Source organism: Oncorhynchus nerka, linkage group LG14 (genome assembly GCF_034236695.1).
Source record: "Oncorhynchus nerka isolate Pitt River linkage group LG14, Oner_Uvic_2.0, whole genome shotgun sequence".
NCBI lineage: Eukaryota > Metazoa > Chordata > Actinopteri > Salmoniformes > Salmonidae > Oncorhynchus > Oncorhynchus nerka.
In genome coordinates, this window is record NC_088409.1 from 22,672,185 (window position 1) to 22,743,804 (window position 71,620).

General features: G+C 45.6%; 2 protein-coding genes across 2 annotated transcripts; both read left to right on the plus strand.

The window, feature by feature from the left end:
* Positions 1 to 10,253: 10,253 nt before the first annotated feature.
* efna1b (ephrin-A1b) lies at positions 10,254 to 23,243 on the plus strand. Its single transcript, XM_029653590.2, has 5 exons — positions 10,254 to 10,527; positions 20,134 to 20,429; positions 20,589 to 20,654; positions 20,851 to 20,970; positions 21,072 to 23,243. The coding sequence occupies exons 1-5, from the start codon at positions 10,430 to 10,432 to the stop codon at positions 21,191 to 21,193; spliced, it is 702 nt and encodes a 233-aa protein (XP_029509450.1). The 5' UTR covers positions 10,254 to 10,429; the 3' UTR covers positions 21,194 to 23,243.
* A 7,964-nt stretch (positions 23,244 to 31,207) lies between these two features.
* slc50a1 (solute carrier family 50 member 1) lies at positions 31,208 to 43,299 on the plus strand. Its single transcript, XM_029653589.2, has 6 exons — positions 31,208 to 31,425; positions 31,814 to 31,891; positions 32,009 to 32,132; positions 34,948 to 35,109; positions 38,295 to 38,414; positions 39,991 to 43,299. The coding sequence occupies exons 1-6, from the start codon at positions 31,358 to 31,360 to the stop codon at positions 40,096 to 40,098; spliced, it is 660 nt and encodes a 219-aa protein (XP_029509449.2). The 5' UTR covers positions 31,208 to 31,357; the 3' UTR covers positions 40,099 to 43,299.
* Positions 43,300 to 71,620: the final 28,321 nt, after the last annotated feature.

Sequence of the window (71,620 nt, forward strand, 5' to 3'; positions counted from 1 at the left end):
CATTACCACCCATACCACTACTACTACCACCACCATCACTAAACTGCTATCATTACCATTACCACCCATACCACTACTACTACCACCACCATCACTAAACTACTATCATTACCATTACCACCCATACCACTACTACTACCACCACCATCATTAAACTGCTATCATTACCTTTTACCACCCATACCACTACTACTACCTCCACCATCACTAAACTGCTATCATTACCATTACCATCCATACCACTACTACTACCACCACCATCACTAAACTGCTATCATTACCATTACCACCCATACCACTACTACTACTACCACCATCACTAAACTGCTATCATTACCATTACCACCCATACCACTACTATTACCACCACCATCACTAAACTGCTATCATTACCATTACCACCCATATCACTACTACTACCACCACCATCACTAAACTACTATCATTACCATTACCACTCATACCACTACTACTACCTCCACCATCACTAAACTGCTATCATTACCATTACCACCCATACCACTACTACTACCACCACCATCACTAAACTGCTATCATTACCATTACCACCCATACCACTACTACTACCACCACCATCACTAAACTGCTATCATTACCACCCATACCACTACTACTACCACCACCATCACTAAACTACTATCATTACCATTACCACCCATACCACTACTACTACCACCACCATCACTAAACTGCTATCATTACCATTACCACCCATACCACTACTACTACCACCACCATCACTAAACTGCTATCATTACCATTACCACCCATACCACTACTACTACCACCACCATCACTAAACTGTCATCATTACCATTACCACCCATATCACTACTACTACCACCACCCTCACTAAACTGCTATCATTACCATTACCACCCATACCACTACTACTACCACCACCATCACTAAACTGCTATCATTACCACCCATACCACTACTACTACCACCACCCTCACTGTCATCATTACCATTACCACCATATCACTACTACTACCACCACCATCACTAAACTGTCATCATTACCATTACCACCCATACCACTACTACTACCACCACCATCACTAAACTGCTATCATTACCATTACCACCCATACCACTACTACTACCATCATCATCACTAAACTGCTATCATTACCACCCATACCACTACTAATACCACCACTATCACTAAACTGCTATCATTACCATTACCACCCATACCACTACTACTACCACCACCATCATTAAACTGCTATCATTACCATTACCACCCATACCACTACTACTACCACCATCATCACTAAACTGCTATCATTACCATTACCACCCATACCACTACTACTACCACCACCATCACTAAACTACTATCATTACCATTACCACCCATACCACTACTACTACCACCATCATCACTAAACTGCTATCATTACCATTACCACCCATACCACTACTACTACCACCACCATCACTAAACTGCTATCATTACCATTACCACCCATATCACTACTACTACCACCACCATCACTAAACTACTATCATTACCATTACCACTCATACCACTACTACTACCTCCACCATCACTAAACTGCTATCATTACCATTACCACCCATACCACTACTACTACCACCACCATCACTAAACTGCTATCATTACCATTACCACCCATACCACTACTACTACCACCACCATCACTAAACTGCTATCATTACCATTACCACCCATACCACTACTACTACCACCACCATCACTAAACTACTATCATTACCATTACCACCCATACCACTACTACTACCACCACCATCATTAAACTGCTATCATTACCTTTACCACCCATACCACTACTACTACCTCCACCATCACTAAACTGCTATCATTACCATTACCATCCATACCACTACTACTACCACCACCATCACTAAACTGCTATCATTACCATTACCACCCATACCACTACTACTACTACCACCATCACTAAACTGCTATCATTACCATTACCACCCATACCACTACTACTACCACCACCATCACTAAACTGTCATCATTACCATTACCACCCATACCACTACTACTACCACCACCATCATTAAACTGCTATCATTACCTTTACCACCCATACCACTACTACTACCTCCACCATCACTAAACTGCTATCATTACCATTACCATCCATACCACTACTACTACTACCACCATCACTAAACTGCTATCATTACAATTACCACCCATACCACTACTATTACCACCACCATCACTAAACTGCTATCATTACCATTACCACCCATATCACTACTACTACCACCACCATCACTAAACTGCTATCATTACCATTACCACCCATACCACTACTACTACCACCACCATCACTAAACTGCTATCATTACCATTACCACCCATACCACTACTACTACCACCACCATCACTAAACTACTATCATTACCATTACCACCCATACCACTACTACTACCACCACCATCATTAAACTGCTATCATTACCTTTACCACCCATACCACTACTACTACCTCCACCATCACTAAACTGCTATCATTACCATTACCATCCATACCACTACTACTACCACCACCATCACTAAACTGCTATCATTACCATTACCACCCATACCACTACTACTACTACCACCATCACTAAACTGCTATCATTACCATTACCACCCATACCACTACTACTACCACCACCATCACTAAACTGTCATCATTACCATTACCACCCATACCACTACTACTACCACCACCATCACTAAACTACTATCATTACCATTACCACCCATACCACTACTACTACCACCACCATCATTAAACTGCTATCATTACCTTTACCACCCATACCACTACTACTACCTCCACCATCACTAAACTGCTATCATTACCATTACCATCCATACCACTACTACTTCTACCACCATCACTAAACTGCTATCATTACCATTACCACCCATACCACTACTATTACCACCACCATCACTAAACTGCTATCATTACCATTACCACCCATATCACTACTACTACCACCACCATCACTAAACTACTATCATTACCATTACCATCCATACCACTACTACTACCACCACCATCATTAAACTGCTATCATTACCATTACCACCCATATCACTACTACTACCACCACCATCACTAAACTACTATCATTACCATTACCATCCATACTTGCACCACTACTATTTGTAATAATAATCTAAACAATAACAATAATATTAATTATAGTAATAACAATCATACTAATATAAAGTAAGTTACTGCTTACTATGCAGATGTTATTATTCAGGCTATGGAAGGCAAATACATGTTTGGCTGCAAGAGGAGCCATTGCTCCTCCTCCCAAGAGTATTTTTTGTATTTCCTCTGGGTTTAATACATTTTGAATAAATGTAGTTATTTCTGTGAATAATGAATTTCATGGTGAGGAATATTTCTCACAGTAAAGGAGAAAAGGCATCTCTGTCTCTACCTCCCCTGTTGTGCAGTGACCACATACACGCTCCTCTTTGGGTAGCCATGTCATTTTATGTCTGCCGCTTTCTATTGCCAATTGGTGGTCACTCAGCCTGTACTTGGTAAGGATCTGTCTCTGCTTCGTATCTCTGACAGAGTACAGATAATCAGCCAATTCATATTCTCTGTTTAGGACCAGATACTAATTTAGTCGGCTTTGGGATTTTGTTTAGTTTTTCCAATGTTGTAAATATAAGTCCTTTGATTGGTTCATGATTTTGTTTATTGGAATTCTTTCTTTTGAAGCAGTGCTGGTGTCAGCTTGGTTGGTGAGGTCCAACACCATCTGAATGAGAGGGCTCGTTTCTGGGCTCAGCTCTTGGATTTGAAATGCTTTAAATTGGAGACTTGAATTAGGACAAAAATGTTGGTCCAAATTCTAATTGGGATGTTGATTTTGAATAATTTCATTTTTATTGCATACAATGCATTGCAGGGGTTTTCTTTGAGTGGATTCACTGCCATATTAAAGCTTCCCGACGCAGATATGGTCAAGCCAAGGTATGAGTCATTTTTAGTGTGTTCAATTAAGGTGTTGTTCAAGGTGAATGTATATTTGTGTTTCTGACGTGGGTTTTCTTCTGGAAAATCATGATTTTATTTAGTTGTTTTTTTTACTGCCAGGGCCCAATTATGGCAATATTGCTCCAGAATGTTAAGGTTCTGTTGAAGACCTTCTTTGGTTGGTGATAGAAGTACCAAGTCATCAGCATATAGCAGGTATTTTACCTTTGTGTCAAATAGTGTGAGTCCTGGGGCTGCAGATTGGTCCAACATGTCTGCTAATTCATTGATATAAATGTTGAAAAGGTTTGGACTCAAACTGCAGCCTTGTCTCACACTTCGACATAGCGAAAATAATTACGTTCTTTGGTTTTAGATTTTTATTGCACACTTGTTTTCTGTGTACATACATTTTATTAAGTCATGCACCTTACCACCAAGCCCATGTTTGGGAATTTTGAAGAATAGACCTTCATGCCAAATAGAATCAAAGGCTTTTTTAAAGTCAATAAAGCAAGTTGTCTTCTTTTTTTTGGTGGACGTGTTTATGAATTAATGTGTGTAAGGTATGGTCAGTAGTGGGACTTTCAACATCAGCTATCTGAGCAGCTAACTGACTGCTGCAGCTGTACACAGCCCATCTATAAATAGCCTATCCAATCTACCTACCTCATCCCCATATTGTTTTTATTTACTTTTCTGCTCTTTTGCACACCAGTATTTCTACTAGCTCATCATCATCTGCACATCTATCACGCCAGTGTTAATTTGCTAAATTGTAATTATTTCGCTACTATGGCCTATTTATTGCCTTACCTCCTCACGCCATTTGCACACACTGTATATAGACTTTTTCTACTGTGTTATTGACTGTATGTTTGTTTATTCCATGTGCTGTTTGTGTCACACTGCTTTGCTTTATCTTGGCCAGGTCGCAGTTGTAAATGACAACTTGTTCTCAACTGGCCTTCCTGGTTAAATAAAGGTGAAATTAAATAAAAGATGGTTGGGGAGAAAGCCAATTTTACATTTACTTATGACATTTTTTCTTGAAGAATGGTTGGGATTCTTGAATTCAAAATGCAACAGAAAACCTTTCCCAAGTTGCTGATTTGTCTCCACTTTTGTGGATCTGGGAGATGAGCCCCTAGTTCCAGACATCAGGAAAGCAGACAGAAGCAGACACATGTTGAACAATTTAAGCTCAGTATTTTGCAACTCAGGTGTGCTGTTTTTCAGCATTTCATTTCTGATGTTATCTAGACCACAATCCTCCTTCGTTTTTATAGATTTGAGCTTTTTATTTAGTTCTTGTTGAGTTATTGGGTAATCAAATGGATTTTGGTTGTTTTTAATGACTGATTCAAGGATGTTCATTTTTTCTTCAATTTCTAATTAGTTATATTGTAAGTAATTTTGTGGGATGTTTTTGTATAGATTATCAAAATAAGTTTTCCAAATGGCTATGGCTAATGGCTATGGCTTGTACGGCTAATTCTTGTGGCTTTGTTGTGCTGAAATTGTTCCACATGTCCCAGAACTGATTTTGGTCAATTGGTTTTCAATTTCATCAAGCGTCTTATTGATATAATTCAATTTCTTGCGTTTCAGTGTATGTTTATACTGTTTCAGAATTTCAAAGGAATTCATAACGTAAATCTGCGTTGTTTTGCTGCTTATGTTTTTCATTTGACATTTGTCTTAGATGTTTTCTATTTGTTTTACGTTCATTATCTAACCATCTTTCAGAAACATTTTTTTGTTTGTTTCTGATGTTGCATTTCTTTGGTTTTCTCAGGTTTGCTTTTGATGCTGCTTTTTGGAATATGCAGTTGATGATTCGAGTAGCCGAATTGACACCTTCTTTATTGTTTTGTGAGTTATTGAAGACCTGTATAGAGTTCATCATTTCATTTGAGTTAAATGTTTCAATTATTTTCTCTGCGACTGTTTGGAGCCCATCTGTACTATTGGTTCATGTTGTAGAGCTTATTGGGCTGTTTTTATACGTATTGCTGGTGCATTTCTTCAGAAGCACGTCGATCTGACTGTGATCTGACAATGGTGTCTGTGGTCTGACAGTGAATGCCCTAATGGAGGAGGGGTCAATGTCAGTGATGACTTAATCGACTCCACTTGTCCCAAGAGCTGAGCAGTAAGTAAACCGACCTAAAGAGTCCCCTCTGATTCTACCATAAACCACGTACAGGACTCGAAAGAGATGCACTAACTCCTTCCCGTTTTGGTTCGGTATTTGGTCAGGACTGTTCCTATTATTTATAATAGGGCTACTGTACAAGGAGGGGTGTCCAAATATGTGGTGGTTACCTCCCGCATCAGGCTCAGAACCTGTTCTTGCATTGAAATGGAAGAAGCAAAAAATCTCTCTTTTATTAACAGGAAGGTCTTCCCTCTCTGCTGGCTGTGGGAGGCTGGAGTTACAGTCATCATCAGGGGCACTGTGACATAAGGACCAAACCTTGCCATTGAAGAGGGCGTGTGTCAGCCGGGACGGAAGTGTGTGCTCGGGAGATTCCATCCCACGGCTGCTACAGCAGAGGAGGTGTATAGGATGCAGGATGTGCTGCATCTCTCTCTCTCTGTGTGTGTGCGTGCATGCGTGTGTGCGTGTGTGTGTGTGTTAAGTGGGATGTGTGGATTTGGGGGATCCAAAATCCTGTCTATATTTAGATCATGTGTAAGGTCGTGCACATGTGTGTGTGTGTGTTGCACCTCTAAACCTTACCTTCCCCCTGTACCCCACTCACACTCACACTCTATTTCTCTTCCTCTCACGTCTCTCTCTCTCAGTCCTCCTGGCTGTACCTCTCTCCCTCAGTCCTCCTGGCTGTACCTCTCTCCCTCAGTCCTCCTGGCTGTACCTCTCTCCCTCAGTCCTCCTGGCTGTACCTCTCTCCCTCAGTCCTCCTGGCTGTAACACTCTCTCTCAGTCCTCCTGGCTGTACCTCTCTCCCTCAGTCCTCCTGGCTGTACCTCTTTCCCTCAGTCCTCCTGGCTGTACCTCTCTCCCTCAGTCCTCCTGGCTGTACCTCTCTCTCTCAGTCCTCCTGGCTGTACCTCTCTCCCTCAGTCCTCCTGGCTGTACCTCTCTCCCTCAGTCCTCCTGGCTGTACCTCTCTCCCTCAGTCCTCCTGGCTGTACCTCTCTCCCTCAGTCCTCCTGGCTGTACCTCTCTCCCTCAGTCCTCCTGGCTGTTACCAGGGTAACAGTACTGAGTCAATAATAACTTGGCAATATACACAGGGTACCTGTACTGAGTCAATGATGACTTGGCTTTAAAGATGGCAGGGAACACAAACCCTTTATTGTACTGGGCCATATGCACTACCCTGTTGTAGCACCTTGCGGTCGAATGCCAAGCAGTTGCCATACCAAGCGGTGATGCAGCCAGTCAAGATGCTCTCAATGGTGCAGCTGTGAAACCTTTTGAGGAACTGAGAGCCCATTACAAATCTTTTCAGCCTCCTGAGGGGGAAGGGCCGTTGTTGTGCCTTCTTCATGACTGTGTTGGTGTGTGTAGACCATGTTAATACCTTATTGATGTGTAGGATCCTGAAGCTCTCGACTCCACTACAGCCCTGTCGACGTGGATGGCGCCGTGTTCTGCCCTCCGTTTCCTGTAGTCTATGATCAGCTCCTTTGTCTTGCTAACGTTGAGGGAGAGGTTGTTGTCCTGGCACCACACTGCCAGGTCACTGACTTCCTCCCTATAGGCTGTCTCATAGTCGTCTGTGATCATGCCAACCACCTTCATGTCGTCAGCAATCTTAATGATGGTGTAGGAGTCGTGCGTGGCCACGCAGTCATGGGTAACAAGGAGTACAGGAGGGGACTACGCACGCCCCCCTGAGGGTCATCGTGGCAGATGTGTTGTTGCCTACCCTCAACAACTGGGTGCATCCTGTCAGGAAGTCCAGGATCCAGTTGAAGGGGAAGTTGTTCAGTCCCAGGGTCCTGAGCTTAGTGATGAGCTTGGATGGCTCTACCGTGTTGGACGCCGCCCTACAGTCAATGAACAGCATTCTCACACAGGTGTTCCTCTTGCCCAGGTAGTAAAGGGCAGTTCGGAGTGCAATAGAGAATGCATCATCTGTGGATCTGTTGGGGTGGAATGCGAATTGGAGAAGGCTCCAGCGTGTCTGGAATGATGGTGTTGATGTGAGCCTTAAACAGCTTTTAAAAGCATTTCGGGGCAACAGATGTGAGTGCCACGGGCGGTAGTCATTTAGACAGGTTACCTTGGCATGCTTGGGCACAGGGACTATGGTGTTCTCCTTGAAACATGTTGGTATTACAGACTGGGTCAGGGAAAGGTTGAAAATGTCCGTGAAGACACCAGCTGGTCAGTGCATGCTCCGAGTATGCATCCTAGTGATCCATCTGGCCCCATGGCCATGTCAATGTTAACCTGTTTATAGTCCTTACTCAAGTCCTGCCACATCCAACGAGCGCCAGAGCTGGTGTAGTAGGATTCCATCTTAGTCCTGTATTGACGTTTTGACTGTTTGATGGCTCATCTGAGGTCGTAGTGAGATTTCTTATAAGCGCCCGGGTTAGTGTCCCGCTCCTTGAAAGCGGCAGTTCTAGTCTTTAGCTCAGTGAGGATGTTGCCTGTAATCCATGGCTTCTGGTTGGGATATGTACGTGTGGTCATTGTGGGGATGACGTCATTGACACAATTATTAATGAAGCTGGTGACTGATGAGGTAAACACCACCATTTTATCAGATGAATTCCGGAACATAGTTCAGTCTGTGCTGGCGAAACAGTCCTGTAACTTAGTGTTCGCTTCATCAGACCACTTACGTATTGAACTGGTATTTCCTATTTCAGTTTTTGCTTGTAAGCGGGAATCAGGAGGATAGAGTTCTGGTCCGATATGCCAAACGGAGGGCAAAATAGAGTTTTGAATGTGTTTCTGTGTGTGGAGTAAAGGTAATCTAGAGTTTTGTACAGTGGGGCAAAAAAGTATTTAGTCAGCCACCAATTGTGCAAGTTCTCCCACTTAAAAATGATGAGAGAGGCCTGTAATTTTCATCATAGGTACACTTCAACTATGACAGACAAAATGAGAAGAAAAAATCCAGAAAATCACATTGTAGGATTTTTTATTAATTTATTAGCAAATGATGGAGGGTACAGGTGTTTATTTGTCTCCTCAGGGAGCCCACTAGTTTGCCTCTTTTGCAGCGTCTCTTCCTGTTTCGAGTCCCGGGATTAGGGCCTCTGGTCTGAGCAGTATGTCAACAGCTGCCAACTTGTTGAAGTAGACATCTGAATCCAAATGGAAGTTAGGGATCACTGTTCTGATGTCCAGAAGCTCTTTTTAGTCATAGGAAACTATGTCGAGAGCACACACACACACACACACACCGGATTTCTGAGCCTGTTCACCGGGCCTTGTCCTGGTCCCTGCCCCCTGTTGGTCAGCCCCTGAACCCATGGAGCCCTGGACTAGCAGAGAACACAGTGTGTTTGGCACATTTACTGATATTCTTACTTGATTTCTGCAACGTGCTCATTTTTATTTTTGTCAGTCTTGTTTTTTAGGGGCACAAAAGAAGTGAATACTAAATGTGGGATTAAAAAGGTGGGCTATACTGTATTATAATACATTATTTTGAGCAGCTTTGTGTTGCTAATTTACAGTCAGTGTGTGCCTGCAGACTATATGGCTACAGGGGACCCAGAAGATTAGCTACACAGATAACATCTGATTCAATAGGATAACATCTGACTGACAGTCACAGATCAGCTCTCCTACAACCTTTAGGTAGACTTTTACATTACATTAGATTCACTTATTTTCTCAAGTATAAAATAGTATTGTTGTTTCTCATTTTCATGTCATTGAATATGTGAGCCTATAATTCATCAGGGGGGGGGGGGGGGGAATCAGCAAGTTTTGCATTAATGACAAAAATTCTAAGAAAACACTTTTGGTCACAACAAAAGAAACACAACAACTATTTTGAGTGCGTCATGAATCCATTTCAATGTCACAAAAATAGCGATAGGCCTATATATTTCTGTCTATGGCTTTGATAATATCATATAGATTGGATAAAGTGTTCATGGCGTCTCTAGTTGAATAGTCAGAGCAGCGGGGCGTTTTTCCCGCTGCTATTGGCTATACAACCGGGAGAGGCGTGGCTCCGTTAGACAAAACAGTCAACGCGCCTTGGTCTTAACCATACAAACCACCATTAAACTCCATAGAAGGAGGTCTCAACCCTAGAGAAAAGCAGGACCTATAGACCAGCACCCTTATCATACATTTCTTTTGACAGTGTGCACATTCTGCACAGACTTATTCTGCAGTAACTGACAGTATTTGTTGGTGTTTCGTTTTGTTCTGGTCCTAAATCCGCAGCTATGGATTTGGTGTGGCTGGTGTGTCTGGCTGTGAGCTTCGGAACCTGGTTCGCCTCCGCAGAGAGACATAGCGTCTTCTGGAATAGCACAAACCCAAAGTAGGTGTTCTTAATCTCTTTCTCTCTGTGTGTGTGTGTGTGTGTGTGTGTGTGTGTGTGTGTGTGTGTGTGTGTGTGTGTGTGTGTGTGTGTGTTTTTACGCGCGCGCGTGTTGTGAGTATTTTGGTGTAGCACACATTAAAAGTGTGTGTGATTTCTGTTTACGCGCACCTAGTGCTCAACTCACTTTGAGAATGATTATCTGACACTACACCAGGCCAACTTAAATACACTTTCTGTCATGGGATAAATACTGTGTGTCTCATCCACTCAATGGATAGCCTACGCGCTGAATTTCCTCGGTTCGGTTCTTTAACAGACTGGACACACACGGCCTGGTTGAATCAACGTCGATTGCACGTCATTTCAATGAAATGATGTTGAACCAATGTGGAATAGAAGTTGACATCTGGATTTTGGTATTGCTTTTATTTCTTCCACTTGTAGAAATGTATGTGTAGGCTGTGTGCCTTGTTGTATTAGCTGTCTGCTTGCCCTTTTTAACTAGGCTATGGTAGGCCAATCGCGCAGCAGGGCATAAACAGAGAACAAGGGGAAGCTGGACAGACAGAATCAACCATATATATGATCTCGATACATAGACAGACTTCCTCACACAGCATAAAAATAAAGCCTGACATGAACCAACTCGACCTGAGTGCCTGAATATAGACTGTATGTCTGTGTTTCACTCTAGTGGTGCTGTTGACAGTCTGACACTTCAGCTCTCCAAAGGGGGGAGGGGGGGGGGGGGTGGGGGGTGAGATGTCCCATGCTGATTGATTTTGGGTCAGAAATTGTAATTCTACCCTGCCACTCAGTGGGATCAATGGAGCTTGATTATTGAGCTTTTAGCACAGAGCTGAAGATGGTGAGAAAGAAGGATGGATTATTTTATAGAGAAAATGGACAAAGACTGAGGGGTCACGGTTTCAGCCGACTGGGTCGACGTTATTGTAACTTCTTATCGGCCTTTTTGTGTTACCTTAATTCGATTTGCACTTTGTCTCTGTAGCCTCATTCTCCTTAGGACAATGGTGATGACAGAACACTAAATTAGATTTCCTATGAAATGGGAAAGACATTGGTTTTGTAATTGAATTAATGACGTGAGCACAGGAAAATATTGTTGACGAGTCATACCATGTCATGCGTCGTGACGTAATGGGTTTTGTCGGTGTGAGTCAGTCGTGTACTTTACCTGTTCTGTACGCAGGTCTGACTTCACCTGGGTTTGTCGGTATGACAGCACTGAGACGGTGCCTCGAGCACAAGGAACACGACTTCTGTGTTATAGGGGTTATAGAGGACAAATCACAGCTTCAGAGTTGTGGGTCAAGTGAGAATTGCTATAAATGCAGAGAAATACAGAAATGACGTGTGTGTGTGTGTGTGTGTGTGTGTGTGTGTGTGTGTTTAACTATACTTGTGAGGAACAGAATAGTAAACAAACAAACATTTGACCAACTGGGGACATTTTGTTGATCCCCACAAGATCAAATGTTATTTCTAGGATTAGGAGCTAGGTTTAGGTTAAGGTTAGGATAGGGTTAACCTTGTCCCCACAAGTTTAGCTGCACAAGACTGTGTTCTTTAATCCCGCTCTGGACTACATTCCCACTCTAACTTGTGTTGCATAACATCATCATCAACAACAACAATCATCATGTACACTAATCCTTTTCGTAGCAGACTAAAGATAGACTAACACATAACCAGACAGAGAAATATGTTCACACATGTACTGTAGACACAAACAAGCATGTTCAGACACACACACTCTCACATACACATTGACACAGTCTCACGTTAACAAAAACAAACTACACGAAAACTCGCTGCGCCAGTTATGTGGGAGCAGTGATGCACTCAGTGTCCACTAAAGACCGATAGACTCACACTGATAACTATTACTCATGATACAAGCTCTACTCACACATTCTCTACTGCATATGTCTCACACACACACACACACACACTTTTTTCCCCCAGAATTCTTTATCTAAAGTCTCTGGAACTCAGTGAATGTGGTTTTCAGAAGGAGAATAATCAGTGTTAAAAATGAAGACTTAATCCTAGTCTGGGCCGTACCCACCTGCTACTGTTACCATATGTTTACTGTATACTCCCTCGTCCTTCTCTTTAATCCCTCCTTCTCAGTTTCTATCTTTCTTTTTCAACTTTCTCTCTGGGCAGTTCTCAGACTTCTTTCAGCCTGAAAGCCCAATCTGGTTCCTCAACTGTCGTCCCACTTTACACTGTGTCTCAACCACCTGATTCACTCCCATGTGATCAATCTGTCAGTCAGACTGACAGCCAGTGAATCACTGAGTCTAATTGATTCTAATTAATTCCTGGCTGATTGATCTAAGGCGATCAGGTGTAAACTGATGTTTACTGACTGACTTCGGATGGTAACACACAGTGTGTACAGTTGTCAGTCTCCAACTTGACTGGTGTAGAAACTGTTTTTTCGCAGTCTGTTCCAACCTTGTGTGTGAGAGAGCGACTGGGCTTGTTTCGACCTGATCCAACAGCTTAATCATTAGTTCTGGCGCAATGCCTTGTTACTGGAAGTGTTTTGTTGTTTTTGACTGAGGGTGAGTGTGTAGTGTTGCCTGAACTCCAATGTCAGAGAAAGGGAGGGGCCCTATATGTAGGCGATATTACGGAGCACTGGTAAATCAGTGACCCACACGCATACATGCGAGCGCACACACACACACACACACACACACACACACACTCTCTCTCGGGGCAGGAGGGAGGAGTTGGGTGTTAATATTAGTAGCAGCCAGCATTCCACACTTCCCCTGTTACTATACTCAACTCTGTCAGCTGTGTTCGACCCTCCCTTTCCTTCTCTCCCTCCCTCTGTACCTGTCTGTTCCTCTCTCCATCACCACTCCCTCTTCTCCAGCTTGTTATTGCCTGACCACCTCTATCTCACTCTCTGTTTCCATGAGTTCATCTCTACCACATATTCAAGTATTCATGTTCTCCTCTCCTATATAGCTACATTTCCAATCCTCTGTCTTTTGTCTTTCTCTCTCGTGTTGTTGAGGTGTTGGGCTTGTCTGAACAGATATGTCCTAGAGGAAGAGGTTTAGGGTTGTGGTGGCTGGTGGGGGAAGAGGGTGGTGTGGTTGTAATGTTAAATGTGTGATTTTCTTCTCTGTTGTAAAGCTCTTCTTTCCTCAGGCTACATTCCCCCTCTCTCTGTTCTGAAACCCTCCCCTCTCTCTGTTCTGAAACCCTCCCCTCTCTCTGTTCTGAAACCCTACCCTCTCTCTGTTCTGAAACCCTCCCCTCTCTCTGTTCTGAAACCCTCCCCTCTCTCTGTTCTGAAACCCTCCCCTCTCTCTGTTCTGAAACCCTCCCCTCTCTCTGTTCTGAAACCCTCCCCTCTCTCTGTTCTGAAACCCTCCCCTCTCTCTGTTCTGAAATCAACCTTTCAATTCAAGGGGCTTTATTGGCATGGGAAACATATGTTAACATTGCCAAAGCAAGTCTCTCTCTCTCTCTCCCTCCCACCTCATCTGTCGCTCTGGGTCTCTGATCCTACAGCAGAATGAGGGGGAAATACATGCGCACACAGATTACAGACAATCTGAGCTGTAATCTGACTAGCTGACCCATAGACACTAAAATCATCATCGTCATTCTGCTGCTTTTTATATTTAGAATAGATTATATCCCTGTTATCTCTCTGCCGTAGTGTGTGTGTGTTAGTCAATCTGAAGCTCCTTAAATATGTAGAGGAACATATCCTACAGAGAACAATCAGTTAAAGGAGCCAATCGGGTATCTGCAGTCAGTCAGCTACACAGCGTATAGTTCTATCCATTCAATCACATCTAGGCATATAGCTTGTTTCCTGCTGACATAACAGCTGTCTTACCTAACACTCTCACACACACATTATCATGGATGTAACATAAAACAATGTTTGCCTTGTTTAAAATAAAAAAATATACTTTAATTAGCACCCCCTGGGCCCCCTTCCATCTCAGCTCTTCCTCTTGCCTCCTTATCTATTGTACAGAGTCCAGACTTCCTCTCTCTCTCCGTTAGTCCCTCTCTTTCTCACAGACCCTGCTCTGTTTTCCTGAGTAGTTTTCCACACAGATCACAGCAGCTTGCTGTGTCTCCCCACTGTTACTGTTTGACTCAATTCTACAGGACTGAGGACTGCTTTATCCTCACGTTATCACATTGTGTGTGTAGGGTCATGTTTGTGTGTCCAGTATCATCTCATGTAGCGTTTCAGAGATGGCTCTCTGTTGCCCCCTAAGGGCCACTTCTAGTCTCAGCTCAGGACTGACTGACTTCCTTCCTTCTCTGTTTGAAGCAGCCAGGATATTTCCAACAATAATTTTTGCAATTCATGACATTCACTTTGAATGAATGAAAATAGTTTTGACCCCAACCGTGTTATTCTGTATAATCCAGATTGAACCAGGGTTAGTTGGAATATAATCGCCCTGGTTGAGAGACCTGTGAGTCTAGTTCTCCTCATTGACCCAAACCAAGCTGCATATCTGGCAACCTGCCAACATGTAGCCTCTTTCTATTCATCTGAAAGAGAGCGTTGGGAACAGAAAGTGGGGGATGGGTAGAAGAGGAAGGGATTTGTGTTGAGAAATTAGGCTGTCATGAAGAGCTCTGATATGTTACCTTTTTAAGAGCAAGGGAAGAATAGAGGAGGGATGAACGGAGGGAGAGGGGGGGGTGGGTTAGTTTAGAGCGCATAAAGGGTAGAAAGACTGAGGGAGGAGAGATGGGACATGGCTGGAGGGAGGAGAGATGGGACATGGCTGGAGGGAGGAGAGATGGGACATGGCTGGAGGGAGGGGAGATGGGACATGGCTGGAGGGAGGGGAGATGGGACATGGCTGGAGGGAGGGGAGATGGGACATGGCTGGAGGGAGGGGAGATGGGACATGGCTGGAGGGAGGGGAGATGGGACATGGCTGGAGGGAGGGGAGATGGGACATGGCTGGAGGGAGGGGAGATGGGACATGGCTGGAGGGAGGGGAGATGGGACATGGCTGGAGGGAGGAGAGATGGGACATGGCTGGAGGGAGGGAGATGGGACATGGCTGGAGGGAGGGGAGATGGGACATGGCTGGAGGGAGGGGAGATGGGACATGGCTGGAGGGAGGGGAGATGGGACATGGCTGGAGGGAGGGGAGATGGGACATGGCTGGAGGGAGGAGAGATGGGACATGGCTGGAGGGAGGAGAGATGGGACATGGCTGGAGGGAGGAGAGATGGGACATGGCTGGAGGGAGGAGAGATGGGACATGGCTGGAGGGAGGAGAGATGGGACATGGCTGGAGGGAGGAGAGATGGGACATGGCTGGAAGGAGGAGAGATGGGACATGGCTGGAGGGAGGAGAGAAAAGGTTGTGTTGACATTTTTAAGGCTCAAACCCTGCAATTCCTTAAAGCATCACACATACGATGAATGGGTGGTGGTAGTACTAATTGGAGTCTGGATGTGATAATGGGGGTTGGGACAGAATGATTAGACTCCTGTTATTCTGACCTGTTGGAGCGTGACAGACAGAAGAATGGCCTCTTTGGAACTCTCCCCTTGGGAGAGAATGTAGGAGATTAGAGAGAGAGATTAGAGTGTTCTAGAGGTTCTACTAGGGGAGTTGGTGTATAATACTGTATTAGTAGATACAACTCAAACCCAGATTACAACTGACAGGCCTATATCCTCTTGAGTTGAGGTGTGAATGTGGGATACCACAGTGAATTAATAGGGCCATTTATACACCTGTGTGTGCAGATTTTATAGTTGTATGGTGTGAGAGCATTCTATTCCACAGACTCTCACAAACCCCAGAAGCCCTGTCATGACATTCCCCGTGTGTGTGTGTTGCTGACTACTTGTGGAGAATATGGTGGGTGTTGTTTTAACAGTGCTGACACTCCTTCAGGCCCGCTGTGTGTGTGTGTGACTAGACTCTCCCTTGCTGAGTCAGTGGGAGTGTGTATGAGGATTCTGACTCTGAACTCTAACCCCTGTGACCTGCCTGACAGTTTGTAACATTCCCCAAAGAATGAGAGCAGGAGGAGACTGGGAGATTGGAGAGCATTTTTGTTGTGGGTTTTTATATGGAAAACACTGGAGGGATGGTAGGGAGAGAAGAGAAACGGGCCTATAAGTAGGGAAGAGAGGGAATAGATGTGAAAACAGCAAGAGATGAGGAGAGTACTTCAAAGCTGTTGAGAACTTAATGAGGTGTTAAACAACTCACCCAAATCACCCTACTGTCATAACCACCTACCACACTCACACTCAAAGCAAACACACACATCTGTGACGCAGTAGATGCAGTGGCAGCTCTGAGAACTGTTCAGTTCAGAGGAGAGGTGAAGGGAGACTACCTTCCACCCTGGCAGTTTACACACACCTCAGTGAGACACACACACACACACACACACACACACACACACACACACACACACACACACACACACACACCTCAGTGAGACACACACACACACACCTCAGTGAGACAGACAGACAGACGGACACACAGGCTCTGGTCTGCACTGATAAACAGATGTGCTCAAGTGCCTGGGGTGTGAGGCGGCCTGAATCCTGATATTCAGAGAACCTCTCCCTCTCACCCTCCTGCCTCTCACACACGCGTAGCTATCACATTAACGCAACTCTCACTCTCCTGTGAACTGTCAGTCAGAGTAGAAGGACGAAGGAGAGGGAAAGACGAGAGAAAGACTATACTGTTCGGAGGGAGGAAGGGGTGCTTGTGTTCCAGTTGTGAGTCTGGCCCTGTGTCAACTGGCTTCAATCAGCTGGACTTCTCCCAGATACCTAGGCTGAGATTGCACACACACACACACACAACCCCTCCCATTGATAAGTACGGCCGTCAACGTTACTGTAAATCTAGCTTCATCATGATTATTGTACAGAGTCAATTATGGGCAACATGGACCACGTGCAAAATGCTGAGAGCCATAGTAGCTACAACACACCTCACCTTATCACATCTACATCAGCCTCTACTAGTGAGCAGAGGACACTGAGCCCAACCTTGGGGCTAGAGGGGGTGAAGGATGGGGGGCAGACTGGAGTCTAGTCAGCTCCAGGGTTTATGTCTTTAGGGGGAGGAGTAATTACACCCTATTCAGAACCCCTCCTCCCTTTGTGGGCAACAGCTTGACCCCAGATAGCTTTTACTTAAGTAGGAAGAGCGACAAAGGGAGATCTGAAAGTGTGTTTGTGTGGAGTGACAGATTAGCAACAGAATATGTGTTTTGGCAGCTTTAGACAGGAACATGTTTTTAAGGAGAAGCTGTGTGATTAGTGTGGAAATCAGGTGGATTCCATTCAGTTAGGAAAGTCTCTTTACTCTACTGTAGCAGTGCAGTTCTCTCGTGCCGTTCGTCTCAACCCTGTCATTACCAGTCTGAGTCAAAGAAATAAGAAAGGAACACAGATTTGTTTGTCAATTAAGCACTTGAACCGCAGACCGGTGTGTGTGCATGCGAAGGCTAAGCCAAAGATATCATCCTGTTTTGAAGTGGTGTGAGAAAGAGGCTAATCTAGCTATTAGCCCTGGCTAATGAGCCTAGGTACGGGCTCTGCTAACAATACATGTTGTAACAGGCAGGTTACTGTCTCACACACACACACACACACACACACACGGTGGCAGGGGGATTAAAGGGGGTTAGAGACTCACATGGAGCCAGTGTGTCTGTCACTTAAGAAGGACAACAACAACAGTAGAGAAAGGAGGGATGGAAGGAGGGATGAAAGGAGGGAGGCAGGATAGCAGATACCTCCTGCTCCAGGCTTTGATGTTTGGACACACACTAACACAACATAAACATGTATGAACTGGGTTCTTTATACTGTCTCTCTCACACACAAAGCTAGTGTATACATTACTATGAGCCCTTCCTCCCTAATTAAAGTGATGCAGATGCTCTCTCTCTCGTGGCACAGAACAGAGCCACACACCCAGAGTATGTGGCAGGGTGTTTGTGCTGTGGCCTGTGTGGATGTCTGTTCAGCCCAGGGCTGGGAACCAATGAGACTCTGACGTGCATATTCTACTGATTACATCCTCAGGGATAACAAGCTCTTACCCACAAACTCAACCTCTCTTCCAGAAAAGTGTGTGTGTGTGTGTGTGTGTGTGTGTGTGTGTGTGTGTGTGTGTGTGTGCGTGTGTGTGTGTGTGTGTGTGTACCCTGCCAGCACCACTGACTCCACTCAGCAACACAACTCCTAGTCCCTGTGTGAGCTGAATCCTAATAGGCCTGGAGGACAGCTGGAAATCACTGTTTTAATTTGATACCAGATACAGCACTTTGATTCTTTCATCTCTCTAACTCTCCTTCCTACCAGAAATATACGTTCCACTGCTCTACCCAATGTTCTAGGGTTTATTTCATGAGGTGTGTGTGTGTTAGACATTTGTGTCCTTTCACGTGTATACCTCAGTAGATTGGAGGGGTTGACTGGAGGGAGGGAGGGTGAAACCACCACAACAACAGTTTAAAATCTAGAACTGAGATGGAGGGAAAGCTTAGAGTCATCAAGTTAAGGGAGGTGAAAAGGAACAGAAAGAGAGACTGTCTCCACCTCCCTCAATATTTATTTTTCACGGAGGGAGGAAGAAAGAAGTAGGAAGAGACAGAATCAGGGGTGAAGAATCACTAGAGGAGTTAAAACAGTCACCCACTGACACTCCAACAGGTGGAGAGGGGAAGAAAGATGATAACTAACCCACTCAAATGACTTAGGAAGGGAGAGAGAGATTAAATGACTTGTGCAGACAGCGCATATATATGACAGACAGACAGAGACAGACAGACAGACAGAGAGACCCAAGGAGAAACTGCCACTCAGAATCTTGTCTCCATGGACACAGCTGGCCAGTGAAACTCTACTCTTAAAACAACATGAGTGGAACGCTCCAGAAAACCGATGAGGGGGAGTTAAAGAGGGATCGGCAGAAAGAGTGTAGTGGTGTGTTCTTGTCTAAATAAAGACATTAAACAAGTTCAGCCATAAACAAGTTCGGGCAGTGACTCCTGATTGGCTACTCACTAATTCTCATTGTCTGGGTGACAGGTCTACACTAGGACTCACGCAATCGCACACACATGCTGCAGGTGCAAATGCACACACACACACACACACACACACACACATTGTCTGTTTGGGCTGAGTCTTATGAACAGCTTTTTGTGTTTATGATTGTCTGTGAGTGTTTATTATGAGTGTGTTTATGATTGTCTGTGAGTGTTTATTATGTGTGTGTTTATGATTGTCTGTGAGTGTTTATTATGAGTGTGTGTTTATGATTGTCTGTGAGTGTTTATTATGAGTGTGTGTTTATGATTGTCCGTGAGTGTTTATTATGAGTGTGTGTTTTGAGTAAATCAGTTCTTCCGTGTGTGTTTGTTCATGTGAGAGGAACAGCCCACCCAAACATGGGCTCAACTCTGTCATCTGGCTGGGAATGGGCTCAACTCATAGCCAACCATGTTAATAGCCAAGATAATAGCCAGCCATGTTACTAACCACCTTTGTCTTCTCTCGCTCCCTAGTTTCCTATGGGATGAGTACACAGTGGAGGTGAAAATCAACGACTACCTGGACATCATCTGTCCTCACTACACGCGTGGGGAGCTGCCGTCCCAGGAGGCCGAGCGGTACGTGCTGTACATGGTAGAGCAGGAGGACTATGAGGTGTGTAAGCCCCACTCCTTCGACCAGCTGCGTTGGGAATGTTCCCGGCCCTTCGCTGCCCACGCCCCCGAGAGGTTCTCCGAGAAGTTCCAGCGCTTCACCCCCTTCACCCTGGGCAAGGAGTTCAGACAGGGAGAGAGCTACTACTATATCTGTAAGTATATCAATACTGTAGTAGTACTACACATCAACTAATACCACTACTATCTATGTGCAGTACTTCTGAATGAATACTACCACTTAAGTGTGCAATAGACTACTCTAACACAATGCTTGGGTATTTGTACTAAACCTCCCTCTTCTCCCTCTTCAGCCAAGCCGCTGCATCACCACGGCCAGGAGTGTCTGAGACTGAAGGTGGATGTGGTTGGACCTCATGGTGAGCTCCATTCCCCTGTCTCCATCAACATGCTAGCATTCGCCTCTGTTAACTTTAGCCTTTAGAGGGTTTTCCTATGGTAGCATTAGCTTCCGTTAGCATCAATGGCTAGGCTTAGTGTGCCCCGTATTCAGTGGTGTTCCTGTTGGGTGTTCATACAATCAAGTTCTTACCAATGACTTCTTGTCTTCTACAGGTTCTGGGAAGGCCAAGGCTGACAAAGGAAAGGATGAAGCGATGGAGAAAGCGATGAATGGAGGAAAGGAAAAGATGGGGGGAGGAGGAGTGCACAACCCCTCCAACAGGCTTCCAGCCGGTACGTCTCCCTTCTGTCCATCCAGTGAGACAGTCAGATGTACAGTAGAATTGTTCCACTTGTTTCTGATAATAACATGTTCTCTCTCTCTCTCTCTCCAGATGACCCTACTGTGTTGGAGCCGAAGGTTCAGAAGAGTGTGGGTAGTTCAGGTGTTCAGCTGGTCTCCCTGTCGGTCTTCTTCACCCTGTTCCCCGTCCTACTATCCCTGTTACTATGTTGAGACTGAGTTAAAGACCTAGCTACAGAGACACTGTCAACCCAATGCTGGACATTGGCACAGAGAAGATTTTTATAGATATTTTTATATTTGCAACTGGACTGAGCTGCTGTTTGTGTGTGTGTGTGTGTGTGTGTGTGTGTGAGATTGGAACGTGGATCGTTCCAGAGACGATGATCTTCAAGAGTATTTTCTGAAGGATGTGTTTCTACATGTTTTTGTAAATGAAAGAGGATGGATGCTATTCCCCCTTTTTTTCTCCTTTTCACTCCATTTGAAATGTATGGACACTTGGAAACCCCACTGACTCTGGAACAGATCTAACTGGAAACGTGATGTACTAATCGTTATTAGAAAACTGACAAAGGGATAACTGTTTTCATGATTACCCTGAATTGAAGTGTAACAGTGATATACACTGAGTGTAAAAACACATGATCAGCACCTTCTTAATATTGAGTTGCACCCCCTTTTTGCCCTCAGAAAAGCCTCAATTTGTCAGGTCCTGGACTCTACAAGGTGTCGAAAGCGTTCCACAGGGATGCTGGCCCATGTTGACTCCAATGCTTCCCACAGTTGTCAAGTTGGCTGGATGTCATTTGGGAGGTGAAAGATTATTGATATACACAGGAAACTGTTGAGGGTGAAAAACACAGGAGTGTTCGTTCTTGACACTTAAACCGGTGTGCCTTGTACCTACTACCATACCCCATTCAAAGGCACTTCAATCTTTTGTCTTGCCCTTTGACCCTCTGAATGGCTCACATAAACAATCCATGTCTCAATTGTCTCAAGGCTTAAACATCCTTCTTTAACCTGTCTCCTCCCCTTCATCTACACTGATTGAAGTGGATTTAGCAAGTGACATCATAGCTTTCACCTGGTCAGTCTGACATGGAAAGAGCAGGTGCTCCTAATGTTTTGTACACTCAGTGTATAATGTGGGTACATATTCTTGGTTCAATTTGAAATAGTTTGAGCCAAAGCCTACAGTAGTCCTCTGAAACAGCCTCATGTTTCCTCCTCTACATGTAGAGACTATTGATGTATATAGATGTATATGTATTAACTGACCTTCCTCTAAGAACGGTTCATGTCTTGTTTAGTGTAGTAGATACTCAGGTCAATGGGGATGTTTCTTCTTGACATGTCACTTAAAATCAAACTAAAGTGTATTTGTCACGTCCACAGGATACAGCAGGTGTGAACAGTACAGTAAAATGCTTACTTACAAGCCCTTCCTCAACAATGCAGTATTCAATTATAATTCACTGTACAAAACCCAATGATGTGATAGATGCATACTCTAAAGCACAGATTAGCACACACTAGAACAAAACACACATTCTATGTTGTAGATATTCACAGATATCTACATAACCAGATCCTCTGTCATTGAGATGGCACAACAGCTTCTGAACAAATTGGGCTTGTTTTAGTCATTGCTGGTTTGCTTTTGTATGTCTTTATGGTTTAGTGTTGAACAGATGTGTGTGTGTATAGGAACGAGATGGAGGGAATGGGAGTTGAGGGGAAGGAGGAGAGCAAAGCGCTAATGACAGGATTCTGAGTGGGTGTTGTGATTGCATGACGGCTGGGAGCTGTGCTTCCTTCCTTTACTGATGGTCATTCATCGCATACTCTGATATACTGTAAACAACGTCACACAAACAACATAACTGGTACACTGGACATTATGGTGTGTGCACAGTAGGTTGGTGGCACCCTAATTGGGGAGAACTGACTCGTGGTAATGACTGGAGTGGAATCGGTGGAATGGTATCTCATACATAAACACATGGATGCCAGGTGTTTGATTCCATTCCATTAGCTCCGTTCCAGACATTATTATGAGCCGTCCTCCCCTCAGCAGCATCCGGTTTACAGGTGTTACACAAAATGCAAAGGAAATCCCTACATACAGACACTGTATTGTAATTTTGTTTTTGTAAATCTTTGTATGGGAAATGTGTACATAGAAAAATATAAATAACAGCATTTGTTTAAAATGTGAAAACTTTAATGTAATTAAAAAACAGTATGATAAATCTGACTTCTGCTTTCAATTCTCACATTTTATAGCCAAAGGTAAAGACATTGATTGTCACACTTTCAAAGTTGTTACTTTTGACACAATTCACAGCTGGAGTTTAAAACTTTCACTGCAACATTCTGACATTTGTTTTGATGGTTGACAAAGGTGACTCTCCAAGCCCCTCCATCTGCCCTCTGAAGAAATCTCACCCTTTTGCCAACTCCCCTCATGTCTTTCCTGTGCTCTTCTCTCCTTCCCTCACTTTTGCCATTTCTGTCTTTCACCCTGGGCTGGTTTTCTCTGGCCATAACATCACAGCCCTCTGGCCAAATGTCAGTGTGGAGAGGGATGAGAGGGCTGCTATTTGGCCCTAAACAGAGTGTACACAGTGGCAGAATACCTGACCCCTGTGACTGACCCAGACTTAAGGAAAGCCTTGTGTGGAGGGACATATATATATATATACATTGAGGGATAAAAGTATTTGATCCCCTGCTGATTTTGTACATTTGCCCACTGACAAAGAAATTCTGTCTATAATTTTAATGGTAGGTTTATTAGAACAGTGAGAGACAGAATAACAACAAAATCCAGAAAAACGCATGTCAAAAATGTTATAAATTGATTTGCATTTTAATGAGGCGAAAAAGTATTTGACCCCTCTGCAAAACATGACTTTACTTGGTGGCAAAACCCTTGTTGGCAATCACAGAGGTCAGACGTTTCTTGTAGTTGGCCACCAGGTTTGCACACATCTCAGGAGGGATTTTGTCCCACTCCTCTTTGCAGATCTTCTCCAACTCCTTAAGGTTTCGAGGCTGACGTTTGGCAACTCAAACCTTCAGCTCCCTCCACAGATTTTCTACGGGATTAAGGTCTGGAGACTGGCTAGGCCACTCCAGGACCTTAATGTGCTTCTTCTTGAGCCATTCCTTTGTTGCATTGGCCATGTGTTTTGGGTCATTGTCATACTGGAATACCCATCCACGACCCATTTTCAATGCACTGGCTGAGGGAAGGAGGTTCTCACCCAAGATTTGACGGTACATGGCCCCGTCCGTCGTCCCTTTGATGTGAAGTTGTCCTGTCCCCTTAGCAGAAAAACACCCCCAAAGCAGAATGTTTCAACCTCCATGGTTGACGGTGGGGATGGTGTTCTTGGGGTCATAGGTGTAACAGTATAACTTTAGACCGTCCCCTCGCCCATACCCGGGCGCGAACCAGGGACCCTCTGCACACATCAACAACAGTCACCCACGAAGCGTCGTTACCCATCGCTCCACAAAAGCCGCGGGGGAACAACAGCAAGGGGAACAACTACTAGGTCTCAGAGCAAGTGACGTCCCCAATTGAAACGCTATTTAGCGCGAACACCGCTAACTAGCTAGCCATTTCACATCCGTTACATAGGCAGCATTCCTCCTCCTCAAAACACGGCGATTTGAGTTGATGCCAAAGAGCTCCATTTTGGTCTCATCTGACCACAACACTTTCCCCCAGTTGTCCTCTGAATCATTCAGATGTTCATTGGCAAACTTCAGACGGGCATGTATATGTGCTTTCTTGAGCATGTGGACCTTGCGGGCGCTGCAGGACATCAGTCCTTCACGGCGTAGTGTGTTACCAATTGTTTTCTTGGTGACTATGGTCCCAGCTGCCTTGAGATCATTGACAACATCCTCCCGTGTAGTTCTGGGCTGATTTCTCACCGTTCTCATGATCATTGCAACTCCACGAGGTGAGATCTTGCATGGAGCCCCAGGTCGAGGGAGATTGACAGTTCTTTTGTGTTTTTTCCATTTGCGAATAATCGCAGCAACTATTGTCACCTTCTCACCAAGCTGCTTGGCGATGGTCTTGTAGCCCATTCCAGCCTTGTGTAGATCTACAATCTTGTCCCTGACATCCTTGGAGAGCTCTTTGGTCTTGGCCATGGTAGAGAGTTTGGAATCTGATTGATTGATTGCTTCTGTGGCAGGTGTCTTTTATACAGGTAACAAACTGAGATTAGGAGCACTCCCTTTAAGAGTGTGCTCCTAATCTCAGCTCGTTACCCGTATAAAAGACACCTGGGAGCCAGAAATCTTTCTGATTGAGAGGGGGTCAAATACTTATTTCCCTCATTAAAATACAAATCAATGTATAACATTTTTGACATGCATTTTTCTGGAATGTTTTGTTGTTATTCTGTCTCTCACTGTTCAAATAAACCTACTATTAAAATTATAGACGGATAATTTCTTTGTCAGTGGGCAAATGTACAAAATCAGCAGGGGATCAAATAGTTTTTTCCCTCACTGTATATACTCAGGGAGTGATGGAATCCAGGTGAGTCTGATGATGCGCAGGAGCGGGTCACAATGGTGACAGGTGTGTGCCATAACGAGCAGCCTGGTGACCTAGAGGCCGGAGAGGGCGCACACGTGACACTTTAACTATGTACAGACTCAGTGAGAATAGCCTTGCTATTGAGGAAAGATGCCGTAGTCAGACCTGGCTCTTGAGAAGACAGGCTATGTGCACACTGCCCACAAAATGAGGTGGAAACTGAGCTGCACTTCCTAGCCCAATGTATGAGCATATTAGAGACACATATTTCCCTCAGATTACACAGATCCACAAAGAATTCGAAAACAAATCCAATTTTGATAAACTCCCATATCTACTGGGTGTAATTCCACAGTCTGCAATCACAGCAGCAAGATTTGTGACCTGTTGCCACAAGAAAAGAGCAACCAGTGAAGAACAAACACCATTGTAAATACAACCCATATTTATGTTTATTTATTTTCCCTTTTGTACTTCAACCATTTGCACATCATTACAACACTGTATATAGACATAATATGACATTTGTAATGTCTTTATTCTTTTGGAACTTCTGTGAGTGTAATGTTTACTGTTCATTTTGATTGTTTATTTCACTTTTGTGTATTATCTACTTCACTTGCTTTGGCAATGTTGACACATGTTTCCCATGCCAGAAAAAAGAGAGAGAGCACAGGGGGAGGAGAGAGGGGTGACAGGAGACCATGAGCAAACTGACACCTGGGTATGAAAGTGCTACTCTCGCTCTCTCCCTTATACTCTCCCTTGCCCGTTTGTTTGCTATCCTCCCTCCCTCCCTCCCTTTCTCAATCCAATTCAAAAGGCTTTATTGGCATGGGAAACATGCTGACATTGCCAAAGCAAGTGAAATAGATAAACAAAATTAAAAGAAAGAAGTAGAAGAAGTAGAAGAAGTAAAAAGTTCCAAAGAAATAGACATTTTGTCAGTTAGGGTGTGCAGAGTGAATACGTGGTCTGTCGTACGGTAATTTGGTAAAAAGCCAATTGTTAATCCTCTTGCATTATCCTTAACAGCAGACTCATAAATGTATTCAGTGAAAACAATGTATTGGCTTAATTAAAAAATCTGAGAACAGTTATACTTTACACACAGATGAAGGTACCCATAAGCAATCATATGTGATGAAAAGGCACTGGTGGAAGAGTTGGATATAGCATTTTGGAAATAAACTATTCCTTTGTTAAAGAATACTGTAATGGGGTAATATATGATACATTAACAGTCCTTGACTGTTTCCATATTTTGTTGGGTTACAAAGTGGGATTAAAGTGGATTTAATTGTCATTTTTGGTCAAAAATCTACACAGCATACTCTGTAATGTCAAAGTGGGTGAAAAATTCTAACATTTATTACAATGTTGAAAAATAAAACACTAATACCTTGATTACATAAGTATTCAACCCCCTGAGACAAGACATGTTAGAAACACAGTTGGCAGCGATTACAGCTGTGAGTCTTTCTGGGTAAGTCTCTAAGAGCTTTGCATACTTGGATTGTGCAATATTTACCCATTATTATAAAAAAATTATTCAAGCTATGTCAAGTTGGTTGTTGATCTTGCCATAGATTTTCAAGCCAATTTATGTCAAAACTGTAACTAGGCCACTCAGGAAAATTCAATGTTGTCTTGATTGTGTGGGGTACAGATATGGGTTAGTCATAAAAAATATATATTAACCACTATTATTGAACACAGAATGAGTCAATGCAACTGATTATGTTACTTGTTAAGCACATTTTTACTCCTGAATTTATTTAGGCTTGCCATAAAAAAGGGGTTGAATATTTATTGACTAAAGACATTTTTACTTCTGAACTTATTTCGGCTTTCCATAACAAAGGGGTTGAATACTTATTGACTCAAGACAATTCAGCTTTTCATTTTGTATTAATTTTCAAAATTTTCTACAAACAAAATACATTTTTGGCATAGGGTATTGTGTGTAGATCAGTGACACAAAATCTCTAATAAATCTAACATAACAACATGTAGAAAAAGTCCATGTGTGAATACTTTCTGAAGGTACTGTAACTAATGTTCATATTCAGTTTAGACACAATGTTTAGCATATTTGGAGTTTCCTTATAACACTTCATTTCCATTGTTCTGTTTGTGAAACCCAAGGTGTGATTTGATGGTCACTAGTGTGGGTTAATGGTCACTAGTGCGGGTTGATGGTCACTAGTGTGGGTTGATGGTCACTAGTGCGGGTTGATGGTCACTAGTGTGGGTTGATGGTCACTAGTGCGGGTTGATGGTCACTAGTGTGGGTTAATGGTCACTAGTGCGGGTTGATGGTCACTAGTGTGGGTTGATGGTCGCTAGTGTGGGTTGATGGTCACTAGTGTGAGTTGATGGTCACTAGTGTGGGTTGATGGTCGCTAGTGTGGGTTGATGGTCACTAGTGTGGGTTGATGGTCACTAGTGTGGGTTGATGGTCACTAGTGTGGGTTGATGGTCACTAGTGTGAGTTGATGGTCACTAGTGCGGGTTGATGGTCACTAGTGCGGGTTGATGGTCACTAGTGCGGGTTGATGGTCACTAGTGCGAGTTGATGGTCACTAGTGTGAGTTGATGGTCACTAGTGTGAGTTGATGGTCACTAGTGCGGGTTGATGGTCACTAGTGCGGGTTGATGGTTACTAGTGCGGGTTGATGGTCACTAGTGCGGGTTGATGGTTACTAGTGCGGGTTGATGGTCACTAGTGTGGGTTGATGGTCACTAGTGTGGGTTAATGGTCACTAGTGCGGGTTGATGGTCACTAGTGTGGGTTGATGGTCGCTAGTGTGGGTTGATGGTCACTAGTGTGAGTTGATGGTCACTAGTGTGGGTTGATGGTCGCTAGTGTGGGTTGATGGTCACTAGTGTGGGTTGATGGTCACTAGTGTGGGTTGATGGTCACTAGTGTGGGTTGATGGTCACTAGTGTGAGTTGATGGTCACTAGTGCGGGTTGATGGTCACTAGTGCGGGTTGATGGTCACTAGTGCGGGTTGATGGTCACTAATGCGGGTTGATGGTCACTAGTGCGAGTTGATGGTCACTAGTGTGAGTTGATGGTCACTAGTGTGAGTTGATGGTCACTAGTGCGGGTTGATGGTCACTAGTGCGGGTTGATGGTTACTAGTGCGGGTTGATGGTCACTAGTGCGGGTTGATGGTTACTAGTGCGGGTTGATGGTCACTAGTGCGGGTTGATGGTTACTAGTGCGGGTTGATGGTCACTAGTGCGGGTTGATGGTTACTAGTGCGGGTTGATGGTCACTAGTGCGGGTTGATGGTTACTAGTGCGGGTTGATGGTCACTAGTGCGGGTTGATGGTTACTAGTGCGGGTTGATGGTCACTAGTGTGGGTTGATGGTCACTAGTGCGGGTTGATGGTCACTAGTGCGGGTTGATGGTCACTAGTGCGGGTTGATGGTTACTAGTGCGGGTTGATGGTCACTAGTGCGGGTTGATGGTTACTAGTGTGGGTTGATGGTCACTAGTGCGGGTTGATGGTCACTAGTGCGGGTTGATGGTTACTAGTGCGGGTTGATGGTCACTAGTGTGGGTTGATGGTTACTAGTGCGGGTTGATGGTCACTAGTGTGGGTTGATGGTCACTAGTGCGGGTTGACTGTCATTAGTGTGAGTTGATGGTCACTAGTGCGGGTTGATGGTTACTAGTGCGGGTTGATGGTCACTAGTGTGGGTTGATGGTTACTAGTGCGGGTTGATGGTCACTAGTGTGGGTTGATGGTCACTAGTGCGGGTTGACTGTCATTAGTGTGAGTTGATGGTCACTAGTGTGGGTTGATCAAATACAATTTTATTGGTCACGTTCACATATTTAGCAGATGTTTTTGCAGGTGTAGTGAAATGCTAGTTTGGGTTGATGGTCATTAGACTTGATAATGAATGTTATGGATTATTCCCGTATCTGTTGACAGTGATTGACGCAAGAATGGAGGTCCAAGTACAAGGACTGAGGACACACTGATATTTCACTGTTGTATTGTATTGATGTCATTCTGAACACTGTGTGATTCTGTAGCAGCTGACAAAGTCATTGCCTTTTTGTTTTGACTTCATACAAGCCTCTTGGCTGCTGTTTACAGAACATTTGGTGCTGTCTGATTAAGATATTAAGGTTCTGTCTCCAAGAGGCCAGTTAGACATTTTCTCTGCTTCATGCTGGGTGGTGTCTCCCTGTTGCAGCTTGTAATAAACTGAGTTGATTTTTGATTGACTTCATCTACAACTGCTCTCCTTTTGGTTTACCTGGAAATGTTTATTACACAGGCAAAACATGAATTAGGAGCCGTTCCACTTCACACTGTAGTGACTGAGATGAGTTCCCCCTCGCAATGTACAAAACCCCTTGCTCATTATTATCCTATATAGCATAAAGGTGGATATTGTGAAGAGGGTGTATGTGGTATAAGTTACACTGTTTCGAACATTCCAGGCTATATTTGGGTATTTATATTGTGTCTCAGTGATGATACAGCAGAGGAGGTCATTCATTCCAACCCAGCATGCCTCCAAGGTGAAAACTTCACACTGTGCCCAGACTACACTACTAGACATCCCAGTATTCTGACTGTCATCTTGTTGTCTGTCCCATAGAGGAATATGTCATTAGGATATTATTTGCTATGGATGGGAGTTATATACAGCTATTATGGAGCACAGATACAGTATCCGAGCTGACAAGGTAAAAATCTGTGGTTCTGCCCCTTGAACAAGGCAGTTAACCCAGTGTTCCTAGGCCGTCATTGTAAATAAGAATGTGTTCTTAACTGAATTGCCTAGTTAAATAAAGGTTAAATAAAAAATAACAAATAAATAGACAGGCAACTGCTGTTGTAAAATGGACTTTATCAAATACATTTGATTAATCGATTGTTTGAGCCATATATTTCTAAATAATCCGATGGCAGGTAATCAAACAAAAAGTAGGGGGGGTACCTGCTAGCAGTAGGAGTAGTAGGTTTTTGCAGCAGTAGCCTACCTACCCCAAAACAGACTGTGGTTTTACACTATTTGATCAGAGTATCATGATCTCCGCCTCCTGCACATTTGACATAGACTATATTCTGCTGCGTTCATCTAAATGAGTGCATTTAGTGACCTTATAATATGTCCCTGGACACTGATGTAGCGGTGCACTCGGCAACATCTAAATCCCATTATTGGTGATCACAGATGCAACTTCATGTCTCTAGGGAGAGGACGAGGATAGCGTTGCCCGTGGACACTGATCTAAGGTCAGTGTATCATTATTTCCCTTAATTGTTAAGATTAATGTTTTGGGAGAAAAGACTGATCCAAGATCTGTACCTAAAGTCCTTGATGGATTACGAGCGAAATCATCCATCGTCATATTGACCATCATATCATTGGTGGAAACCTATCCATCCTCTCATCCATATCTGCCAATCAGAGTGCAGAATTATTTCAGAATACTGTGGTTTATTCATTAAGGAAACCGTTTACCGTTAAAGAACCAAACTAAAGCAAACGAGAGTTTCTATTGGACACGTGAAGTTAGGTGTCTCTCGTTACGTTCTGTTTGCTTCCGTATACGAAACGTTTTGCAACACAATTGGCGAAATGAATATGCCCTTGATTACAAACACGGAACTACAGTGTCGTTAGAACGACGTCAGCGTTGAGTCGCTGATGCAGATGTCAACTATTTGCACTATAGCTGATTTGATATTCACAGCGAAATTACTCACAATTTAGACACATACCTAGCTATCTAGGTAGTGCGCCACACATTCCCTTTTCCTATCTATGGAGTTTTTGCAGTTTCTATCATGGGCGTGCATCGTATTTACAGTCGGGATGTTCTCGACTGGACTGTAAGTTTGACAGCTTTCTGCTGTTCAGATAAACTATCTGGCTAAGTAGCTAACGTTAGCTAGATACCTGTTCTTTAGTGCCAACATCGCAAACTTGGGCAGAGACCAAATTCAGCTCTAATTTGCTTGTTTGTATAGCATTAAACTTTGGAAACATAGTTAGCTAGGTGTTGGTTAGCTAGCTAGCTAGTCCACCCTTATCTCACAGATATGAGTTAATCAAATATTTGCTTAGTTATTCGTTCAATGCCTGAGGCTTGTGTAAATAGAATAGTCAGGACAGGTGATAATAAAATAATGTTTTAGTTCAGTTGCATCCTTTTTCTTGTGCTAGATTTGCAAGCAGGTCTTATAAAAGTGTGTGTGTGTGTGTGTGTGTGTGTGTCAGGACGGACCTGAAGAAGATGAGAGCTTCCAAAAGTGCAGATAACGTCCAGTTCCTCCCCTTCCTCACCACATGCCTCAAGTAAGCTGTGTGTGTGGTGCCTAGGCAACGTGCCAGTGACCACTGATTAAACCCGGGTCATCTGCACAAGTCATACTGTGTTAGCCCACTGAGCTAAAGTCTTGTCTGTCTCTATAGTAACCTGGGCTGGCTGTATTATGGGATACTGAAGACGGATGGGACTCTGGTCCTGGTTAACACCATAGGAGCCTGTCTACAGTCCCTCTACATCCTCTCCTACTGCCACTACACCAATGACAAGGTGAGTTGACCACAGTGTTTTATAGTCTCTCCTACTGCCACTACACCAATGACAAGGTGAGTTGTCCACAGTGTTTTATAGTCTCTCCTACTGCCACTACACCAATGACAAGGTGAGTTGACCACAGTGTTTTATAGTCTCTCCTACTGCAACTACACCAATGACAAGGTGAGTTGACCACAGTGTTTTATAGTCTCTCCTACTGCCACTACACCAATGACAAGGTGAGTTGTCCACAGTGTTTTATAGTCTCTCCTACTGCCACTACACCAATGACAAGGTGAGTTGACCACAGTGTTTTATAGTCTCTCCTACTGCAACTACACCAATAACAAGGTGAGTTGACCACAGTGTTTTATGGTCACTTATCACATAGATACGGCCAGACCTGAATCCCCCAGGAGTGCATTCATTTGTCTTAGAGATGGTCAAATCAAATGTATTTATATAGCCCTTCATACATCAGCTGATATCTCAAAGTGCTGTACAGAAACCCAGCCTAAAACCCCAAACAGCAAGCAATGCAGGTGTAGAAGCACGGTGGCTAGGAAAAACTCCCTAGAAAGGCCAAAACCTAGGAAGAAACCTAGAGAGGAACCAGGCTACGTGACCAGCATGGTCGTATAATAATAAGGCAGAACAGTTGAAACTGGACCAGCAGCACGGTCAGGTGGACTGGGGACAGCAAGGAGTCATCATGTCAGGTAGTCCTGGGGCATGGTCCTAGGGCTCAGGTCCTCCGAGAGAGAGAAAGAAAGAGAGAATTAGAGAGAGCATATGTGGGGTGGCCAGTCCTCTTCTGGCTGTGCCGGGTGGAGCTTATAACAGAACTTGGCCAAGATGTTCAAATGTTCATAAATGACGATGGTCACCAGATGGTCTGGTGTTCATTTCTGTAGATATCATAATGATGAGTTTTCTGTAGACATTCAAGGTTTGTTTGCTCTAGTTCATTGTTTGTATTTTTCCATTAGGGTTTGAAGTACTTTTAGTATGTCTGCCCACTGGTTCCCTGCTTGAAGTAGAGGTCGAGTATGATTTTTCAACGCCGATACCGATTATTGGAAGACCAAAAAAAGCAGATACCGATTAATCGGGCGATTTATATATTTTTAAAAATGTACTACTTTTTTTTACATTTAAAATGTATTTGTAATAATGACAATTACAATAACACTGAATGAACACTTATTTTAACTTAATATAATACATCAATAAAATCAATTTAGCCTCAAATAAATAATGAAACATGTTCAATTTGGTTTAAATAATGCAAAAACAAAGTGTTGGAGAAGAAAGTAAAAGTGCAATATGTGCCATGTAAGAAAGCTAACCTTTAAGTTCCTTGCTCAGAACATATGAAAGCTGGTGGTTCCTTTTAACATGAGTCTTCAATATTCCTAGGTAAGAAGGTTTAGGTTGTAGTTGTTATAGGACTATTTCTCTCTATACCATTTGTATTTCATTAACCTTTGACTATTGGATGTTCTTATAGACACTTTAGTATTGACAGTATAGCTTCCTCTCCTCGCTCCTACCTGGGCTCGAACCAGGAACACAACGACAACAGCCACCCTTGAAGCAGCGTTACCCATGCAGAGCAAGGGGAATAACTACTCCAAGTCTCAGAGCGAGTGACGTTTAAAACGCTATTAGCGCACACCCCGCTAACTAGCTAGCCATTTCACATCGGTTACCCCAGCCTAATCTCGGGAGTTGATAGGCTTGAAGTCATAAACAGTAGAGCTGCTGGCAAAACACACAAAAGTGCTTATGAGCTTGCTGGTGCCTACCATTGCTCAATCAGACTGCTCTATCAAATCATAGACTTAGTTATAACATGATAACACACAGAAATACGAGCCTCAGGTCATTAATATGGTCGAATCCGGAAACTATCATCTCGAAAACAAGACGTTTATTCTTTCAGTGAAATACGGAACTGTTACGTATTTTATCTAAAGGGTGGCATCCATAAGTCTAAATATTCTTGTTACATTGCACAACCTTCAATGTTATGTCATAATTACGTAAACTTCTGGCAAATTAGGCGGCCCAAACTGTTGCATATACACTGACTATGCGTGCAATGAACGCAAGAGAAGTGACACAATTTCACCTGGTTAATATTGCCTGCTAACCTGGATTTCTTTTAGCTAAATATGCAGGTTTAAAAATATATACTTCTGTGTATTGATTTTAAGAAAGGCATTGATGTTCATGGTTAGGTAGACATTGGAGCAATGATATGCACCACATTAATTATATGCAAAGCATATACACGCTAGATAAACTAGTAATATCATCAACCATGTGTAGTTAACTAGTGATTATGATTGATTGTTTTTTATAAGATAAGTTTAATGCTAGCTAGCAACTTACCTTGGCTTACTGCATTCGCGTAACAGGCAGTCTCCTTGTGGAGTGCAATGTAATCAGGTGGTTAGAGCTTTGGACTAGTAAACTGTAAGGTTGCAAGATTGAATCCCCCGAGCTGACAAGGTAAAAATCTGTTGTTCTGCCCCTGAACAAGGCAGTTAACAAGGTAAAAATTTGGTTCCTAGACCGTCATTGAAAATAAGAATGTGTTCTTAAATGACTTTCCTAGTTAAAAAATATTAAATAAAGGTGTAAAAAAAAATCGTTGTCCAAAAATACCGATTTCTGATTGTTATGAAAACTTGAAATCTGCCCTAATTAATTGGCCATTCTGATTATTCGGGCCACCTCTAGCTTGAAGCCTAGTTTTAGGGTGTGTGCCAAAGTGGTTAAAACTAGTATGGGGTCAGTAAACGTGTGTGTGTGTTCGTTCCAGAGGCGAGTGACCTCTCAGACGTTACTAGCAGGAGGAGTGGTCTGTGGAGGCTGGCTGTACTTCAGTGTTGTCCTGCCTCAGGGAGAGTCTCAGCTGGCCCAGCTAGGTCTCACTTGCAGCCTGTTCACTATCAGCATGTACCTGAGTCCACTCGCTGACCTGGTAAATATGCAAACCCTTTCTTACACAGTGTTTATACAATATGCACCCTATGTCCACGCATTGGACACATTCTTCCACGCACTGGTGAAGAAACTTTTCTACAACTTTAATACAGAGTTCAGATAACACACACTCACTAGCCTGGTAAACAGACCTATTTCTCCAATGTTCTGGTACCTACCACCCTGATACCCACTGCAGATAACACACACTCACTAGCCTGGTAAACAGACCTATTTCTCCAATGTTCTGGTACCTACCACCCTGATACCCACTGCAGATAACACACACTCACTAGCCTGGTAAACAGACCTATTTCTCCAATGTTCTGGTACCTACCACCCTGATACCCACTGCAGATAACACACACTCACTAGCCTGGTAAACAGACCTATTTCTCCAATGTTCTGGTACCTACCACCCTGATACCCACTGCAGATAACACACACTCACTAGCCTGGTAAACAGACCTATTTCTCCAATGTTCTGGTACCTACCACCCTGATACCCACTGCAGATAACACACACTCACTAGCCTGGTAAACAGACCTATTTCTCCAATGTTCTGGTACCTACCACCCTGATACCCACTGCAGATAACACACACTCACTAGCCTGGCAAACAGACCTATTTCTCCAATGTTCTGGTACCTACCACCCTGATACCCACTGCAGATAACACACACTCACTAGCCTGGCAAACAGACCTATTTCTCCAATGTTCTGGTACCTACCGCCCTGATACCCACTGCAGATAACACACACTCACTAGCCTGGTAAACAGACCTATTTCTCCAATGTTCTGGTACCTACCGCCCTGATACCCACTGCAGATAACACACACTCACTAGCCTGGTAAACAGACCTATTTCTCCAATGTTCTGGTACCTACCACCCTGATACCCACTGCAGATAACACACACTCACTAGCCTGGCAAACAGACCTATTTCTCCAATGTTCTGGTACCTACCACCCTGATACCCACTGCAGATAACACACACTCACTAGCCTGGTAAACAGACCTATTTCTCCAATGTTCTGGTACCTACCACCCTGATACCCACTGCAGATAACACACACTCACTAGCCTGGTAAACAGACCTATTTCTCCAATGTTCTGGTACCTACCACCCTGATACCCACTGCAGATAACACACACTCACTAGCCTGGTAAACAGACCTATTTCTCCAATGTTCTGGTACCTACCACCCTGATACCCACTGCAGATAACACACACTGACTAGCCTGGCAAACAGACCTATTTCTCCAATGTTCTGATACCTACCACCCTGATACCCACTGCAGATAACACACACTCACTAGCCTGGTAAACAGACCTATTTCTCCAATGTTCTGGTACCTACCACCCTGATACCCACTGCAGATAACACACACTCACTAGCCTGGCAAACAGACCTATTTCTCCAATGTTCTGGTACCTACCACCCTGATACCCACTGCAGATAACACACACTCACTAGCCTGGCAAACAGACCTATTTCTCCAATGTTCTGGTACCTACCACCCTGATACCCACTGCAGATAACACACACTCACTAGCCTGGTAAACAGACCTATTTCTCCAATGTTCTGATACCTACCACCCTGATACCCACTGCAGATAACACACACTCACTAGCCTGGCAAACAGACCTATTTCTCCAATGTTCTGATACCTACCACCCTGATACCCACTGCAGATAACACACACTCACTAGCCTGGCAAACAGACCTATTTCTCCAATGTTCTGGTACCTACCACCCTGATACCCACTGCAGATAACACACACTCACTAGCCTGGTAAACAGACCTATTTCTCCAATGTTCTGGTACCTACCACCCTGATACCCACTGCAGATAACACACACTCACTAGCCTGGTAAACAGACCTATTTCTCCAATGTTCTGATACCTACCACCCTGATACCCACTGCAGATAACACACACTCACTAGCCTGGCAAACAGACCTATTTCTCCAATGTTCTGATACCTACCACCCTGATACCCACTGCAGATAACACACACTCACTAGCCTGGTAAACAGACCTATTTCTCCAATGTTCTGATACCTACCACCCTGATACCCACTGCAGATAACACACACTCACTAGCCTGGCAAACAGACCTATTTCTCCAATGTTCTGATACCTACCACCCTGATACCCACTGCAGATAACACACACTCACTAGCCTGGTAAACAGACCTATTTCTCCAATGTTCTGATACCTACCACCCTGATACCCACTGCAGATAACACACACTCACTAGCCTGGTAAACAGACCTATTTCTCCAATGTTCTGGTACCTACCACCCTGATACCCACTGCAGATAACACACACTCACTAGCCTGGTAAACAGACCTATTTCTCCAATGTTCTGGTACCTACCACCCTGATACCCACTGCAGATAACACACACTCACTAGCCTGGCAAACAGACCTATTTCTCCAATGTTCTGATACCTACCACCCTGATACCCACTGCAGATAACACACACTCACTAGCCTGGCAAACAGACCTATTTCTCCAATGTTCTGGTACCTACCACCCTGATACCCACTGCAGATAACACACACTCACTAGCCTGGTAAACAGACCTATTTCTCCAATGTTCTGGTACCTACCACCCTGATACCCACTGCAGATAACACACACTCACTAGCCTGGTAAACAGACCTATTTCTCCAATGTTCTGATACCTACCACCCTGATACCCACTGCAGATAACACACACTCACTAGCCTGGCAAACAGACCTATTTCTCCAATGTTCTGGTACCTACCACCCTGATACCCACTGCAGATAACACACACTCACTAGCCTGGTAAACAGACCTATTTCTCCAATGTTCTGGTACCTACCACCCTGATACCCACTGCAGATAACACACACTCACTAGCCTGGTAAACAGACCTATTTCTCCAATGTTCTGATACCTACCACCCTGATACCCACTGCAGATAACACACACTCACTAGCCTGGCAAACAGACCTATTTCTCCAATGTTCTGGTACCTACCACCCTGATACCCACTGTTCTCCGATTCCTCACATACTCTCATAAATATGTAAGGTAGACCAACAACAGGCCAATTAGATTCCATCTTTAGAACATGACCACTTTTCTCATCACGCTCTCTCCCCTTGCCCTTTGCCTCTCCCTCTCTTCTCTCTGTCAGATGGAGATCGTGCGTACTGGTAGTGTGGAGCGTTTGTCCTTCTCTTTGACTGTAGCTACCTTCCTCACCTCAACATCCTGGACGCTCTATGGACTACAGCTGCAAGACTACTATATCATGGTGTGTGTGTATACAGTGCATTCGGAAAGTATTCAGACCCCTTGACTTTTTCCACGTTACAGCCTTATTTTGAAATGTATTCAATTATTTTTTCCCCTCTACATACAATATCTCATTGACAAAGCAAAAACAAGTTTTATAGACATTTTTGCAACTATTAATTTATTAAAAATAACACAACTAAAATATCACATTTACATAAGTATTCAGACCCTTTACTCAGTACTTTGTTGAAGCACCTTTGGCAGCGATTACAGCCTCGGGTCTTCTTGGGTATGACACTACAAGCTTGGCATCAAGGGTCTCTCTGTACTTTGCTCCGTTCATCTTTCCCTCGAACATGACTAGTCTCCCAGTCCCTGCCGCTGAAAAACATCCCCACAGCACGATGCTGCCACCACCATGCTTCACTGTAGGGATGGTGCCAGACGTGATGCTTGGCATTCAGGCCAAAGAGTTCAAACCGTTTCATCAGAGTAGAGAGTCTTGTTTCTCATGGTCTGAGTCTTTAGGTGCATTTTGGCAAACTCCAAGCAGGAGTTTGGCCACGATACCATAAAACCCTGATTTGGTGGAGTGCTGCAGAGATGGTTATCTTTCTGGAAGATTATCCCATCTCCATAGAGGAACTCTGGAGCTTTGTCAGAGTTTTCTTGGTCACCTCCCTGACCAAGGCCCTTCTCCCCCGATTGCTCATTTTGGCCGGGTGGCCAACTCTTGGAAGAGTCTTGGTGGTTCCAAACTTCTTCCATTTAAGAATGATGGAGGCCACTGTGTTCTTGGAGACCTTCAATGCTGCATAAATGTTTTGGTACCCTTCCCCAGATTTGTGCCTTGACACAATCCTGTCTCGGACCTCTACGGACAATTCCTTCGACCTCACGGCTTGGTTTTTGCTCTGACAACTGTGGGACCTTTTATAGACAGGTGTGTGCCTTTCCAAATCATGTCCAATCAATTGAATTTACCACAGGTGGACTCCAATCAAGTTGTAGAAACATCTCAAGGATGATCAATGGAAACAGGATGCACCTGCACTCAATTTCTTTCTGTCTCATAGCAAAGGGTCTGAATACTTATGTAAATAAGGTATTTAAAAAGTATATATATTTTTTTTTATCTAGTTCTTGCTTTGTTGTTATTGTGTGTAGATTGAAGAGAAAAAAAATGCATTTAATACATTTTAGAATGAGGCTGTAAAGTAACAAAATGTGGAAAAAGTCCAGGGGTCTGAATAGACTGTATGTGAGACATGGTAGGGGCTAGATGGAAGGGGACTGTTAAATGATTGTAAATTACCTTTAGGGAAAGGGGATACCTAGTCAGTTGTACAACTGAAATGTGACTTCTGCATTTAAGCCATCCCCTCTGAGGCAGAGCGGTGCGGAGAACTGCCTTAATCGACGTCCAGGTCTTTGGCGCCCGGGGAACAGTGGGTTAACTGCCTGCCTTAGGAACAGAACGACAGATTTTTACCTTGTCAGCTCGGGGATTCGATCCAGCAACCTTTCGGTTACTGGCCCAACGCTCCTACCCGCCAGGCTTTACCCTCTTTGTGTTTGTTTGTGTGTTACAGGTTCCAAACACGCCAGGCATTGTGACCAGTCTCATCCGGTTCTTCCTGTTCTGGAGATTTGCATCTGCCAATCAAGGCGTGCCATCCTATAAACTCATCGAAATCTAAGTGGCTGGAGACTCACACCAATGGTTACAAGAGAGAGAGATAACAGGCTTCTTGACCCTATCATGGTCAGGCTGTCAATCACTGATATTGTTACTCATATTGTAAATGATTCATGATCACTCCTACCCACCAAGGGTTTAAGAAGACTTTCTCCTCTCAAGGCAGAAGCTGTCCCTAATCACAGATCTAGGATCAGAGTACCCTAGCAATGGGGGATGAAAAATGATGAATAAATATCTGACCCTGTATCAGTGGTTAGGGGCATCTTCCTCATCGTTCTCCCTCCACCACTTCCTTTTTGTGCCTTCTGTCCTAGTCTGGGACATCATTACTGAGAACTCAACCATGGGTGGGACAGTCCTGCCCTGTCAATCACAGTAGTCTCTGTTGTCCAGTGGAATGTTTTTTGCTCAGCATCAATGCGCTGCTATTGGTTGAATCGCTCTAACAGGGCAGGATGATCCCGCCTCTAGTGGGGTTTGAGACCCCCTCACCTTTATAGTTGACTTGTCTGTCCTCATCACTATGGTACCCTGTGAACTAGGGGTGAACAACTCTGTTCCTGGTAGCTACAGTATCTGCTGGGTTGTTATCCTTCTCTTTTAACTAGACTGATGTACAGTGCATTTGGGAAGTTTTCAGACTCCTCGAGTTTTTCCACATTTTGTTACATTACAGCCTTATTCTAAAATGTATTAAAGTGTTTGACAATACCCCATAATAACAAAGCAAAGAGAGGTTTAATTGTTTTTATTTTGTACATTTATAAAATGGAATTATCACATTTACAGACCCTTCACTCTGTACTTTGTTGAAGCACCTTTAGTAGCGATTACAGCCTCGAGTCTTCTTGGGTATGACACTACAAGCTTGGCACATCTGTATTTGGGGAGTTTCTCCCAATCTTCTCTGCAGATCTTCTCAAACTCTGTTAGGTTGGATGGGAATGTTGCTACACGCTATTTTCAGGTCTCTCCAGAGATGTTAGATTGGGTTCAAGTCCAGAGACTTGTCCCGAAGCCACTCCTGCCTTGTCTTGGCTCTGTGCTTAGGGTCATTATCCTGTTGGAAGGTGAACCTTTGCCTCAGACTGAGGTCCTGAGCGCTCTGGTGCAGGTTTTCATCAAGGATTTCTCTGTACTTGCTCTGTTCATCTTTCCCACAATCCTGACTAGTCTCCCAGTCCCTGCCGCTGAAAATCATCCCCACAGCCTGATGCTGCCACCATCGTGCTTCACCGTAGGGATGGCGCCAGGTTTCATCCAGATATGATGCTGCCACCACCATGCTTCACCAGAGGGATGGTGCCAGGTTTCATCCAGATATGATGCTGCCACCACCATGCTTCACCAGAGGGATGGTGCCAGGTTTCATCCAGATATGATGCTGCCACCATCATGCTTCACCGTAGGGATGGTGCCAGGTTTCATCCAGATATGATGCTGCCACCACCGTGCTTCACCGTAGGGATGGTGCCAGGTTTTATATGATGCTTGGCATTCAGGCATTCTTGTTTCTCATGGTCTGAGAGTCATTTAGGTGCCTTTTGGCAAACTCCAAGCAGGCTGTCATGAGCCTTCTACTGAGGAGTGGCTTCCATCTAGCCACTACCTAAAGGCCTGATTGGTGGAATTCTGCAAAAAAAGGTTGTTCTTCTGGAAGGTTCTCCCATCTCCACAGAGGAGCTCTGTCAGTGTACTTGGTTACCTCCCTGACCAAGGCCTTTCTCCCCCAATTGCTCAGTTTGGCCTGTCGGCCAGCCCTAGGAATAGTCTTGGTGGTTCCAAACTTCTTCCCTTTAAGAACGATGGAGGCCATTGTGTTCTTGGACCTTCAATACTGCAGAAATGGTCTGGTACCTTTCCCCAGATCTGTTTCTCTACACAATCCTGTCTCGGAGCTCTATGGACAATTCCTTCGACCTCATGTCTTGGTTTTTGCTCTGACATGCACTGTCAACTGTGGGACCTTATATAGACAGGTGTGTACCTTTCCAAATTATGTCCAATCAATTTAATTTACCGCAGATGGACTCCAAGTTGTAGAAACATCTCAAGGATGGAAACAGGATCAATGGAAACAGGATGCACCTGAGCTTAATTTCGAGTCTCATCGCAAAGGGTCTGAATACTTATGTAAATAAAGGTATTTCTGTTTTTTATAGATTTGCAAAAATGTATCTAAACCTGTTTTCTCTCTGTCATCATGGGCTTTTGTTTAAGCTTGGTGAGGATTATTATTTTATTTTTAAAATCCATTTTAGAATGAGGCTGAATAATACTTTCTGAAAGCACTGAATACCTGGATAACCAGACGTCTAAGGTCACCTGGATAACCAGACGTCTAAGGTCTAAGGTCACCTGGATAACCAGACGTCTAAGGTCACCTGGATAACCAGACGTCTAAGGTCACCTGGATAACCAGACGTCTAAGGTCACCTGGATAACCAGACGTCTAAGGTCACCTGGATAACCAGACGTCTAAGGTCTAGACTCGCTAGTTAATCAGTTATATGAATGGATCAGTTAAGTACCACGGAGAGATGAAGAGGCTCCTAGTAGTACTAGTACTAGTGCTCCTAGTAGTACTAGTACTAGTGCTCCTAGTAGTACTAGTTGTAGCTGGGGTGTAGAGCCCTCAGTTGTCCATCCCTACTAGGGTTGCCAAACTCCAGGAACTTGTTTTTCCAGACATCCTGGTTGGAGGATTCACAGAATCTGAAGGGAATAAGAAGGAAATCTGGAGCCCTCCAACCAGGATTTCTGGAAAACCAGGGAATTTATTGAAAGTTCCTGGAGTTTTGCAACCCTTTCCCTACTCTAAGCAGACATGGCATGTACTCTACATCATCGGTACTAAGTCTCTAAATCCATGAACTGAGGGAAGACTAAGAATTCCATTCTTATTGTGTTTCATGCACAGTTTTTATTTGTTGTATTTGGGCCGTATGTCTTCATGTGCACAATGTGTTTATTTGTTGTGTTTGGGTCTTCATGTGCACAATGTGTTTATTTGTTTTTATTGGTCCAAACTAAATATACTGTAAGTCTATTGTCTGCTCTTTTTGTTCTTGATGCATTGGATTGTGTATAGGGTATTCTACATATGCTATTTTAATGGGATATTATCACTCTGGAAATAAGAGAGTTGGGGCTTTGCTGCTTCTTCAGACTGATTGAATACATGTTTTATACTGTTTAAGATCCAGTGTTTTTCTTTGTGTGGATAAAGAGTATCCACATAGCAGTAGGCCTAACATGAATAGGTACAATTTGATTGGCTGAATATGCAGATATATTCAACGAGGTGAGAGCACTGCATTTGACCATGTGGAACACCAAAGGTGTATTCATTAGTCAGTTGCAGAACTGTTTTGCAACTGAATCCGACTAATGAATACACCCCTGCTCTTGTAGTTATGTGGGGTTTGTTTGTGTTTTAAGGTTAATGAGGTTACCCTTAGGTTTGTTTGTGTGGAAAGCAATGTGTGAGACATTGGGTGATACTGGGAATGAGTTTGTGTGAGTGAGACAAGGCAGTGTGATTGTTCTGCAATGAGAATGTGTTGATGTGTGTGAGCATGAGTAAGTGTCTATTAGCCAACACTGCCTGATTGGGCAGCTGTGGGAATGGCTGTGTTTCGGGTTTCTCAGCATGCGTGTATATGTGTGCCAGCTTCTCTTCCTGTAATCAAAAGATCCAGCCTCCCTACCGAGAACACAGACACAACACCAAGAGGGTGGGAGTGGGGAAAAAGAGGGGGAGGAGAGAGAGGGGACATGGAAAAGAAAGATTGGGAATTGGGAGGAATAGGGTCAAGGGAACAGCAGAGATTGACAGTGTAACAGGAGCTGTAAGAGAGAAGGGAAGGATCAAGGAAAAGGATAGAGAGACCTAGCTATGCCACAGGGAGAGAGAGACCTAGCTATGCCACAGGGAGAGAGAGAGACCTAGCTATGCCACAGGGAGAGAGAGAGACCTAGCTATGCCACAGGGAGAGAGAGAGACCTAGCTATGCCACAGGGAGAGAGAGAGACCTAGCTATGCCACAGGGAGAGAGAGAGACCTAGCTATGCCACAGGGAGAGAGAGAGACCTAGCTATGCCACAGGGAGAGAGAGAGACCTAGCTATGTCACAGGGAGAGAGAGAGACCTAGCTATGCCACAGGGAGAGAGAGAGACCTAGCTATGCCACAGGGAGAGAGACATAGTTATGCCACATGGAGGGGGAGAGACATAGCTATGCCACAGGGAGAGGGAGAGACCTAGATATGCCACAGGTAGAGAGAGAGACCTAGCTATGCCACAGGGAGAGAGAGAGACCTATGCCACAGGGAGAGAGACCTAGCTATGCCACAGGGAGAGAGACATAGCCATGCCACAGGGAGAGAGACATAGCTATGCCACAGGGATACAGTAGAAGAGAATACAGGGAGAGAGAGAGACCTACAGTAGAAGAGAATACAGTATATACATATGAGATGAGTAAAGCATTACCTTTTAGGGAGTATGCGAGCGCACTTGTTTGGCTTGGTGCCTTTAGGGGGGAGGGTGTAAGGAAAGGGTGTAAGGAGCGCAGGGGGGGTTCTCTGATATAAACTAGGAATAATACAGAGAGATGAAGGGAATAGTTGAGGAGAGAAGGAGGGGCTGATTGGAGGGGTGTAGTCCCAATGTAAGGAGAGAGATGGGGACAATAGAAGGATCTACTGTATGGAGACACACAGACTAGACAAAGCTACAAAGGGTTAATACACTCCCATATGATCGTTGTGATTGTGTACGTGTCTTGGAGAGAGAGTTAGGGTATGGTTGTCTGGGGCGTACGGGCTAGAGGGGGACAAGATGTTGTGTGTGTTTAATCACTGGAACAATGGCAGTCTGCTCACAAACAGGATCCCTCTGTTTCCTGAGTCTCGGTCTTACACACACACACACACACACACACACATTGACACAGTCAGCATGTGCACTCTCTACAATCAGTAAAAACACACCTGTCCCAGCTGTTGTTTTGAAGAGAAAAAGAGGGTGAAAGGAGGGAGGAATGTGCTTCTCTCTCATTTTTTCTGTCACCCCTTCCTCTCTGTCTCTCTCTCCTCACCCCTCCTCTCTTTCTCTCTCTCTCTCTCCTCACCCCTCCTCTCTCTCTCTCTCCTCACACCCCTCCTCTCTCGCTCTCTCTCTCGCTCTCTCTCTCTCTCTCTCTCTCTCTCTCCTCAGCCCTCCTCTCTCTCTCTCTCCTCACACCCCTCCTCTCTCGCTCTCTCTCTCGCTCTCTCTCTCTCTCTCTCTCTCTCTCTCTCTCTCTCTCCTCAGCCCTCCTCTCTCTCTCTCTCTCTCTCCTCACACCCCTCCTCTCTGTCTCTCTCTCCTCACACCCCTCATCTTTCTCTCTCTCTCCTCAGTTTCCTTTGTTTTTACTTCTCAATGTTAGTTCTGTCTTTCTCTTCCTTGTTGTTACCCCTGACTTTCCCATATCTTGATCATCTGTGTGTGTGTGTGTGTCTGTGTGTGTCTGTCTGTGCACATGTGTGTGCGTGTGCATGCGTGCCTCCCTGTCTGCATGCCTGCATGTGTTCCTGCAGGTAAAAGAGAGAGATAGCAGAGGGGTGCTGTGATTGACTTATACAACACACACAGACACAGAGAGATAGATAAGAGATGTGGTGGGAAAAGATACCTTAAAACAAAATGACTCAAGTAAAAGTGAAAGTCCCCCAGTAAAATACAACTTGAGTAAAAGTCTAAAAGTATTTGGTTTTAAATGTACTTAAGCATCAAAAGTAAAAGTATATATCCTTTTTTATTCCTTATATTAAGCAAACCAGACGACATGATTTTATTGTTTGTTCTTCATTTAGGGATAGCTAGGGGCACAGTTCAGTACTCAGACATCATTTATAAACGAAGCATTTGAAGTCTGCCAGATGAGAGGCAGTAGGGATGACCAGGGATGTTCTCTTGATGAGTGTGTGAAATAGACCATTTTCCTGTCCTGAAAAGCATTCAAATTGTAACGAGTGCCTTTGGGTGAACAGTAAACATTTTGTTTTTATAACCTATCTGTTTGTGAGAAAATATAAATGGGATCAAATTTGGTTTATATTCAAACTTTGGGCGAACTAGACTATCTAGACTTTTTCAATTCAAAATGATTAACTGGAATGAATCAATAAACACAGTAGCTGACATAGACTGTGAGTACATGTTTAATTAGGCCTACAGTTGCATAGGGCAGGACTACACAATGCAAACCTGCATAAAGCAAGCTAAACCCAGTGTGTTTTACTGTCCAATCATGCTGCTTTCTGTGTGTAGGAAACCCCCCTAGTCCTTCTTTAAAACAGAATTCATATGAACAAGTACAAGTGTTATGAGTGTGTATAGGAGGTGAAGTCAGGTGCAGGAGAGCAGAGTGTAGTGATCAGGCACACTTTTTATTCTGGTCAAAATGACAGCACAAAATAACATATAATGTGCCCAAAACACGGAACATAGACAAAAAGTAATGCGCGTAACAATATCCACCATATCAAAATACACGTAACACAAACAATCCTACACAAAGACATAAATGGGAACAGAGGAATAAATACATATAAATTGATTGAGGAATGAAAACCAGGTGTGCAGGGAACAAGACAAAACAAATGGATACATGAAAAATGGAGCGGCGATGGCTAGAAAGCCGGTGACATCGACCGTCGGACGAGGAGAGGAGCCGACTTCGGCGGAAGTCGTTACAACAAGATTGCTGCAGTTTGACAAGAGTTTTCATCCTCTACAAGGCCAGGAGTTTTTCCAGGAGTTTTTTTAAAACTATATAGAAAAACTCTGTCCCATAATAGCCCATATTAAACAGATTAATGACGTCATACCGTGTAAGGTCTGGAGTTTCACCTGGTTAAGTCACCAGATCAGGAAAAACTACAGGCCTCAGAATAAATTTTTCACCACACTACTCTGGGACCTGTGGATTGACAAATCACACAGACTGAGAGACACATAGTTAAAGCTGCAATATGTCACTTTTTGGGAGACCTGAACAAATTCACATACGTTATAGATTCTCATTTAAAGCAAGTCTAAGAAGCTGTAGATCTGTTCTATCTGCTCTATTTCTATGCTTCCCGTTCTTAAGTGTCGTTTTTGCATCTTTTACTTTCAGTTTTGTACAGCAGTTTCAAACAGTAGAAAATACAATATGGTTGGTTATTTATCTATATTTCACAGCGGTTTAGATGGTACAATGATTCTCTACACTCTACGGTGCTTGTTTTGTCACAAACTGAAATTAGGCGAACTATCAGAATTTTAGCAACCATATTGCAACTTTAGTTAAATCATGTTGTTGTCGTAGATCACATTCAACCAATTATGATCCACTTGGTCTGTCTTCGACAGTACTGATGATTGTGTCTGTGGACATTTGGCAAATTTTGATTGATTACTCATTCTGGGTGGGAATCTGACTGATACCTAGTTTTTGATAGAGAGATTTTTGTGAGATTTCAGATTCTGTTAATGTATTTATAGGCCAATGTCTTCTCTTAATCAGTCAGCTAATAGTCTTGTCTTGTCCTCCCTCTGTTGTCTGTTGGTAGTGATTGACAAGGCTAGCTGTGCTCCCCTCTTTGCACATCAGATATTTAATAGGTCATTTACAGCTGGGATTGACACCTGCCAGACAATGACCTCAGGGAGAGGGGTCAGACTGCTGCTCCTGTAACAGTGGAGGTCAGACGTCACAGAGTCTAAAGAGTCAGACATGTTGTTTTTCTGCTGTCAGTGTCCAACTGTCTCCCTCTTCCTTGTTATTACCACTGACTTTCCCTTATCTTGATCATCTCTCTCTCTCTTTCTCCGTGTGTGTGTGTGTGTGTGTGTGTGTGTGTGTGCGTATCTATGTGTGTGTACATGCTTGCCTGCCTGCATTCCTGTCTGCCTGCCTGCATGCCTGTCTGCCTGCCTGCATGCCTGTCTGCATGCCTGTCTGTGTTCCTGCATGTAAAATAGAGAGATAGCAGAGGGGTGCTGTGATTTTCGTAAACAGCACTCACACACACAACACACACACAAAGGAATGCCTTTATTGTTTTGGAACTTTTGTGAGTGTGATGTTTCCTGTAAAGTTTTTATTGTTTATTTCACTTTAGTTAATTATCTATTTGACTTGCTTTGGCAATGTAAACATATGTTTCACATGCCAATAAAGCCCCTTGAATTGAACATTGAAAGTGAAATAAACAATAGAGAGAGATAAGAGACAGTAGACACAACACAGATCATCTTAAACAACACACATGTAAGGGAGTGAAGCCCCAACCTCAGACACCTGCAGGCTGATAGAGAGGTAGGTGTGAGATGCTGTAGGAGCAGGGCAGACTGATAGAGAGGTAGGTGTGAGATGCTGTAGGAGCAGGGCAGACTGATAGAGAGGTAGGTGTGAGATGCTGTAGGAGCAGGGCAGACTGATAGAGAGGTAGGTGTGAGATGCTGTAGGAGCAGGGCAGACTGATAGAGAGGTAGGTGTGAGATGCTGTAGGAGCAGGGCAGACTGATAGAGAGGTAGGTGTGAGATGCTGTAGGAGCAGGGCAGACTGATAGAGAGGTAGGTGTGAGATGCTGTAGGAGCAGGGCAGACTGATAGAGAGGTAGGTGTGAGATGCTGTAGGAGCAGGGCAGGCTGATAGAGAGGTAGGTGTGAGATGCTGTAGGAGCAGGGCAGACTGATAGAGAGGTAGGTGTGAGATGCTGTAGGAGCAGGGCAGACTGATAGAGAGGTAGGTGTGAGATGCTGTAGGAGCAGGGCAGGCTGATAGAGAGGTAGGTGTGAGATGCTGTAGGAGCAGGGCAGACTGATAGAGAGGTAGGTGTGAGATGCTGTAGGAGCAGGGCAGGCTGATAGAGAGGTAGGTGTGAGATGCTGTAGGAGCAGGGCAGGCTGATAGAGAGGTAGGTGTGAGATGCTGTAGGAGCAGGGCAGGCTGATAGAGAGGTAGGTGTGAGATGCTGTAGGAGCAGGGCAGACTGATAGAGAGGTAGGTGTGAGATGCTGTAGGAGCAGGGCAGACTGATCGAGAGGTAGGTGTGAGATGCTGTAGGAGCAGGGCAGACTGATAGAGAGGTAGGTGTGAGATGCTGTAGGAGCAGGGCAGACTGATAGAGAGGTAGGTGTGAGATGCTGTAGGAGCAGGGCAGACTGATAGAGAGGTAGGTGTGAGATGCTGTAGGAGCAGGGCAGGCTGATAGAGAGGTAGGTGTGAGATGCTGTAGGAGCAGGGCAGACTGATAGAGAGGTAGGTGTGACATGCTGTAGGAGCAGGGCAGACTGATCGAGAGGTAGGTGTGAGATGCTGTAGGAGCAGGGCAGGCTGATAGAGAGGTAGGTGTGAGATGCTGTAGGAGCAGGGCAGACTGATAGAGAGGTAGGTGGTGTGAGATGCTGTAGGAGCAGGGCAGACTGATAGAGAGGTAGGTGTGAGATGCTGTAGGAGCAGGGCAGACTGATAGAGAGGTAGGTGTGAGATGCTGTAGGAGCAGGGCAGACTGATAGAGAGGTAGGTGTGAGATGCTGTAGGAGCAGGGCAGGCTGATAGAGAGGTAGGTGTGAGATGCTGTAGGAGCAGGGCAGACTGATAGAGAGGTAGGTGTGAGATGCTGTAGGAGCAGGGCAGACTGATAGAGAGGTAGGTGTGAGATGCTGTAGGAGCAGGGCAGACTGATAGAGAGGTAGGTGTGAGATGCTGTAGGAGCAGGGCAGGCTGATAGAGAGGTAGGTGTGAGATGCTGTAGGAGCAGGGCAGGCTGAGAGAGGTAGGTGTGAGATGCTGTAGGAGCAGGGCAGACTGATAGAGAGGTGTGAGATGTGTGAGCAGGGCAGACTGATGAGAGGTAGGTGTGAGATGCTGTAGGAGCAGGGCAGACTGATAGAGAGGTAGGTGTGAGATGCTGTAGGAGCAGGGCAGACTGATAGAGAGGTAGGTGTGAGATGCTGTAGGAGCAGGGCAGACTGATAGAGAGGTAGGTGTGAGATGCTGTAGGAGCAGGGCAGGCTGATAGAGAGGTAGGTGTGAGATGCTGTAGGAGCAGGGCAGGCTGATAGAGAGGTAGGTGTGAGATGCTGTAGGAGCAGGGCAGACTGATAGAGAGGTAGGTGTGAGATGCTGTAGGAGCAGGGCAGACTGATAGAGAGGTAGGTGTGAGATGCTGTAGGAGCAGGGCAGACTGATAGAGAGGTAGGTGTGAGATGCTGTAGGAGCAGGGCAGACTGATAGAGAGGTAGGTGTGAGATGCTGTAGGAGCAGGGCAGACTGATAGAGAGGTAGGTGTGAGATGCTGTAGGAGCAGGGCAGGCTGATAGAGAGGTAGGTGTGAGATGCTGTAGGAGCAGGGCAGACTGATAGAGAGGTAGGTGTGAGATGCTGTAGGAGCAGGGCAGGCTGATAGAGAGGTAGGTGTGAGATGCTGTAGGAGCAGGGCAGACTGATAGAGAGGTAGGTGTGAGATGCTGTAGGAGCAGGGCAGACTGATAGAGTAGGTGTGAGATGCTGTAGGAGCAGGGCAGACTGATAGAGAGGTAGGTGTGAGATGCTGTAGGAGCAGGGCAGCAGGGCACTGATAGAGAGGTAGGTGTGAGATGCTGTAGGAGCAGGGCAGACTGATAGAGAGGTAGGTGTGAGATGCTGTAGGAGCAGGGCAGACTGATAGAGAGGTAGGTGTGAGATGCTGTAGGAGCAGGGCAGACTGATAGAGAGGTAGGTGTGAGATGCTGTAGGAGCAGGGCAGACTGATAGAGAGGTAGGTGTGAGATGCTGTAGGAGCAGGGCAGACTGATAGAGAGGTAGGTGTGAGATGCTGTAGGAGCAGGGCAGGCTGATAGAGAGGTAGGTGTGAGATGCTGTAGGAGCAGGGCAGGCTGATAGAGGTAGGTGTGAGATGGTAGGAGTGTGAGATGCTGTAGGAGCAGGGCAGACTGATAGAGAGGTAGGTGTGAGATGCTGTAGGAGCAGGGCAGACTGATAGAGAGGTAGGTGTGAGATGCTGTAGGAGCAGGGCAGACTGATAGAGAGGTAGGTGTGAGATGCTGTAGGAGCAGGGCAGACTGATAGAGAGGTAGGTGTGAGATGCTGTAGGAGCAGGGCAGGCTGAGAGAGGTAGGTGTGAGATGCTGTAGGAGCAGGGCAGGCTGAGAGAGGTAGGTGTGAGATGCTGTAGGAGCAGGGATAGAGAGTAGGTGTGAGATGCAGGAGCTGATAGAGAGGTAGGTGTGAGATGCTGTAGGAGCAGGGCAGGCTGATAGAGAGGTAGGTGTGAGATGCTGTAGGAGCAGGGCAGGCTGATAGAGAGATGCTGTAGGAGGATAGGTGTGAGATGCTGTGCTGGAGCAGGGCAGACTGATAGAGGTAGGTGTGAGATGCTGTAGGAGCAGGGCAGACTGATAGAGAGGTAGGTGTGAGATGCTGTAGGAGCAGGGCAGACTGATAGAGAGGTAGGTGTGAGATGCTGTAGGAGCAGGGCAGGCTGATAGAGAGGTAGGTGTGAGATGCTGTAGGAGCAGGGCAGACTGATAGAGAGGTAGGTGTGAGATGCTGTAGGAGCAGGGCAGGCTGATAGAGAGGTAGGTGTGAGATGCTGTAGGAGCAGGGCAGGCTGATAGAGAGGTAGGTGTGAGATGCTGTAGGAGCAGGGCAGGCTGATAGAGAGGTAGGTGTGAGATGCTGTAGGAGCAGGGCAGACTGATCGAGAGGTAGGTGTGAGATGCTGTAGGGCAGGGCAGACTGATGGAGAGGTAGGTGTGAGATGCTGTGGAGCAGGGCAGACTGATGGAGAGGTAGGTGTGAGATGCTGTAGGGCAGGGCAGACTGATAGAGAGGTAGGTGTGAGATGCTGTAGGAGCAGGGCAGACTGATGGAGAGGTAGGTGTGAGATGCTGTAGGAGCAGGGCAGACTGATAGAGAGGTAGGTGTGAGATGCTGTAGGAGCAGGGCAGACTGATAGAGAGGTAGGTGTGAGATGCTGTAGGAGCAGGGCAGGCTGATAGAGACGTAGGTGTGAGATGCTGTAGGAGAAGGGCAGGCTGATAGAGAGGTAGGTGTGAGATGCTGTAGGAGCAGGGCAGACTGATAGAGAGGTAGGTGTGAGATGCTGTAGGAGCAGGGCAGACTGATAGAGAGGTAGGTGTGAGATGCTGTAGGAGCAGGGCAGGCTGATAGAGAGGTAGGTGTGAGATGCTGTAGGAGGAGGGCAGGCTGATAGAGAGGTAGGTGTGAGATGCTGTAGGAGCAGGGCAGACTGATAGAGAGGTAGGTGTGAGATGCTGTAGGAGCAGGGCAGACTGATAGAGAGGTAGGTGTGAGATGCTGTAGGAGCAGGGCAGACTGATAGAGAGGTAGGTGTGAGATGCTGTAGGAGCAGGGCAGGCTGATAGAGAGGTAGGTGTGAGATGCTGTAGGAGCAGGGCAGGCTGATAGAGAGGTAGGCGTGAGATGCTGTAGGAGCAGGGCAGGCTGATAGAGAGGTAGGCGTGAGATGCTGTAGGAGCAGGGCAGGCTGATAGAGAGGTAGGCGTGAGATGCTGTAGGAGCAGGGCAGGCTGATAGAGAGGTAGGTGTGAGATGCTGTAGGAGCAGGGCAGACTGATAGAGAGGTAGGTGTGAGATGCTGTAGGAGCAGGGCAGGCTGATAGAGAGGTAGGTGTGAGATGCTGTAGGAGCAGGGCAGACTGAACGAGAGGTAGGTGTGAGATGCTGTAGGAGCAGGGCAGGCTGATAGAGAGGTAGGCGTGAGATGCTGTAGGAGCAGGGCAGGCTGATAGAGAGGTAGGCGTGAGATGCTGTAGGAGCAGGGCAGGCTGATAGAGAGGTAGGTGTGAGATGCTGTAGGAGCAGGGCAGACTGATCGAGAGGTAGGTGTGAGATGCTGTAGGAGCAGGGCAGACTGATCGAGAGGTAGGTGTGAGATGCTGTAGGAGCAGGGCAGACTGATCGAGAGGTAGGTGTGAGATGCTGTAGGAGCAGGGCAGCCGGAAAACGTGTGGTGGGGGACATTTAACTAGTTTAATAGTATATTGATGCAAAGTATTAAAAAGGCCGATTTGCCTTATGATTTGTCAACTCGTGCAACATTTCTCTGTCCTTCACATTGGAGTACTGCTGCTGGCTGTTTGCATGTCTTGACCAATCAGACTCATGCCCGATGTCCACCAGAGATGCATATACTGTACATGTTGTTGGAAGTCTAGCCCGTATTGTCCGTACTTGACGCACGTGCTTCACTTTTCAACTAGCTAAAAGCTAGGTAGTTTGGGTCTGTGTGTGTCCCTCCATGTTTGTACCACCACAAGGTAAAGCAACAACCGAATTGAAAATATTGAACTGCATGTGGCACACAGAACACACTGCAGCCTAGTGTGACACCCTCAACGTTGCGTTGTGGACTGCTCTATTGACAATGAATGACCTCCGCCAAAATGCAAACAGTTTGACGCAACTGTTGAACATGAGGCGTCATGGAAATCGCAGGTTGCACGGGCCGAGCACAAAGCTGAAGACATGCTCCCCACTTTGCTCTGGTATTTGTTTAGGAAGCGTGATAACACCACTTTGCTCTGGTATTTGTTTAGGAAGCGTGATAACACCACTATCCTCTGGTATTTGTTTAGGAAGCGTGATAACACCACTATCCTCTGGTATTTGTTTAGCAAGCGTGATAACACCACTTTGCTCTGGTATTTGTTTAGGAAGCGTGATAACACCACTTTGCTCTGGTATTTGTTTAGCAAGCGTGATAACACCACTATCCTCTGGTATTTGTTTAGGAAGCGTGATAACACCACTTTCCTCTGGTATTTGTTTAGCAAGCGTGATAACACCACTTTCGACAGACACAAGTAAAAACTCTTACGTAAGTGTAGCAGCCTATAGTCTAGACTACTATGTACCCTGTCCGTCTGGCCACCTGTAGTCTACTAACAACATCAGATGTATAGTCTAGACTACTATGTACCTCTGGCCACCTGTAGTCTACTAACAACAACAGATGTATAGTCTAGACTACTATGTCCCTCTGACCACCTGTAGTCTACTAACAACAACAGATGTATAGTCTAGACTATTAAGGCCCCTGTCCCTCTGACCACCTAGTTAAGGACAAATTCTTATTTTCAGTGACGGCCTAGGAACAGTGGGTTAACTGCCTTGTTCAGGGGCAGAATCACAGATGTTTACCTTGTCAGCTCAGGGATTTTACCTGGTTCGGTCAGTAGACCAGGAGAAACTACGGGCCCCAGAATGCATTTTTCGTCACACCACTCTGGGACCTGAGGTGCCACCTCTGGATAGGAGATTGACAACTCAAATCAAATCGTATTGGTGACATACACGTATTTAGCAGATGTTATTGTGGGTGTAGTGAAATTCTTGTGTTCCTAGCTCCAACAGTGCAGTAGTACCTGCAACAGTGCAGTAGTACCTGCAACAGTGCAGTAGTCACACAGACTGAGAGACACATAGTTAAAGCTGCAATATGTAACTTTTTGGGAGACCTGAACAAATTCACATATGTTATAGATCTGTCATTCTCATTGAAAGCAAGTCTAAGAAGCTGTAGATCTGTTCTATCTGCTCTATTTCTATGTTTTCCTTTCTTAAGTGTTGTTTTTGCATCTTTTACTTCTCTTAATCAGACAGCTAATAGTCTTGTCTTGTCCTCCCTCTGTTGTCTGTTGGTAGTGATGGACAAGGCTAGCTGTGCTCCCCTCTTTGCACATCAGATATTTAATAGGTCATTTACAGCTGGGATTGACACCTGCCAGACAATGACCTCGGGGAGAGGGGTAGGGGTCAGACTGCTGCTCCTGTAACAGTGGAGGTCAGACGTCACAGAGTCTAAAGTGGCAAACAAGTTGTTTTTCTGCTGTTAGTGTCCAACTGTCTTGTCACACACACACACACACACACCCACACACACACACACACACACCCACACCCACACACACACACACACACCCACACACACACCCACACACACACACACCCACACACACACCCACACACACACACACACACACACACACCCACACACACACCCACACACACACACACACACACCACACACACACACACACACACACACACACACACACACACACACACACACACACACACACACACACACACACACACACTCTGACCTTCACTTTTCTGACCCTCCTTTCGTCCATGTAAGTGCATGTGCAGTTGCTGCAGGGGGGATTTATGGACAACAATGTGCAGACAGCAGCAGCCAGTGTGTTTCTATTCCCAGTTTAACCAGGGTTCTGTCACTGGAATGTCGCTCTCTTTCTGTTACATCAGCATTCTTCACTCAGGTCATTCAGGTTACACAGCTGAAGGCCTGTCTGTCTGCCTGCCTGCCTGCCTGCCTGCCTGCCTGTCTGTCTGTCTGTTCTGTTTGCCTCTCTCTGTCCCTATGTCTGTCTCTATGTTTGCCTCTCTCTGTCTCTATGTCTGTCTGTATGTCTGCCTCTCTCTGTATCTATGTCTGTCTGTATGTCTGTCTCTATGTCTGTCTCTATGTCTCTCTCTCTCACTCTGTCTTATGTCTATGTCTGCTGTGTCTCTATGTCTGCCTCTGTCTCTATGTCTGTCTGTATGTCTGCCTCTCTCTGTATCTATGTCTGCCTCTCTCTGTCTCTATGTCTGTCTCTGTCTCTATGTCTGCCTCTCTCTGTATCTATGTCTGCCTCTCTCTGTATCTATGTCTGCCTCTCTCTGTCTCTATGTCTGTCTCTCTGTCTCTATGTCTGCCTCTCTCTGTCTGTCTGCCTCTGTCTCTATGTCTGTCTCTCTCTGTCTCTATGTCTGCCTCTCTCTGTCTCTATGTCTGTCTCTATGTCTGCCTCTCTCTGTCTCTATGTCTGCCTCTCTCTGTCTCTATGTCTGCCTCTCTCTGTCTCTATGTCTGCCTCTCTCTGTCTCTATGTCTCCTCTCTCTGTCTCTATGTCTGTCTCTCTCTGTCTCTATGTCTGCCTCTCTCTGTCTCTATGTCTGCCTCTCTCTGTCTCTATGTCTGCCTCTCTCTGTCTGCCTCTCTCTGTCTCTATGTCTGCCTCTCTGTCTCTATGTCTGTCTGTCTCTATGTCTGTCTCTCTGTCTCTGTCTCTCTCTATGTCTGTCTCTCTGTCTGTCTCTATGTCTGTCTCTATGTCTGTCTCTCTCTGTCTGTCTGCCTCTCTCTGTCTCTATGTCTGCTCTCTGTCTCTATGTCTGCCTCTCTGTCTCTATGTCTCTCTATGTCTGTCTCTATGTCTGTCTCTATGTCTGCCTCTCTCTCTATGTCTGCCTCTCTCTCTATGTCTGTCTCTCTGTCTCTATGTCTGTCTCTCTGTCTCTATGTCTGCCTCTCTCTGTCTCTGTCTGTCTCTATGTCTGCCTCTCTCTGTCTCTATGTCTGCCTCTCTCTGTCTCTATGTCTGTCTCTCTGTATCTATGTCTGTCTCTATGTCTGCCTCTCTCTGTCTCTATGTCTGCCTCTCTCTGTCTCTATGTCTGTCTCTCTATGTCTGCCTCTCTCTGTCTCTATGTCTGTCTCTCTATGTCTGCCTCTCTCTGTATCTATGTCTGCCTCTCTCTGTATCTATGTCTGCCTCTCTCTGTCTCTATGTCTGTCTCTCTCTGTCTCTGTCTGTCTCTCTCTGTCTCTATGTCTGTCTCTATGTCTGTCTGTATGTCTGCCTCTCTCAGTCTCTATGTCTGTCTCTATGACTGCCTCTCTCTGTCTCTATGTCTGCCTCTCTCTGTCTCTATGTCTGCTTCTCTCTGTCTCTATGTCTGCCTCTCTCTGTCTCTATGTCTGCCTCTCTCTGTCTCTATGTCTACCTCTCTCTGTCTCTGTCTGTCTCTATGTCTGTCTGTATGTCTGTCTCTATGTCTGCCTCTCTCTGTCTCTATGTCTGTCTCTATGTCTGTCTGTATGTCTGCCTCTCTCTGTCTGTATGTCTGCCTCTCTCTGTCTCTATGTCTCTCTCTCTGTATCTATGTCTGCCTCTCTCTGTCTCTATGTCTGCCTCTCTCTGTCTCTATGTCTGTCTCTCTATGTCTCTATGTCTGCCTCTCTCTGTCTCTGTCTGTCTCTATGTCTGCCTCTCTCTGTCTCTATGTCTGCCTCTCTCTGTCTCTATGTCTGTCTCTATGTCTGCCTCTCTCTGTCTCTATGTCTGTCTCTATGTCTGCCTCTCTGTCTCTATGTCTCTGTCTCTATGTCTGTCTCTGTCTCTATGTCTGCTCTCTGTCTCTGTCTGCTATGTCTGTCTCTATGTCTGCCTCTCTCTGTCTCTATGTCTGCTCTATCTGTCTCTATGTCTGTCTCTCTCTGTCTCTATGTCTGCCTCTCTCTCTATGTCTCTCTGTCTCTATGTCTGTCTCTCTATGTCTGTCTCTCTCTGTCTCTGTCTCTATGTCTCTATGTCTGCCTCTCTCTGTCTCTATGTCTGTCTCTATGTCTCTCTGTCTTGTCTGCTTCTCTCTGTCTGTCTCTATGTCTGCCTCGCTCTGTCTCTATGTCTGTCTCTATGTCTGCCTCTCTCTGTCTCTATGTCTGCCTCTCTCTGTCTCTATGTCTGTCTGTATGTCTGCCTCTCTCTGTATCTATGTTTGCCTCTCTCTGTCTCTATGTCTGTCTCTCTCTGTCTCTATGTCTGCCTCTCTCTGTCTCTATGTCTGTCTCTCTGTCTCTATGTCTGTCTCTCTGTCTCTATGTCTGTCTCTCTCTGTCTCTATGTCTGTCTCTCTCTGTCTCTATGTCTGCCTCTCTCTGTCTCTATGTCTGTCCTCTCTCTGTCTCTATGTCTGTCTCTCTCTGTCTCTATGTCTGTCTGTATGTCTCTCTCTGTATCTGTCTCTATGTCTGTCTCTATGTCTGTCTCTCTCTCTGTCTGTCTCTATGTCTGTCTGCCTCTCTCTGTCTCTATGTCTGCCTCTCTCTGTCTCTATGTCTGTCCTCTCTCTGTCTCTATGTCTGCCTCTCTCTGTCTCTATGTCTGTCTCTCTGTCTCTATGTCTGCCTCTCTCTGTCTCTATGTCTGCCTCTCTCTGTCTCTATGTCTGTCTCTATGTCTGTCTCTGTGTCTGTCTGTCTCTCTGTCTCTATGTCTGCCTCTCTCTGTCTCTATGTCTGCTCTCTCTGTCTCTATGTCTGCTCTCTCTGTCTCTATGTCTGCCTCTCTCTGTCTCTATGTCTGCCTCTCTGTCTCTATGTCTGCCTCTCTCTGTCTCTATGTCTGTCTCTCTCTGTCTCTATGTCTGTCTCTCTCTGTCTCTATGTCTGTCTCTCTGTCTCTATGTCTGCCTCTCTCTGTCTCTATGTCTGCCTCTCTCTGTCTCTATGTCTGCCTCTCTCTGTCTCTATGTCTGTCTCTCTCTGTCTCTATGTCTGTCTCTCTGTCTCTATGTCTGTCTCTATCTGTCTCTCTATGTCTCTGTCTCTATGTCTGCCTCTCTGTCTCTATGTCTCTATGTCTGCCTCGCTCTGTCTCTATGTCTGCCTGTCTGTCTCTATGTCTGCCTCTCTCTGTCTCTATGTCTGCCTCTCTCTGTCTCTATGTCTGTCTCTCTCTGTCTCTATGTCTGCCTCTCTCTGTCTCTATGTCTGTCTCTCTGTCTGTCTCTATGTCTGTCTGTCTCTCTCTGTCTCTATGTCTGTCTCTCTCTCTCTGTATCTATGTCTGCCTCTCTCTGTCTCTATGTCTGCCTCTCTCTGTCTCTATGTCTGCCTCTCTCTGTCTCTATGTCTGTCTCTATGTCTGTCTGTCTCTATGTCTGTCTTTGTCTCTATGTCTGCCTCTCTCTGTCTCTATGTCTGTCTCTCTCTGTCTCTATGTCTGCCTCTCTCTGTCTCTATGTCTCTCTGTCTCTATGTCTGCCTCTCTCTGTCTCTATGTCTGTCTCTCTCTGTCTCTATGTCTGCTCTCTCTGTCTCTATGTCTGCCTCTCTCTGTCTCTATGTCTGCCTCTCTCTGTCTCTATGTCTGCCTCTCTCTGTCTCTATGTCTGTCTCTATGTCTCTATGTCTGCCTCTCTCTGTCTCTATGTCTGTCTCTCTCTGTCTCTATGTCTGTCTCTGTCTCTGTCTGCCTCTCTCTGTCTCTATGTCTGCCTCTCTCTGTCTCTATGTCTGTCTCTCTGTCTCTATGTCTGCCTCTCTCTGTCTCTATGTCTGCCTCTCTCTGTCTCTATGTCTGCCTCTCTATGCTCTCTCTCTGTCTCTGTCTCTATGTCTGCCTCTCTCTGTCTCTATGTCTGCCTCTCTGTCTCTATGTCTGTCTCTCTCTGTCTCTATGTCTGTCTCTCTCTCTGTCTCTATGTCTGCCTCTCTCTGTCTCTATGTCTGCTCTCTCTGTCTCTATGTCTGTCCTCTCTCTGTCTCTATGTCTGTCTCTCTCTGTCTCTATGTCTGTCTCTCTCTCTCTCTGTCTCTATGTCTGCCTCGCTCTGTCTCTATGTCTGCCTCTCTCTGTCTATGTCTGCCTCTCTCTGTCTCTATGTCTGTCTCTATGTCTGCCTCTCTCTGTCTCTATGTCTGCCTCTCTCTGTCTCTATGTCTGCCTCTCTCTGTCTCTATGTCTGCCTCGCTCTGTCTCTATGTCTGCCTCGCTCTGTCTCTATGTCTGTCTCTATGTCTGCCTCTCTCTGTCTCTATGTCTGTCTCTCTCTGTCTCTATGTCTGTCTCTCTCTGTCTCTATGTCTGTCTCTATGTCTGTCTGTATGTCTGCCTCTCTCTGTCTCTATGTCTGTCTCTATGACTGCCTCTCTCTGTCTCTATGTCTGCCTCTCTCTGTCTCTATGTCTGCCTCTCTCTGTCTCTATGTCTGTCTCTCTATGTCTCTATGTCTGCCTCGCTCTGTCTCTATGTCTGTCTCTATGTCTGTCTCTCTCTGTCTCTATGTCTCTATGTCTGCCTCTCTCTGTCTCTATGTCTGTCTGTTTGTCTGCCTCTCTCTGTATCTATGTCTGCCTCTCTCTGTCTCTGTCTGCCTCGCTCTGTCTCTATGTCTGCCTCGCTCTGTCTCTATGTCTGTCTGTATGTCTGCCTCTCTCTGTATCTATGTTTGCCTCTCTCTGTCTCTATGTCTGTCTCTCTCTGTCTCTATGTCTGCCTCTCTCTGTCTCTATGTCTGCCTCGCTCTGTCTCTATGTCTGTCTCTCTCTGTCTCTATGTCTGTCTCTCTGTCTCTATGTCTGCCTCTCTCTGTCTCTATGTCTGTCTCTCTCTGTCTCTATGTCTGCCTCTCTCTGTCTCTATGTCTGCCTCTCTCTGTCTCTATGTCTGTCTCTCTCTGTCTCTATGTCTGTCTCTCTCTGTCTCTATGTCTGCCTCTCTCTGTCTCTATGTCTGCCTCTCTCTGTCTCTATGTCTGCTTCTCTCTGTCTCTATGTCTGCCTCTCTCTGTCTCTATGTCTGTCTCTCTCTGTCTCTATGTCTGTCTCTCTGTCTCTATGTCTGCCTCTCTCTGTCTCTATGTCTGCCTCTCTCTGTCTCTATGTCTGTCTCTCTGTCTCTGTCTCTATGTCTGTCTCTCTGTCTCTATGTCTGCCTCTCTCTGTCTCTATGTCTGCCTCTCTCTGTCTCTATGTCTGCTATGTCTCTATGTCTGCTCTCTGTCTCTATGTCTGTCTCTCTGTCTCTATGTCTGTCTCTATGTCTGCTCTGTCTCTATGTCTGTCTATGTCTGTCTCTCTCTGTCTCTATGTCTGCCTCTCTCTGTCTCTATGTCTGCCTCTCTCTGTCTCTATGTCTGTCTCTCTATGTGTCTGCCTCTGTCTCTGTCTCTATGTCTGTCTCTATGTCTGTCTCTCTCTCTGTCTCTATGTCTGCCTCTCTCTCTCTATGTCTGTCTGTTTGTCTGCCTCTCTCTGTATCTATGTCTGCCTCTCTCTGTCTCTGCCTCGTCTGTCTGCCTCGCTCTGTCTCTATGTCTGTCTCTATGTCTGCCTCTCTCTGTCTCTATGTCTGCCTCTCTCTGTCTCTATGTCTGCCTCTCTCTGTCTCTATGTCTGTCTCTCTCTGTCTCTATGTCTGCCTCTCTCTGTCTCTATGTCTGCCTCTCTCTGTCTCTATGTCTGTCTCTCTGTCTCTATGTCTGCTCTCTCTCTCTATGTCTGTCTCTCTCTGTCTCTATGTCTGCCTCTATGTCTGCCTCTCTCTGTCTCTATGTCTGTCTCTCTCTGTCTCTATGTCTGCCTCTCTCTGTCTCTATGTCTGCCTCTCTCTGTCTCTATGTCTGCCTCTCTCTGTCTCTATGTCTGCTCTCTCTGTCTCTATGTCTGTCTCTCTCTGTCTCTATGTCTGTCTCTCTCTGTCTCTATGTCTGCCTCTCTCTGTCTCTATGTCTGCCTCTCTCTGTCTCTATGTCTGCCTCTCTCTGTCTCTATGTCTGTCTCTCTCTGTCTCTATGTCTGCTCTCTGTCTCTGTCTGCTCTCTCTGTCTCTATGTCTGCCTCTCTCTGTCTCTATGTCTGTCTCTCTCTGTCTCTATGTCTGCCTCTCTCTCTATGTCTCTATGTCTGCCTCTCTCTGTCTGCCTCTCTGTCTCTATGTCTGCCTGTGTCTCTCTCTGTCTCTATGTCTCTCTGTCTCTATGTCTCTATGTCTGTCTCTCTCTGTCTCTATGTCTGCTCTCTGTCTCTGTCTCTGTCTCTGTCTCTCTCTCTGTCTCTATGTCTGCTCTCTCTCTGTCTCTATGTCTGCCTCTCTCTGTCTCTCTATGTCTGTCTGCTCTGTGTCTCTATGTCTGTCTCTGCCTCTCTCTGTCTCTATGTCTGCCTCTCTCTGTCTCTATGTCTGTCTCTGTCTCTATGTCTGCCTCTCTCTGTCTCTATGTCTGTCTCTGTCTCTGTCTCTCTGTATGTCTGCCTCTCTCTGTCTCTATGTCTGCCTCTCTCTGTCTCTATGTCTGTCTCTCTCTGTCTGTCTCTATGTCTGCCTCTCTCTGTCTCTATGTCTGTCTCTCTGTCTGTCTCTATGTCTGCCTCTCTCTGTCTCTATGTCTGCCTCTGTCTCTATGTCTGTCTCTCTCTGTCTCTATGTCTGTCTCTCTCTGTCTCTATGTCTGTCTCTCTGTCTCTATGTCTGCCTCTCTCTGTCTCTATGTCTGTCTCTCTCTGTCTCTATGTCTGCCTCTCTCTGTCTCTATGTCTGTCTCTCTCTGTCTCTGTCTGCCTCTCTCTGTCTCTATGTCTGCCTCGCTCTGTCTCTATGTCTGTCTCTATGTCTGCCTCGCTTTGTCTCTATGTCTGCCTCTCTCTGTCTCTATGTCTGTCTGTCTATGTCTGCCTCTCTCTGTCTCTATGTCTGTCTGTTTGTCTGCCTCTCTCTGTATCTATGTCTGCCTCTCTCTGTCTCTGTCTGCCTCGCTCTGTCTCTATGTCTGCCTCGCTCTGTCTCTATGTCTGTCTCTATGTCTGCCTCGCTCTGTCTCTATGTCTGTCTCTATGTCTGCCTCTCTCTGTCTCTATGTCTGCCTCTCTCTGTCTCTATGTCTGTCTCTCTCTGTCTCTATGTCTGCCTCTCTCTGTCTCTATGTCTGCCTCTCTCTGTCTCTATGTCTGTCTCTCTCTGTCTCTATGTCTGTCTCTCTCTGTCTCTATGTCTGCCTCTCTCTGTCTCTATGTCTGCCTCTCTGTCTCTATGTCTGCCTCTCTCTGTCTCTATGTCTGTCTCTCTGCCTCTGTCTCTATGTCTGCCTCTCTCTGTCTCTATGTCTGTCTCTATGTCTGCTCTCTCTGTCTCTATGTCTGCCTCTCTCTGTCTCTATGTCTGCTCTCTATGTCTGCCTCTCTCTGTCTCTATGTCTGCCTCTCTCTGTCTCTATGTCTGCCTCTCTCTGTCTCTATGTCTGCCTCTCTCTGTCTCTATGTCTGCCTCTCTCTGTCTCTATGTCTGTCTCTCTCTGTCTCTATGTCTGTCTCTCTCTGTCTCTATGTCTGCCTCTCTCTGTCTCTATGTCTGCCTCTCTCTGTCTCTATGTCTGTCTGTCTCTATGTCTGTCTCTATGTCTGTCTCTCTCTGTCTCTATGTCTCTATGTCTGTCTCTCTCTGTCTCTATGTCTGTCTGTCTTGTCTGCTGTCTCTGTCTGTCTCTCTCTCTGTCTGTCTCTATGTCTGCCTCTCTGTCTCTCTGTCTGTTTGTCTGCCTCTCTGTCTCTATGTCTGCCTCTCTCTCTGTCTCTATGTCTGCCTCTCTCTGTCTCTGCCTGTCTGTCTCTATGTCTGCCTCTCTGTCTCTATGTCTGTCTCTCTCTGTCTGTATCTATGTCTGCTCTCTCTGTCTCTATGTCTGTCTCTCTCTGTCTCTATGTCTGCCTCTCTCTCTCTGTCTGCTCTCTCTGTCTCTATGTCTGCCTCTCTCTGTCTCTATGTCTGTCTCTCTCTGTCTCTATGTCTGTCTCTCTCTGTCTCTATGTCTGCTCTCTGTCTCTATGTCTCTATGTCTGCCTCTCTCTGTCTCTATGTCTGTCTCTCTCTGTCTCTATGTCTGCCTCTCTCTGTCTCTATGTCTGCCTCTCTCTGTCTCTATGTCTGTCTCTCTCTCTCTCTGTCTCTATGTCTGCCTCTCTCTGTCTCTATGTCTGTCTCTATGTCTGCTCTCTCTGTCTCTATGTCTGCCTCTCTCTGTCTCTATGTCTCTCTCTGCTCTCTCTGTCTCTATGTCTGTCTCTATGTCTGCTCTCTCTGTCTCTGTCTCTATCTCTCTGTCTCTCTGTCTGTCTCTCTCTGTCTCTATGTCTGCCTCTCTCTCTGTCTCTATGTCTGCCTCTCTCTGTCTCTATGTCTGTCTCTCTCTGTCTCTATGTCTGTCTCTCTCTGTCTCTATGTCTGTCTCTCTCTGTCTCTATGTCTGCTCTGTCTCTATGTCTGCTCTCTGTCTGTCTCTATGTCTGCTCTCTCTCTGTCTCTATGTCTGCTCTCTCTGTCTCTATGTCTGTCTCTCTCTGTCTCTATGTCTGTCTCTCTGTCTGTCTCTATGTCTGTCTGCTCTCTCTGTCTCTATGTCTGCCTCTCTCTGTCTCTATGTCTGCTTCTCTCTGTCTCTATGTCTGCCTCTCTCTGTCTCTATGTCTGTCTCTCTCTGTCTCTATGTCTGCCTCGCTCTCTCTATGTCTGCCTCTCTCTGTCTCTATGTCTGCCTTGCTCTGTCTCTATGTCTGTCTCTATGTCTGTCTCTCTCTGTCTCTATGTCTGCCTCTCTCTGTCTCTATGTCTGTCTCTCTCTGTCTCTATGTCTGTCTCTCTGTATCTATGTCTGCCTCTCTCTGTCTCTGTCTGCCTCGCTCTGTCTCTATGTCTGCCTCGCTCTGTCTCTATGTCTGTCTCTATGTCTGTCTCTCTCTGTCTCTATGTCTGCTCTGTCTCTATGTCTGCCTCTCTCTGTCTCTATGTCTGTCTCTCTCTGTCTCTATGTCTGCCTCTCTCTGTCTCTATCTGTCTCTATGTCTGTCTCTCTGTCTCTCTCTCTCTCTGTCTGTCTCTCTCTGTCTCTATGTCTGCCTCTCTCTGTCTCTCTCTCTGTCTCTATGTCTGCTGTCTCTCTGTCTCTCTCTGTCTGCCTCTCTCTGTCTCTATGTCTGTCTGTCTCTCTCGCTCTGTCTCTATGTCTGTCTGTCTGTCTGCCTCTCTCTGTCTCTATGTCTTGCTCTCTCTGTCTCTATGTCTGCTCTCTCTGTCTCTATGTCTGCTATGTCTGCCTCTCTCTGTCTCTATGTCTGTCTCTCTATGTCTGTCTCTCTCTGTCTCTATGTCTGCCTCTCTCTGTCTCTATGTCTGCCTCTCTCTGTCTCTGTCTGCTCTCTCTGTCTCTATGTCTGCCTCTCTCTGTCTCTATGTCTGCTCTCTCTGTCTCTATGTCTGCTCTCTCTGTCTCTGTCTCTATGTCTGTCTCTCTGTCTCTCTATGTCTGCCTCTCTCTGTCTCTATGTCTGCCTCTCTCTGTCTCTATGTCTGTCTCTCTCTCTGTCTGTCTGATGTCTGTCTCTCTCTGTCTCTATGTCTGCCTCTCTCTCTCTGCTCTCTGTCTCTATGTCTGCCTCTCTCTGTCTCTATGTCTGTCTCTCTGTCTCTATGTCTGTCTCTCTGTCTCTATGTCTGTCTCTCTCTCTGTCTCTATGTCTGTCTCTCTCTGTCTCTATGTCTGCTCTCTCTGTCTCTATGTCTGTCTCTATGTCTGTCTCTGTCTCTATGTCTGCCTCTCTCTGTCTCTATGTCTGTCTCTCTCTGTCTCTATGTCTGCCTCTCTCTGTCTCTATGTCTGTCTCTCTCTGTCTCTATGTCTGCTCTCTCTGTCTCTATGTCTGCCTCTCTCTGTCTCTATGTCTGTCTGTTTGTCTCTCTCTGTCTCTATGTCTCTGTCTCTATGTCTGCCTCTCTCTGTCTCTATGTCTGCCTCTCTCTGTCTCTATGTCTGCCTCTCTCTGTCTCTATGTCTGTCTCTCTCTGTCTCTATGTCTGCCTCTCTCTGTCTCTATGTCTGTCTCTCTCTGTCTCTATGTCTGTCTCTCTCTGTATCTATGTCTGCCTCTCTCTGTCTCTGTCTGCCTCGCTCTGTCTCTATGTCTGCCTCGCTCTGTCTCTATGTCTGTCTCTATGTCTGCCTCGCTTTGTCTCTATGTCTGCCTTTCTCTGTCTCTATGTCTGTCTCTCTCTGTCTCTATGTCTGCCTCTCTCTGTCTCTATGTCTGCCTCTCTCTGTCTCTATGTCTGCCTCTCTCTGTCTCTATGTCTGTCTCTATGCTCTGTCTCTATGTCTGCTCTCTGTCTCTATGTCTGCCTCTCTCTCTGTCTCTATGTCTGTCTCTATGTCTGCTATCTCTATGTCTGTCTCTATGTCTGTCTCTATGTCTGCCTCTCTCTGTCTCTATGTCTGCTCTATGTCTCTGTCTCTCTCTGTCTCTATGTCTGTCTGCTCTCTCTGTCTCTATGTCTGCCTCTCTCTGTCTCTATGTCTGCCTCTCTCTGTCTCTATGTCTGCCTCTCTGTCTCTATGTCTGTCTCTATGTCTGCCTCTCTCTGTCTCTATGTCTGCCTCTCTCTGTCTCTCTCTGTCTCTCTGTCTCTATGTCTGTCTCTCTCTGTCTCTATGTCTGCCTCTCTCTGTCTCTATGTCTGTCTCTATGTCTGCTCTCTCTGTCTCTATGTCTGTCCTCTCTCTCTCTCTCTCTGTCTGCCTCTCTCTGTCTCTCTGTCTGTCTCTATGTCTGCCTCTCTCTGTCTCTATGTCTGTCTGTCTCTCTGTCTGCCTCTCTCTGTCTCTATGTCTGCCTCTCTCTGTCTGTCTCTCTGTCTCTATGTCTGCCTCTCTGTCTCTATGTCTGCTCTGTCTCTCTGTCTGTCTCTATGTCTGCCTCTCTCTGTCTCTATGTCTGCCTCTCTCTGTCTCTATGTCTGCCTCTCTGTCTCTATGTCTGTCTGCCTCTCTCTGTCTCTATGTCTGCCTCTCTGTCTGTCTCTATGTCTGCCTCTCTCTGTCTCTATGTCTGCCTCTCTCTGTCTCTATGTCTGCCTCTCTCTGTCTCTATGTCTGCCTCTCTCTGTCTCTATGTCTGCCTCTCTCTGTCTCTATGTCTGTCCTCTCTCTGTCTCTATGTCTGCCTCTCTCTGTCTCTATGTCTGCCTCTCTCTGTCTCTATGTCTCTCTATGTCTGTCTCTCTCTATGTCTCTATGTCTGCCTCTCTCTGTCTCTATGTCTGTCTCTCTCTGTCTCTCTGTCTCTCTCTCTGTCTCTATGTCTGCCTCTCTCTGTCTCTATGTCTGCCTCTCTCTGTCTCTATGTCTGCCTCTCTCTGTCTCTATGTCTGTCTCTATGTCTGTCTCTCTGTCTCTGTCTCTCTCTCTGTCTCTCTCTGTCTGTCTCTCTCTCTCTCTCTATGTCTGCCTCTCTCTGTCTCTATGTCTGTCTCTCTCTGTCTCTCTGTCTGTCTGCTCTCTCTGTCTCTATGTCTGCCTCTCTCTGTCTCTCTGTCTGTCTGTCTCTATGTCTCCTCTCTGTCTCTATGTCTGTCTCTATGTCTGCCTCTCTCTGTCTCTATGTCTGTCTCTCTCTGTCTCTATGTCTGTCTGTCTGCCTCTCTCTGTCTCTATGTCTGTTTGTCTGCCTCTCTCTCTGTCTCTATGTCTCTCTCTCTGTCTCTATGTCTGCCTCTCTCTGTCTCTATGTCTGCCTCTGCTCTGTCTCTGTCTGTCTCTATGTCTGCCTCTCTCTGTCTCTATGTCTGTCTGTCTCTATGTCTGCCTCTCTCTGTCTCTATGTCTGCCTCTCTCTGTCTCTATGTCTGTCTCTCTCTGTCTCTATGTCTGTCTGTCTCTCTCTCTCTGTCTCTATGTCTGCCTCGCTCTGTCTCTATGTCTGTCTCTCTATGTCTGCTCTCTCTGTCTCTATGTCTGTCTCTCTGCTCTCTCTCTGTCTCTATGTCTGTCTCTCTGTCTCTATGTCTGCTCTCTCTGTCTCTATGTCTGCCTCTCTCTGTCTCTATGTCTGTCTCTCTCTGTCTCTCTGTCTATGTCTGCCTCTCTCTCTGTCTCTATGTCTGCCTCTCTCTGTCTCTATGTCTGTCTCTCTCTGTCTCTATGTCTGCCTCTCTCTGTCTCTCTGTCTCTATGTCTGTCTCTCTGTCTCTATGTCTGCCTCTCTCTATGTCTCTATGTCTGCTCTCTCTCTGTCTCTATGTCTGTCTCTCTGTCTCTATGTCTGCCTCTCTCTCTGTCTCTATGTCTGTCTCTCTCTCTCTCTGTCTCTATGTCTGCCTCTCTCTGTCTCTATGTCTGCCTCTCTCTGTCTCTATGTCTGTCTCTGTCTCTATGTCTGTCTCTCTCTGTCTCTATGTCTGTCTGTCTCTCTCTCTATGTCTGCCTCTCTCTGTCTCTATGTCTGCCTCTCTCTGTCTCTATGTCTGTCTCTCTCTGTCTCTCTGCCTCTCTCTGTCTCTATGTCTGCCTCTCTCTGTCTCTATGTCTGCCTCTCTCTGTCTCTATGTCTGTCTCTCTCTGTCTCTATGTCTGCCTCTCTCTGTCTCTATGTCTGCCTCTCTCTGTCTCTATGTCTGCCTCTCTCTGTCTCTATGTCTGCTTCTCTCTGTCTCTATGTCTGCCTCGCTCTGTCTCTATGTCTGTCTCTCTCTGTCTCTATGTCTGTCTCTCTCTGTCTCTATGTCTGCCTCGCTCTCTCTATGTCTGCCTCTCTCTGTCTCTATGTCTGCCTTGCTCTGTCTCTATGTCTGTCTCTCTCTGTCTCTATGTCTGTCTCTCTCTGTCTCTATGTCTGCCTCTCTCTGTCTCTATGTCTGTCTCTCTCTGTCTCTATGTCTGTCTCTCTCTGTATCTATGTCTGCCTCTCTCTGTCTCTGTCTGCCTCGCTCTGTCTCTATGTCTGCCTCGCTCTGTCTCTATGTCTGTCTCTATGTCTGCCTCGCTTTGTCTCTATGTCTGCCTTTCTCTGTCTCTATGTCTGTCTCTCTCTGTCTCTATGTCTGCCTCTCTCTGTCTCTCTCTCTCTATGTCTCTATGTCTCTCTCTCTGTCTCTATGTCTGCCTCTCTCTGTCTCTATGTCTGTCTCTCTCTGTCTCTATGTCTGCCTCTCTCTCTCTCTGTCTCTATGTCTGCTCTGTCTCTGTCTGCCTCTCTGTCTCTATGTCTGTCTCTCTCTGTCTCTCTGCCTCTCTCTCTCTATGTCTGCCTCTCTCTGTCTCTATGTCTGCCTCTCTCTGTCTCTATGTCTGCCTCTCTCTGTCTCTATGTCTGCCTCTCTCTGTCTCTATGTCTGCCTCTCTCTGTCTCTATGTCTGTCTCTCTCTGTCTCTATGTCTGCCTCTCTCTGTCTCTATGTCTGCTCTGTCTCTCTGTCTGCCTCTCTCTGTCTCTCTGTCTCTCTGTGTCTGCTCTCTCTCTGTCTCTATGTCTGCCTCTCTCTGTCTCTATGTCTGCCTCTCTCTGTCTCTATGTCTGCCTCTCTCTGTCTCTCTATGTCTGCCTCTCTCTATGTCTGCCTCTCTCTGTCTCTCTCTGTCTGTCTCTCTCTGTCTCTATGTCTGCCTCTCTCTGTCTCTATGTCTGTCTCTCTGCTGTCTCTCTGTCTCTCTCTGTCTCTATGTCTGCCTCTCTCTGTCTCTATGTCTGCCTCTCTCTGTCTCTGTCTCTCTCTGTCTCTATGTCTGCTGTCTCTCTGTCTCTATGTCTGCCTCTCTCTGTCTCTATGTCTGCCTCTGTCTCTCTCTCTCTGTCTGTCTCTATGTCTGCCTCTCTCTCTCTCTGTCTCTATGTCTGTCTCTATGTCTGTCTCTCTCTGTCTCTATGTCTGTCTCTCTCTGTCTCTATGTCTGTCTGTTTGTCTGCCTCTCTCTGTCTCTATGTCTGCCTCTCTGCCTCTCTCTGCTGTCTCTCTATGTCTGCCTCTCTCTGTCTCTATGTCTGCTCTCTCTGTCTCTATGTCTGCCTCTCTCTGTCTCTCTGTCTGCTCTCTCTGTCTCTATGTCTGTCTCTGTCTCTGTGTCTGCCTCTCTCTGTCTCTATGTCTGCCTCTCTCTGTCTCTATGTCTGCCTCTCTCTGTCTCTCTGTCTGCTCTCTCTGTCTCTATGTCTGCCTCTCTCTGTCTCTATGTCTGCCTCTCTCTGTCTCTATGTCTGCCTCTCTCTGTCTCTATGTCTGTCTGCTCTCTCTGTCTCTATGTCTGTCTCTCTCTGTCTCTATGTCTGTCTCTCTCTGTCTCTCTGCTCTCTCTGTCTCTATGTCTGCCTCTCTCTGTCTCTATGTCTGCCTCTCTCTGTCTCTATGTCTGCCTCTCTCTGTCTCTATGTCTGTCTCTCTCTCTGTCTCTATGTCTGTCTCTCTCTGTCTCTGTCTGCCTCTCTCTCTCTATGTCTGCTCTCTCTGTCTCTCTCTCTCTCTGTCTCTCTGTCTGTCTCTCTCTGTCTCTCTGCCTCTCTCTGTCTCTATGTCTGTCTCTCTCTGTCTCTATGTCTGCTCTCTCTGTCTCTATGTCTGCTCTCTCTCTGTCTGTCTCTCTCTGTCTCTCTGCTCTGTCTCTATGTCTGCCTCTCTCTGTCTCTATGTCTGCCTCTCTCTGTCTCTATGTCTGCTCTCTCTCTCTATGTCTCTCTCTCTCTCTATGTCTGCCTCTCTCTGTCTCTATGTCTGTCTCTCTCTGTCTCTATGTCTGTCTCTCTCTCTGTCTGCCTCTCTGTCTCTATGTCTGCCTCTCTCTGTCTCTATGTCTGCTCTCTGCTCTGCCTCTCTGTCTGCCTCGCTCTGTCTCTATGTCTGTCTCTATGTCTGCCTCGCTCTGTCTCTATGTCTGTCTGTATGTCTGCCTCTCTCTGTATCTATGTTTGCCTCTCTCTGTCTCTATGTCTGTCTCTCTCTGTCTCTATGTCTGCCTCTCTCTGTCTCTATGTCTGCCTCTCTCTGTCTCTATGTCTGTCTCTCTCTGTCTCTATGTCTGTCTCTCTCTGTCTCTATGTCTGCCTCTCTCTGTCTCTATGTCTGCCTCTCTCTGTCTCTATGTCTGCCTCTCTCTGTCTCTCTGTCTGCTCTCTGTCTCTATGTCTGCCTCTCTCTGTCTCTATGTCTGCTCTCTCTCTCTCTGCTCTCTCTGTCTCTATGTCTGCCTCTCTCTGTCTCTATGTCTGCCTCTCTCTGTCTCTATGTCTGCCTCTCTCTGTCTCTGTCTGCCTCTCTCTGTCTCTATGTCTGTCTCTCTCTGTCTCTATGTCTGTCTCTCTCTGTCTCTATGTCTGTCTCTCTCTGTCTCTATGTCTGCCTCTCTCTGTCTCTATGTCTGCCTCGCTCTGTCTCTATGTCTGTCTCTCTCTGTCTCTATGTCTGTCTCTCTCTGTCTCTATGTCTGCCTCTCTCTGTCTCTATGTCTGTCTCTCTCTGTCTCTATGTCTGCCTCTCTCTGTCTCTATGTCTGCCTCTCTCTGTCTCTATGTCTGTCTCTCTGCTCTGTCTCTATGTCTGCCTCTCTCTCTCTGTCTCTCTCTCTGTCTGCCTCTCTGTCTCTCTATGTCTGCCTCTCTCTGTCTCTATGTCTGCTCTCTCTGTCTCTATGTCTGTCTCTCTGTCTCTATGTCTGCCTCTCTCTGTCTCTATGTCTGCCTCTCTCTGTCTCTATCTGTCTGCCTCTCTCTGTCTCTATGTCTGCCTCTCTCTGTCTCTATGTCTGCCTCTCTGTCTCTATGTCTGTCTCTGTCTCTCTGTCTCTATGTCTGCTCTCTCTCTCTATGTCTGCCTCTCTCTGTCTCTATGTCTGCTCTCTCTGTCTCTATGTCTGCCTCTCTCTGTCTCTATGTCTGCCTCTCTCTGTCTCTATGTCTGTCTCTCTGTCTGCCTCGTCTCTGTCTGTCTGCTGTCTCTCTCTGTCTCTATGTCTGTCTGTCTTGTCTGTCTCTCTCTGTCTCTATGTCTCTCTGTCTCTGTCTGTCTGTCTCTGTCTCTATGTCTGCCTCTCTCTGTCTCTATGTCTGCCTCTC

Excerpts from the sequence above, each read along its gene's own strand:
- efna1b (XM_029653590.2), top strand. The coding sequence starts at position 10,430 with ATGGATTTGGTGTGGCTGGTGTGTCTGGCTGTGAGCTTCGGAACCTGG. Across the intron at positions 10,528-20,133 it reads TGGAATAGCACAAACCCAAA|TTTCCTATGGGATGAGTACA; the intron begins GTAGGTGTTCTT and ends CTCGCTCCCTAG. Across the intron at positions 20,655-20,850 it reads GGATGTGGTTGGACCTCATG|GTTCTGGGAAGGCCAAGGCT; the intron begins GTGAGCTCCATT and ends TGTCTTCTACAG.
- slc50a1 (XM_029653589.2), top strand. The coding sequence starts at position 31,358 with ATGGAGTTTTTGCAGTTTCTATCATGGGCGTGCATCGTATTTACAGTC. Across the intron at positions 31,426-31,813 it reads GGGATGTTCTCGACTGGACT|GACGGACCTGAAGAAGATGA; the intron begins GTAAGTTTGACA and ends TGTGTGTGTCAG. Across the intron at positions 38,415-39,990 it reads TGCAAGACTACTATATCATG|GTTCCAAACACGCCAGGCAT; the intron begins GTGTGTGTGTAT and ends TGTGTGTTACAG.